This window comes from Macadamia integrifolia, unplaced genomic scaffold (assembly GCF_013358625.1).
Source record: "Macadamia integrifolia cultivar HAES 741 unplaced genomic scaffold, SCU_Mint_v3 scaffold559, whole genome shotgun sequence".
NCBI lineage: Eukaryota > Viridiplantae > Streptophyta > Magnoliopsida > Proteales > Proteaceae > Macadamia > Macadamia integrifolia.
In genome coordinates, this window is record NW_024870484.1 from 31146 (window position 1) to 103234 (window position 72089).

Sequence of the window (72089 nt, forward strand, 5' to 3'; positions counted from 1 at the left end):
TTGGCTTGGCTTTGAATTGACCCAAATGGCTTGGATTTTTCCTGGCTAGTTATATAATTTGGTTTTGGCTCAATTTAATGTAATTTTCTTGGTTCTAATGTAATTTAAAGCAGGTTTGGCTTGGCTAAATTCAGTTTGGATTTGGATCGATTTAAAGTAATTTAAGTTGGTTTTAGCTTAATTTAAAGTAGGTTTGGCTTGGATAAACTTGGATTCAAATGGGTTGGTTGGTTTAATATGGTCTAACTTATAAGAACACATTGCAAAACATCTGGCCATCCGATTTTCGCATGTGAGATATCGATGGATCTGTAATTTCGAACACTATTTAGTGATGACAAGGATCGTGCACATGATTAGCTCATCATCATTTTATGACGGAAGATGTTAATGACCCTTTATGCTCACCTCCCCATATCATTGAGCAGTATTGGGCTAGACCACCAACATTTCCTATGTTCAATCGTATTTCATGCATTCATGCCAAATAGATTGGGTTAGGATGGCTAGACTTGGCTGAGTTGATTGGATTTGACCAAGTTTGACAGGACTTGACCAAAATTGAAATTTCTCCATGAATAAGAGTGCAGTAGCCTCAAATATTCCATAAATCATCATTGTTAGGGGAGACAAAATTATATGCCTCCAAGACGGTTGAATGCTACAAAGCCAAGTTCATTATAAGAGAGTTCTAGCCTAGAATATGGTATTGATTATGAAGAAATTTTTCTTATAGTTGCTCAAATGAACACTATTCGGCTCTTCATTGTATTCATGCATGTTCATAATTTGTCACTTCCTTAGATGAATGTACAAAATTATACTTTCCTCAATGGAGATATTCAAGAATAAGTATACATGTAAACTATCTTGGTTAATCTCATCCATCGAAGTCAGTGTGCTACCTTCATCTAGTTCTTTATGGTCTCAAACAAACACCATGGACATGGTTTACAAAATTGAGTTTTGGTATTTTTTCTCTTAGGTTTTTTCCAAGCTCATATGTCCACCCTCTTCACTTGATAGACCAATCAGGGTATTGCATTTTTTGCTTTCATATGTAGACAAAATGATTACTAATAAGTTATGATGAGGGAATTCAACATCTTACCAATTTTCTTCACCCATAATTTGAGATGAAAAATGATGTCAATCCATGATATTTCTTGGGTATTTAAGTCATTTTTATATCTAATGATATTTCATTTTTCAAACTAAGGCACTGTTTGATAATGTTTCTTCTGTTTCTTTCACGTTTTCGAAAACAAAAATGGATTTTTGATGTTTGATAAACCTGTTTCTCGAAACGTTTTTTGCAAACATAATACCATTAGAAAACCCAATAGTATCATCGGATGCCCAAAAGGGAGAGATGGTTCAGTTGCCTCTTTTTAGGTTTAAATAGTTGAGAGATTTATAGGGCACAACAACTTTTTTTTTCTCTCTCAAATTCGGATTTGTTTCATCAAAGTCATTTTTTGAATTGTAAATAAGCATAAATTTTGATTTATGTTTCTAGAAACGGGTGAAATGAAACAACTTTATGAAACACTTTTGAGGTTGTTTCTCTGTTTCTGTGAAAAAGAAAATGCAAAAATGGTAAAAACAGAACATTATCAAACGGTGCCTAAGTATGCCCTAGATGTTCTCTCGCATGCTAGATTTTTGGATAACAAGGTAACTGACTCATTGTTAGAATTTAATATCAAGTTTTGACCCACTAATGGAGAGCCTCTTTCTAATCCTGAGCTCTATCACAAACTGGTGGGAGTTTAGTTTATCTCATAAACAGTCGTCCTGATATCACTGCATATTATTTATGTAGTCAGTCAATTTATGGTTGCTGCTTGGTTTGTACACTATATTTTTGTTCTTCTCATTCTTTATTATTTAAAGGATACATTATTTGACAGATTATGCTTTCATGCCTTATCTCTCAACATTCGGACATATCATGATGTTAACTAGGCTAGTGATGTTACTGATCATTAGTCTAGTATCATCAAGAGTTTGAGTTCCACTCTGCCTCAGACACTATCACCACTTATGCTGGCCTATCATCTCCTATCTTGTAGGAGTCCCATTGATTATCAATCTTTACTTCCTATTAGGACTCCTACCTCACTAGAGTTCCATATGATATCGAACCCTATCCTCTCATAGAGTTTGTATTCTAACGTAATTACTCCTATTAGATCTCCTTATCAAACAGAGTTTCCAATCATGTGGATTTCTATTTAGGCCCTATATAAAGACCACTAGGTTGTAATCTTTTCAAGTCAATCAATACAATGTAGTCCAATTACTTAACATCTACAAACACGACTTTGTATATTTTTGATAGATTCTCTCATCTCATGGCATAGAAAAAATCGGTGTTTTATTCATGGTGTGAAAGTTCGGAATCGAGCTTAGGCTATCACACATATTCTATTTGCAGATGATTGTCTCTTATTCTTTGAGGTGAATGTGAAGGAGATTTGTTCTTTAAAAGATTACTTGGACTTTATTATCGGCTAATGGCCAAGCCATCAATCTTAAGAAGTCTTCTCTTTGTTTTAACCCTAATACAACAACCCGCTTTAAACGATGGTTCTCTAGGATCCACAGAACTCCATATGCTAATGGCCCTAAGAATTATCTAGGCCTACCTGTGGAGATTGGGGTGTCAAAACCATATTTATCTTATGATATCAGTGACCGTACAACTCAACGTTTGAAGGGTGACCCATCAGTTCCTATCTCATGCAGGTAAGGAAGTTCTTCTCAAGTCAGTTGCTCTTTCAATGTCAAACTATGATGCTGCCAATTAGGCAACAAATCTTCATAGACATAGAGGAGTTTTCTTGAAGGACATAATGTGTTGCTAGAAGGATTACTTTGGAAGATTGGCAATGGGATCATATCAGCATTTGAGAAGATAAATGGATCCCATCTCTTCTGGGTTTCAAAGTTCAATCCAATTAGCCTCCAATTAGTACTCTTGAGTGAGTATTTTAGCTTATTAGCCATGATTTTGAACGTGGAATGTTCAATTATTAGAAACTTTCTTTGACCCATTTTGGTCATATTTCGGCATCAGTGTGGAAGAGCATTTGGAAATCCTATGCAAGGCTGGTGCCTTCCTCTTTCCTCCTTCTGTATGCTCAACACTAACGTCTTATGGGGGCAAAGATCATTGCAGTGGAGGTCTGGGGAAGATTATTCATAATTCTCAAGGTTGAGTTTGTTTTGCAATGTCTAATAGAATGGCTTTCAATTCCATTTTGGTGGGAGAAGCAATGACTGTCCGAATTGGATTGTTAGAAGAGATTTCAGAATGTATTGAGGATTTTATAAGTGAAATCTGATTGTCGAGAGCTCGCTCTATACTTGATAGGAACAATATCAACCATTCTATTAGTTGTTCAACCATTATGGAAGACATTTTACATTTGCCATCTTAATTTAGAGCATGCTCTTTTCATTATATTCCTAGAGAGATCAACTTTGTTCCTGACTACTTAGCAAGGAAGGTCCTGTTGGTAATGTGTACGATAGTTTGATCGAATTCCACTTTATGGTTGGAGGAGTCTCAAGGCTCAACAACTATGCGTTCTCGGTTCTCCACATTCTTATGAATGATTTTCATTTTACAAAAAAAAAAAAACAAGAGAGAAAAAGAAAAGAGAGAGAGAGAGAGAAGAGAGAGAGAGAGAGAAAGAAGTGTTTCGCTCCATTAGTGAAGCTGAGTATCGTGCCCTTACTAATATTATATTTAAATTAATTGGCTACGATGGCTTCTTCATGATAGGAGTGTCTCCTTGACTACTTCAATTTTATGATAACAGAAGTGTCATCCTAATAAGTCGCAATAAATTCTTCTATGAAAGGACAAAGCATATTAAAATTGATTGTCACATTGTTCATCATCACTTTCAATGAGGAATGATTCTTTTGCCGTAAGTCTCCTCTGAATATCAATTGGTGGATCAACCCCAAGGCGAAGCTGAGTTGGTAGGGGACCCTTCACTTCAGGAAGCTTGTGGTTCTAAGTTCAACTCCACCTATCTTTTTGGGGTCACTCACACCGAAGTGTTTAGTGTTCTTCACTACTTTCAATGAAATTTGAATGGTTCTCATTCAACCCTAGTAAGACCCAATCTATGCAGTTGTGGGGTTAGTTTTCAGTATGGGCCGGCGGGACTAGTTAAGTTAAAAGGGTTGGATACTTGTCGTTAGCCAAAAAAAAAAAAAAATCAATTGGAAAACAAGTGTTAGTTACTTGGACACCCCCTATACTATGGCTAGATTGCTTAACACTCCAAAAGTTTAAAAATTTTACTTTAAGGCCCATGAAACCTGACGGTGTTAATTTGCTGCTAGTGGTTGAATGAAGAGGCCACTTCACTCTTATGAGGCCAAACACTTTTTTTTTTTGGAAATTTATCGCGCCACCCCCTGGAGAATTTCACAATTATAAGATCACCCCCTTTGTTTCATCAAATTATACTTACACTCCCTATCGTCAGTCACTATTAAGGAATATACTATAGTTGCTGACATCAGCAACTATATTTTATTTTAAATATAAAAATTCCCTTATTAAGTAGGAAGTACCAAAAATACCCTTACCATAAGTTAATATTTCTTTACCCAAATCGATAGGTTTTGGACCCATTCCAAGACCTAATTTATCTTTCTCTCAAATAGCCGTTATTGGACCACCGACAATCGTTCATAGCAGTGGCAGCGGCATCAGCGACGAACGGCAACCCGAAGCACCTGAGGGTATAATGGTTAATAAACATTATAAACCATTACAGTATGAACAAAGAGAGTATAGAGCTTGCTGAGCTTACCCAATGAAGCAGGCAACAACCTAGAAATATGGGTGTCTGTGAGACCCAATATAGTTAGGTTTCCACAGTCACCAATTTCATTTGGGATTTTTTTGACGACATCTTTGTTCCCTCCGGCACTAAGGACTTCTAGGCTAGATAGTTTTCCAAGCTCCGATGGTAGAGAACTCCCAAGACAGTTATCTAAGAGAAGAAGATTTTAAAGGCTAATGCAGTTCCCAATCTCCGCTAGAATTTTTTTTTTTGGATGATTTTTTTTTAATAAAACCCCAAAAACCATTGGATTTATTTTAAAGAGACTTACATAATCTTTAAAATCAAACAATTCAACACAAGAAAAAAAGCTTCAGAATATCCGACTTCAGTAATTTTCTTTGATTCAGAGTTAAGAATAGCATCTAAATACTAGCATAAAAAATTCCTAAAAGGAAACTGTATAATTGAAAGGAGCTCCTAATTGAATAAGCTGAATCCCATATCATCATCACTTTCTTCCTTGGGCTCTTCCTTCTTCTCCTCCACTACAGGAGCAGCTGTGGTAGCACCAGCACTTGCGCCTCCAGTTGGGGCAACAATAGCAATGGCGGCAGCAGCACCACCACTGGAACCCACATTCGTAATAAGGTCTTCAATATTCCTCTTCTCTACCAGTTTAGCAAATAAGCTAGGCCAACATGATTCAACCGCCACATTCACAGCTTTCACCATGGTTGCAATCTTTTCTGCCGTGACGAAAATCCCATCATCATGGAGGAGCAAAGCAGCATAAGTGCAAGCGATTTCACTGACTGACATGAGAGAAGTTCCTTCGAAGCCTGACTGCTCCCTTCTCAGCTGGAATCTTGCCTGTGAGCTGGTTGGAGTTCAAGATTAAGTCTTGGAGGTTCCTGAGCTTACCAATACTTGTAGGAATGCTACCCACGAGACTGTTGGAGATGAGGTCAAGGACTGTGAGCGAAGGGTAGTCTCCAATGTCAATGGGGATAGTTTCGATGAGGTTAGCGTCGCAGATAATAAGTTGTTCGAGGAAAGCGAAGGAGGAGAGATTGGAAGGGACGTGGATGGTATATTGGTTAAAACAAAGAGTTTTTTAATGTTAAGGGTATAATGGTTATTTTAACTCTACACTTAACATTGACTGACGGTAAGGGGTTTGAGTATAATTTGGTGAAACAGAGGCAGTGGTCTTATAATTGTGGCATTCTCCATGGGGTGGCGCGTTAAATTTCTCTTTTTTTTCAAGCTAAACAATTGCTTCAATACCATAAGGGCACTCTCCTCTCTGACCATATCTCTTCAACCAAACCTCTGGTTTAATACCATAAGGGTACTAATGCAGGAATAGATTACAAGAAACTACCCTAGCAGTTTATAACCCCAAACAATACAAATAAGATTATGAAACAAAGAAAAAAGACCATCAAATAAACCCCCAAGGATACAATACCCATACAGGAGCAAAATCAACCAAAAACCCAATCTGATAGGAGAGAGACACCTGTAATATAGCTGGGCAAAAAGAGATGCGGTCAGGTCTGTAGGAGTCCAATTGAGTTGTATTCTTGGGCATAGATAGTCCCTTGGGAGGGTACAAAAACCCCCAAATTTAAGAGGATTTTGACAGCTAGTTGTGAAGTTACAAGCTTTCTTGATTTTCTTACCTAGGAGAGAGAAAACTGAGAAGAACCTTCAAGAACAACAGCTGAATGTTTCCAACAGTGACTAGGTCAGGATTGTGGGACCCTTATGAGACTTGAAATACCCTGATTGAAGACCTGGATAAACAAAGTATAAAAGAGAGAATGAGAGGAGCTCGATCTCTTTCCTATTCCTACTAAGATTGCTGATCATTTCTGATTTCTGGAGACTTTTTATCATAATCTGAATTATACCTCTTGAATGTTATAGTAAATAAATTAGAAAAGGAAGAATAAAACAGATGGGGGTTGAGAAGGGTGAAAGAGAATAAAGGAAGTGGCTATCTCAGCCTGGGCTTCTCACCCACAACTATCTCAGCTGCTGTAAGCATTTAGTTGCAAGCTTTCTTTCATTCCAAAATCTGTCCAATAACAATAAATATGCCTCTCTATTTATAGAGAGAAAGTTTACAATCATATTAAGATTATGAGCTAGTTTTCAAGGAGGACTAGACACTCCTACTACAACTAGAAATTCAAAATAGGACTAAGACTTAACTTTATGACTTTAACATGGAATATGACTAACTAACTAATAGTCCATATAGAACTTTACAACCAACCAATGGCCTAATAGACCTTTATTGAATTAAATAACAACTAATTAAACTAATGAATTAAATCCCATTTTCTTACATTCTACCCATATTTTAGGCCCATTAAAGTGGCTTATTTCAAAGAAATCCCATAGGATCAAAGGCCCAATACATATATAACACAATCTAAGGCTTATTTAGAATAAAATAAGCCTAAGTGACTTATCTACATCAACTCGCCCTCTCTTGGAAAAAATTTGTCCTCGAATTTTGCAGAGTGTGAGGGTGATTATGTCATGATGTGCATCCCTCTTCAAGCCATAGAAAAATTCAGGTTGCTCATTGATAACAAAGATGTAATCTAGAATGTGAGGAGCTCGATCTTCAAGATACTTTAATGGGATGACGAACTCCACATGCTCAATTTCAACATCTTCGGATATATCCATAGGTTCATCTACATATGTGCCTTTGATCTCTTCTAACTTTATAGCAATATAAAGCTCTTTTGGTTCATCTACCTAGTGGTTCCCAACCGTTCCATTGATGGTTCAAGCACAACTTCATTCTTGAACTCCTTAGGATCTTCCTCTTGGCTGTTCATAATATCACTGTTGTTGTAGTGTCAAGTTCCTCGGTCTCAACCTCATTGTCCATTATGGCAACCTTGTTGCTTTCGAATTCTTCCACGTGAGTCTTGTTGATGGAAACATCAATGATTAGTTTTTCCTTGACAATAGGAATGGCTAAAAATTTTTCGATACTAACCTCAACTTTTGACTCTAGTTCACTGGTCAGAGGTGTCTTCTCTTGTTGCTCCTTTGCAATAAAGGTCGATGATTCCTTCATGCTCTTGTTAATTGTGGGTGGCTTTTGGATATCTGGTGGAAGGAAGTACCTGCTTCATTCATGCTCAGTTAGGTACATGCCTGCCAACTCATATTGCATCTCGTCCCATGTTCTATGTTTACATCCTTGAGCTTGAAGTTGCCTTTCATGGACTCTCTATTGCATTGAACACAATCATTCATTTGGGAACATGCATAATGGCATTTTTGTGTCTCTATTAAGTTGTGGTTGTAAAAGTACATGTCCAATTCACGCAACCATTCAAGGAATTCCCCATGAAAATAATATGGTTGATCATTAGATTGGGCAGCAGTAGATGTATTATGATGGGAGTCTTCTAGAGGGAAGAAACTTCTTTAGATAAATACAAGGAGATATTGGGTCGCTAACTCGTACTTCATTTCTCCCTAAGCCTTAGGCTCATGTCCTCGAACTCGGAGTCATTTTTTATGGACTCTCCACCATTCTCGAGCACAACTAACCAATCGAGAGCACGCATATCGAAGCTTTTGTGTCTCTGTCAAGTTATAGTAGTCAAAGTATTCCTCTAGAGAATCTAGCCAATTAAGGGTATAGAATAAATCCCTATGTCCAGCAAAGTAATGAACTCCTAGAACCATCTTCAGTTAGGGATGGGGTTGGGTTTCGATTGGGACGATGGGTAAAAGGATTTTTTTTTTTGAGAGAAAGGGAGTCACAGGGAGTTGTGTTTCAATAGAGTAAGGGATATTTCGGCCCACTTAATACAGGAATAGATTACAAGAAACTACCCCAATAGTTTATAACCCCAAACAATACAAATATGACTATGAAACAGAGAAACAAGACCATTAAATAAACCCCCAATGATACAATAACCATATAGGAGCAAAACTAGCCCAAAACCCAACCTGATAGGAGAGAGAAAAACCTACAATATGGTTGGATAGAGAGAGGTGCGGCTAGGTCTGTAGGAGTCCAATTGAGCTGCACTCTTGAGCGTAGATAATTCTTAGAGAGGGTATAAAAACCTCCAAAGTTGAGAGGATTTTGACAGCTGATTGTGAAGTTATAAGCTTTCTTGATTTTCTGACCTAGGAGAGAGAAAACTGAGAAGAACCTTCAAGAATAGTAGCTGAATGTTTCCAACAGTGACTAGGTAAGGATCGTGAGACCCTTATGAGGCCTGGAATACCCTGATTGAAAACCTGACTGAATAAAGTACAGAAGAGAGAAAGAGAGATCGATCGATCTCTCTCCTATTCCTACTAGGATTGTTGATTGGATTTTATTTCTAGAGGTTTTTTATTAGAATATGAATTATACCTCTTGAATGTTATAGCAAATAAATTTAAAAAATAAAATAAAATAGATGGGATATTGAGAAAGGTGAAAGAGAATAAAAAAAGTGGTTATCTCAGCTCGGGCTCACCCACAGCTATCTTAGCTGCTTTAAGCATTTAATTGTAAACTTTCTTTCATTCCAAAATCTGTCTAATAACAGTACATATGCTTCTCTATTTATGGAGGGGAAGTTTACAATCAAACTAAGACTAGGAGCTAGTTTCCAAAGAGGACTAGACACTCCTACTATAACTAGGAATTCAAAATAGGACTAGGAATTGACTTTATGACTTCAACATGAAGTATGACTAACTAACTAATAGTCTATATAGGATTTTACAACCAACCAATGTCCTAATGAGTATTGAATCAAATAAAAAATAATTAAACTAATGAATTAAATATCATTTTCTTACCTTCTACCCATATTTTAGGTCTATTAAAGTGGCACATTTCAAAGAAACCCCATGGGATCAAAGGCCCAACACATATATAACACAACCCAAGGTTTATTTGCAATAAAATAAGCCTAAGTGACTTATCTATATCAGGTACTCTCCTCTCTTGCCAAATCTCTATAAATACAGTTTGTTATGGTAAATTCAAGCCTTCCCACAATCGTCAATGATTTCATCTCTTCGCTCTCCACAACTTAGACAACCCAACCCCCACAACCCTTTGTTCTCACATGGTGGAAAATCACCAATAAATATGGATCCAGATCCTCTCCAACGATTGTCCCGCCATCAGCTCTCCACCCCTCACAAGAAAGCAACCAAACACATAAGGGGAGATGCTTGTGAAAAGTTGGAGAGCCAATGGAGAGAAAATTGTTGGAGAGGATCCCAATCTAATAAATACTACCACCTTAGATCCAAGAAACCCTCTTCCCTCTCCCTCCATCTGGGTAATTAGATCCTAGATGAGAGCTGACCCATGTCAGGTGAAGGCCATTGCAGGAAGAAATCATTTGATAGCTCTTGAAAAGTGACAACAAAATAGCTCTCCAACCCCTTAGAGAGAAAAAAATTTAGTGTATACCCAAATTGTAAAAAGTCAAAAGAGGCATCAGTTGGTGCTAACAGACATACTATGGGTGAGGCTAATCCAAATCTAGATACATCTTCAATTACACATATGAGATTAGAACCAAATTGATATCCAATCCAAAACTTAAATGGAATCTAGATACAGAGTGTATTCATAATGGATCTAGATGTCTTCGCTTGATCCTACCTGCTTTTATATAAAACACATATTCTTGCTGAAATCTCTCACTAGCAAAGCAACTTGTTCCGCTCACCGCCAGAGGTGAGCAGAGGAATGCCATTAATGTTATATTGCTTCCGGCTTTGTACACCCTTTCCACATCTTCATGCTTGACATTGGTTGGGGCTTCGTTCCTCTTCGGGATCTGCAAATCATGAGCAAAGAGAGGAGAGGTTTGCGGTGGGGAGATGTTCAATGATGAAACGAAGAACTTCATTATTTTAATTAAAGGGTATAAGAGTCTATTCACTATCGTTAAAGGGTAGTTTGGGTATTTATGTTTTTTAACCCATGATGTCATCGCTAAACGATGACTTAGGGGTGTTTGCCTGAACCAGTAAAATCGATCGTAAAACCGACCAAAAAAACCTAGACCGAATATTGGATTGGTTTTAGAGAGGTATTTTGGGACCGGCTGAAAACCTAACCAAACAGAACCAACCAATAACCAAAATGATTGAAAAAAAAATGATTATGAGGTTATAAATAGTTGAATTAATTATCCATTTTTTACAATATTAGCAAGGATATTTTTTGTTATAAAGGGAATTATTACAAATCAATGACTATGAGGTTATGAATATGGAAATTGATGTAAATAGTAACAATGCTTCCATTGAGCTACTTGTTTACCATACAAAATTAGTTGGATAGTTAAATAAATGATTGGATAGTTTTTTCTTTTTTCTTTTTTGGTGATAGTAGGGTTCATTTTGTGATTTCAATATTAGTTGTCTTCTTAACAATTAATTATCATTTGATTTCAATATTAGTTATCTTTCCCTTACGATGATAAACTATGATTTCGTCATAAATATAAAGTGTTTTTGCCAAATCCGATCACTCCTTACTTGAGAACTTTTGAATTATGTAGTTCACTTAGATGGTCATTGGGTTATGGATCGAAATATGGATTGATACAAAAATGTACAAAAATTTTCTTAATGTGCAGACTTTTGATTTCTTATTATTTTTTGTGTTTAGCGGGGCTGTCAACAATTCGTTATCTCATTCCTCCTTTCATAAAAGTATGTTGGGTGATGAGTTATCTTGGTGGTGGACATAATGCATGTAGAACGCTTTGGTTTGACTGATCTATATAGTAAGTCAGGTAGACAACCGATATCTTATTGTAAACTGTTGTTTTAAGCTTGTGGCCGATTTGTAGTGATGCGTTAGATTGACAACTGTCACTTATTATAATTGGCCATAGCTCGTCAATCTTTTTGCATGTATCCTCTCACTCGCCCTTGCTTGGAATCTCTATGTAATCTACCCATTAAGTTGGGATAAGGTTTTGGATGTTGTTTTGTTTATTGTTATGAATGTAAGATTTCATTATGGTTCAAGTCCGATAATAAACCAATTTAAATCGGTATTAACTCGATATTAAGAAATCAAAATAAATTGAAATCAAACTGGATCGAAATCGAAACCGATCAAAAGTCAAAATTCCTTAATGGGTTGGTTTTGATCTCTCTCTTTCTTAGAGTGAAACTGATTCAGCTCAAACGAAATCGAACCGAGCTGTACCGACCTTTTAACACCCCTACAGTGACTGACTAACAAATAGGAACTGATTATATAAATCTTAAAATGCAAGGGTGGTTCAATTAAAATGTTCAAACTTTTGGGATGTCAAACAATGTGGCCGTAGTATATAGGGTGTCCAAATAATTAACCCTTTTAACAATGTTCATACTTTTGTGCTTCATTTGTTTCTCCTATCTAATTCTTAAATAGTTTCTTAATATTATTAATATTTTCTTTTTGTTAAAAAATAATTTCTTCTTCACCATCTTGAGTTGAAGAGGGGTGTTAACAGTAATATCTTGATCATCTTAATATATTCTTAATGTAATTTTTGCAATATTTCCCATTTCCTTGTAAAGCTATATATTACTTTTTTTTTTTGCAGAATATATATTACCTAATTTAAGTCAAGGTAATTTGCCTCTTCACATTCTAAACATTTATTACATCTTCTTCTGTTGAGATAAACTTTATTTTAATAATTTTTTTATTATATGAAAAAAAGGGGAAAACTAATAATAAAAATTCTTATATAAAAAGTAGAAAACACCTTATCCTAAAAACTCTTTTCCCAACAAATTATGATTGGAATGGATATGCATTGCCACTTGAAAAAGATTCCCAGTTCCGAAAGTCGACAAACCCCATCATTTTTCTTCATAAAATCTCACCAAATATATATATATATATATATATTAAACCTCCACTTCAATAATCAAACCCTATCATTTTCTCATAAAAACTCTCAATATTTTTTACAAAAACATATATTTATAATTATATATTTAACCCTTCACCTCAACCTCTATAACACATGGTTGGAGAGATAGGTATTGGTATTGATATCGATATTTGCTTAGGACAATAATAGACTCATCTATATAATTCGATCTCTAATGTTTTTCTATGTAGCAAATGAATGCTTTTTCCGATTGAGGTATTGATATTGAATCACTCAAGTTGGGAGAGGGCGGTACCAACTCTGAGTGATTCTATATCAATGGATCAATACAAATCAAGAATTTAAGAAAAAAAAAAAAATCCTGATCCTGATCCTGATTCTCATATTAACATCAAAAAATTTTTTTTTACCAGAATTCTATTCATTGAAACGAGAAAAACTCATGGTGGAGTTACAAGATTCCTCCAATCATAGAGTGGAATGAGGCTAAGTTGTCTTACTCACAATGAACAAGGCCCTCCGAGCTATGGGAGTTTGCAATCACGTTGACTTCCCTAAAAATTACAATAAACTTACATTCAACAAATTTAGCAACTAAATGAAGAATGTCATCAAGAAGTCCTTGAACTACCAATGGGCAAGTCTTCATAGGATCAAAGATGTAGAAAATCAAGGAAGCAGAGTCCAACTCTACTACGATATGTGATTTCCCCAAACTGATACCTTCCAATAAACCCATGCGGATAGCTAAAGCTTCTCTCATCAAAATGCATGCAAAGGGGAGCTGCTCAGAAATTGCCGCCAACACCAGTGCTAGAGGAATTCCGAATGATAACATCAGTAACAATACCAATACCAATACCGATACTAACAGCTATTCTTAAACTGAACTATAGGTTTGTTGTTAGAAAAACTCAATTACAAGCTATAGGCAGTTACTAGTTACTGTTCCTCGATAAAGCCCAGGAACTAGAAAGTGATCCTTGGGCGGGGAGGATCCGAATACATATCCTAAGGTCATCCCAACTATGAGATCACTTTCTACTCCCTACGCTCTATGAAGATAAATTCTATCCCTATTCCTCACAGTCAGTGTAAAGGCTCAGATCCTCCATGGACCAGCAATCCCAGGCAAATCGTGGGCTTACCGATTTCTGGTAAAAAAATGAAAAATTATTACTTTAATAGATTTCATGTATTCCTTCCCACCCACGTTACCTTAGTACAAGGGAGGTGGGGAGAGCATGTTTTGATTGTTTATTTATTTCTTTTTCTTTTTCTAATTCCGTAATCCATAGCACAAGAGATTCGTATCATTCGGTTGGTAAATAGCTTCTATTTCACATTTCCATGAAACCGAGATTCATTTTAATAATATTATTCTGCAAATCCAATCCTAAATCCTAATTGCCATTGCCAATCTAAACCTTCATTACTTGTAAATTGTAATACAATATTTTCTATTAAAGTATTGCAGAAATGGCAGCATCTGATAGATCAACAAGAAGCATTAATGATTTCATTAATCTTAAAATCCTATTGAACCCAGTTTCACAAAATGTTGGATTTCTATTACCCAGATGCCAGAAATCTCCAGAAAATAAAAGAAGTGAGATAATCGAAGAGGAAGAGAGGTATTACTGTAATCTGTCCCTTTCAGTAGGTTGGTTGCAGGTTCAATCTCGATCATAACCAACGGAATTCGGCATTTAAAGACAACTGAACTGATCATGCCTAACAAATTCGGCTATCTAATTAGATTATTAATCTCAGCTAACTCATGCTCTCGCGTGATAAAAGCTCACTTAAATCTCAATCTCTCTGTAACTAAGTTTGGACTTTGGTGAGAATTCAGAAATCTCTGTAGGCTATTGGTGTTAAGAGAATGAGAGTTCTAAAGGGAGACGAAAAAACGAAAAAACGAAAAAACGAAAAAACGAAAAAGTTACTGAAAAGAGAGAAAGGGTTCAAAGGTAGGTAGAAAGGTCCATAGTCGATATTCCACAAACGGAAAAAGGAAAACGGGCTTTATGGTAAGAGAAAGAGCATGTTCTGAGGACTCCTCATGGTCAGAGAAAAACGCTCTTCACGTGGTTTCTGCCGATAAAATCAGTTTTTATAGTGATAACCTTTTTAGTTCCGGTTTCTTGGAGCTCAAAAATCCTCTCCATTGCTCATCTGGGCTCTTCAGAGATTGGTTTTGGTTCCTGTTTCTTGGAGCTAAAAAAATCCTCCCCATTGCTCATTTGGGTTCTTCAGAGATTGATTTTGGTTACTGTTTCTTGGAGCTCAAAAATCTTATCCGTTGCTCATCTGGGTTCTTCAGAGATTGGTTTTGATTCCTGTTGCTTGGAGCTCAAAAATCCTCTCCATTGCTCATCTGGGTTCTTCAGAGATTGATTTTGGTTCCTGTTTCTTGGAGCTTAAAAATCCTCTCCATTTTTCATCTGGGTTCTTCAGAGACTGGTTTTGGTTCCTGTTGCTTGAAGCTCAAAAATCCTCTCCATTACTCATCTGGGTTCTTCAGAGACTCTAGCTCTGGTAAGCCTTTAAGCATCATCAATGTTCCTTTTCGTTTCTGATGAGTTTCTCTATTTTATTTGCAAAATGCAACAGTGTAAAGCTTTAGCAAATACTATAAATGGATCTTAAGGAAAATGGGGATGGTTTGATGGCTGCTTCTTTCTCTGATATACAGTTCTCTCTAAATCACTGTTATTTTTCTGTGTGGTATGTTCTGGCTTTCTAAATTGGAAAGAGAAGTAATGGCCCTGTGATTGTGATTATTTTACATCTATTATGGTTTCAATTAACTTGTAGGTCCCAACTATCGCTTTACTTCTCCCATGATTCCAGTGAAATTTTGTTGTACTCTAGTTTGGTGTTTTAGGTGAAAAAGAAATTACATGTAGATTTTGTAATATATTTTCATTTTTATTTTTTTCTATAATTTTTTAATGTTACTTGGGATTGCTCTCCATTTAATTGACTATGGTGAAGTTTTCCAACATTTTGGGCTCGACCTCTTCCTCAATTGGAAGGTAACAGTACGATCTATGTTTCCTGTGATTTCACTTTAAATGCAGCTTCTATTCTGAAATTGATTGATATAAGGATATGGTTGCCACTTCTGGTAGGATATTTCATGGGTTTTGTTGCTCTTGTCCCTTCCATGTATGAGAGAAAGTAGCGTGATGGTGTGAATCTCATATGTGCTTTGTTCTTGGAGTTACATTAGTTCTATTTTTGGAGTTGCATTGTTTTCTTCACAAAGCTTGATATTGCAGCGCAGATCTGCAAGTAGCTGAGGACAGAACGGAATTCAGTGTATATAAGCACTTTTAAAAGATGGGTCTTGAATATGGGAAGTGCAGGAATACTTCGAAGGTTCTTCTCTTACTTTTCTAGCTCTATTTCACAAATTCATATTTTTAACATGATAATGAGGTGAACAAGTGTTCCCTTTGAAAATTTTCTAGAATTACTTGGATATCCTTCTGTTTGTGAAAGCTTTCATTGGTTTTCCACCAAAGAGCAACTATTGTTCTATGCTTTACTTGATGCATTACTAACTTTATCTGAGTTGAATATCTGGAAATTATACTATTTTTTTATTTTTTTTCATTTCAGATGGATTCTTGGAAGACGTTGTTGCTGTTAGCTTATCAGAGTCTTGGTGTGGTCTACGGGGACTTGAGTATCTCCCCTCTGTATGTTTACAAGAGCACATTTGCAGAAGACATTCACCATTCAAAGACAAATGAAGAGATTTTTGGTGTGCTTTCTTTTGTCTTCTGGACCTTGACTCTTGTTCCTCTGTTCAAGTATGTATTTGTGGTTCTTCGAGCTGATGACAATGGAGAAGGTAAGCACTTGCTTTGAATATTTATACCAGTATTTCCTATAGAGTGTTATTATTCACCAATCAAATTTGACATATTTTACACATTTTTCAGGTGGCACTTTTGCTCTGTATTCTTTGATATGTAGGCATGCCAAAGTAAGCCTTCTGCCCAACAGGCAGGTTGCAGATGAAGCACTGTCTACTTACAAACTAGAATCTCCTCCAGAGACCAAAAACTATTCAAGGGTCAAACATCTGCTTGAGAAGCACAAGTCGTTGCAAACTGCATTGCTAGTTCTAGTTCTGCTTGGTACTTGTATGGTAATTGGAGATGGAGTGCTCACTCCAGTCATTTCTGGTATTCTTATTGCCTGAAATATGAGCTTTTCTTTTTCTCCATTTCCCTCAGTTTTCTGATTGACCACTTTTTTCTTTGTCCAGTTTTCTCTGCTGTGTCAGGCCTCGAGTTATCAATGTCCAAGGAACACCACCAGTGTAATCTTCTTGGTCCTTATTCTGGATATTGTCTTGGTTATTGATCCTAATCAGCCATTTTCTATGAATTTTATCTCATAGATTCTCAAATGAGACAATAATCCCATTTCCTGGTCTATCTTCTTCTTCTCCTTTTTTTTTTTTTTTTTTAATCTCATAATATGGAATGTGTGCTCTAAAAAATGCGTGAAGAGAAAAAAGAATGTATACATGTTGGTATAAATATCACGACTTCTGAAAATGAACCATGAATTCAGTGGAAGAAAAGAGGACTGGGTATGCTGTTTTTCCAGCTCAATGTGAAATCACTTTTCAGAATAATAAAAGCTCTACCATGGTTGACCAGGGGGTAGCCAGATGTTTCTTTTAATTCTTCTCTGATGCTTTCTCTGCATCAGTTTGCCACCTGTTTGTGAGATCTGGTTATGTTATAATGACCAACAAAAATGTGTTACACAGCTTCTCCTCAAAGTATGCCTACATCAAACCATGTTATTTCTTCAATCAAGTTAATTTTGCAGATTTATGGATAATATGTATAATCTATGAGTCAAGAAATTGATGCGGTGCATGTTGTGAAAATTTTATAATAGGGGTTCCATTTGGTCATGCTGGAAGCCTGGAACAGTTAGAATATGCTCTAAAATTGGCTAGATCTAGAAGAAATGAAGAACTAACCACATTGTCCTATTAATGACCTAAAATTCTTATGGACCGCTAAAGGTGTTATCTTTCCAATTTCCAAGCTATCAATTCAACTTTATCTATTTTGAGGAATCAGTTAACTGGGAATTTTGTTATTGGCATTTAAAGAGCACCGTTTTGAGTATCTGTGGTTTCTATTTGAAATCCCATAGTATTTGAGTAGATGAGATGATGCTTTAGATGAACTCATCTCAAGTCTTGCCTAGATCGATAATATTAATGATAAAGGAAGGAAATGAGATCTTAAAGTTTTTAGCAAGAGAATCCACACTTCCATCGTTTGTTCACATTCTGGTGATGACTCTGGTTGAGTCCATTTTCTTATTCACTGAGATGTTGGAAACCAAATTGAAATGGTTTATTTGGCTACAATAATTCAAGTGAACAAATAGAGAGCAGCAGAGATGCTTTCTGCATTCTATCCTTCAATGTATCTGAAATTGTGCCTGTTTGCAGTTGCAGTGGTTCCAATTACTTGCTTCATATTAGTGTGTCTATTTGCTCTGCAACACTATGGCACACATCGAGTTGGGTTCTTTTTCGCTCCAGTTGTATTGGTTTGGCTACTTTGCATTAGTACTCTTGGCTTATACAACATATTCCAGTGGAACCCTCAAGTTTATCAAGCTCTTTCACCATATTACATGTACAAGTTCCTGAAGAAGACGAGGAAAAGTGGCTGGATGTCTTTGGGTGGAATTTTGTTGTGCATAACAGGTAATATTTGATAATGCATGCCCAAAAATAAGTCGTCTATTAAAAAAAATAATATGTCGAATCCATGTAGCCAACCCCATTTAGTTGGGATAAGGTTCTGATTACTGTTGTTATTGTTGTTGTATTAAAAAAATAATAATAATAATAATAAATCAACGAACCCATCCCAGCTACTATACTAATCCTGTTCTGCAATTCCACACTATCAATGATCACATATTTGGTTATATAATCCCCTAGAATAAAGTCGAAACAGCATATTTGCAGTATTCATGCTAAAATCGCTAGGCTGAAGGTTTTAGTTCCAGCCCAGAATCTGACTCTGCTCTCCATTATGCAGGATTGGGACTAGCAGTAGCACTGGAGTTTAAAACTAAAAACAGCTGTTTTTTTTTTCCAACAACCAAAAGTTCAATTATTAATTAAAGTTATTAAATACTCAAATTCTAGTCATCTTTTAAACAGATAATCTCTTTTGTTGTGGCTGCCGTCAACCAATATTGTACCCATGGATTCAGTGCATATAAAAACTGTGTTCTCCTGTTTAATGGTCCTGACTCCTGACTGGAATTATGCAGCTGGAGGATTCACCCATCAATTTATCATAGACATGCAATATAGGCATTGTTTAGATTGATTTATTCATAGTTAGCTATGGAAAAATGTTTCTCCCCAGTGCAGGCAATTTGTTTCCTGCATCCAGAACCAGGGCAACCATGGAAATGACTTTTATACTCTCCTGCAATTGGACTCCTGGAGATGCATTAAAAAGGCAGGAAAAAGAGCATCTAACCGATATTTGTGAGAGTCTGAGACCATGTTTCCTTTGTGGCCCACATAGAAGGCCTTCTTGGGTGACCCAAATATCTATCACATGGAAGCTCATTTGGGGTCCAAATTTTGTTGACAGGTAGATCCCAAGGTCCCATGCTCACATATCAAATTTCAGCCCGAATGGTGTTTTCCAAGTGCCAAAACAGAACTATGAAAATCAACACTATGGGAGAGTGCACAGTGGTCAGAGTACTATAGATGTGAATGGGCATACGTGGGGGAATTTGATTGGATTAAGCTTTGGAATTTGACACGTGGCTAACCCAGACTATCTCTGCTCTATCCAACCATTGGAAAGCCACATCATCTCTTCCCATGGCACAATGAAGGTGGGCTGCAGGAAGGCCTTCCTAAGTTGGCCGACGTCACTTTGTATTTATTAAGTATCGTTAGTCTATCCCTTCTGGTGCCTTTTCCCGCCCTTCCTACTCTTTTGATTTGTCAACAGGAGTGCAGAGGGAGGAGAGAATAAGAGATTTTCCAATTTCCTGATCCCTTACACAGGAGGGGTGGTTTCATGAAGAATGGCACTTTGTAGACTCCACATCAGTAAGAGATTAGTTGTCTGCTCACAAGTTATTTTGCTACACTGATTATGGACTCCACTTCAAGTCTTAACTCGGACGAAAGATTTCCAATCAGAAAAAATGCTGGGCAATATAAAAAGGACCTGTAGAACCTTTTGATTTTCACCAATTATGAATAAATAAACAACTTAAACAACTAATCACTTCAACATGATATGTGATTTGCAGGTTCAGAGGCAATGTTTGCTGATCTTGGCCATTTCACATACACTGCGATCCAGGTAAATTGTATCACAACTATCTTCTATTGTATATTAGGTTATGTCTTTGCGTTCTCGTGCACGTTCCTAATAATCTTTCATTTCTGTACAGGTTGCTTTCACTTTTCTGGTTTATCCTGCTCTGATTTTAGCATACATGGGTCAGGCTGCTTACTTGTCAAAGCATCACAATATGGACACTAGCTATCAGATTGGCTTTTACGGCTCAGTTCCAGGTATTCTCTTTTTATGTTCTTGATTCTTACAATCATAGTTGTTAAGGCGTTGCCTAGGTGTCCAGGCGGTTTGCCTGGGGCCAAGGCGACAGTCGCCTTATTGCACTGCATACGGCCTTGTGTTTTGGCACTTATTTATGCCAAATATCATTTAAATAAATGCTTTTTATATTTGTTATTTCATTTACTTAAAATATTATTCATAAATAAGCAAATACCCCCTATTGGAATCTAATAAAACTAGTTTAAAAATCAAATTCCAAAAGGATAAAAAGTCAACCCCCCAGTCTAAGAAGAAAAACTGGATTTTGGTTATAGGGGTGATTTTCAACTTTTAAATGCTGGAGTTTTTCTCAATTATGGAAATTTTATAAATTTTATCATGTTAAAACATTGCTAAAAACCAAAAGTCCGGTAAAATAATTTTTTGTTTTGATATCCATAAAATTATTTTCATTTAGGCGATTTTAACAGCATTCGCGCACTTAAAAATAAATTTGACTGGAGCATAACTTTGTCATTACAACTTAGATTTAAGTAATCTTAGACTTGTTGGAAAGCTGGTTTTATATTATAACTGATACAAAAAGTCTCATGTAAAAATAATATCATTTGACCAGTCAAACTTGTTATAGAATCAGAGCATTTCTCTAAATTTTGATTTTTTATAACTTAATATGACTTAATGTTAATTTTTTATGATTTAATATGGCTAAATGTTGATTTTTAATGATTTGATGTTCCTTAATCTTGATTTTTTATGATACAAGGTATATATAGTTTACTAAATAATGTTAGAAAATAGGAAAAATAAAAAATAACAATTGGTCGCCTTGTTCGCCTCAAGGCGTGCGCCTTCTCGCCTAAGCGCTTAGACAACCCTCCACCGCCTTGGTTCGCCTTGTCGCCGTGACAACTATGCTTACAATATTGTTTGAACTTGCCATCCTTTTTTTTTTTTTGTTTATTTCCTCTTTTTGTTGGAAAATAGAGCAACTTTTAAGCAGGTGGTGAGCATCAATTGGCCATTCAGTCCCACCTGAGTGCTGATATTTGGCATCAAGGTGTAACTTGGCAAGCATAGACAAAATTATGATAGACAAAATAGGGTGAAGGGAGAAAGATAAACTTGAGTTGGGATGTCAATGTATTAATTGCTAATGGAATTTTCCCCAGGTGGGTGGGAGGTAGCAAAACAGAGAAGCCATTTGTGATGATCATCTTGTCGTTTAATTTCATAAAATACTAACTGAGCCATTTGATAAGCATGGGATGCTTGGGAATCCCTTACAGTTGATAGAGTACTCCTAACAGGTTCATTTGTTACTTCTTCATGATCTAAGGAGTTGACTCAACAAAACTGACTGGCAGTTAATCAACCAAGTGGGAACTAGTGATGGACTTGCTAACCTAAGTCATGCACTTTATGAGGATAATTACATAGAAAGAATTATGAGGTCCTGACATTTTTTTTTTTATTACAGAAAGTGTGAGGTGGCCAGTGCTTGTAGTAGCCATTCTTGCTTCTGTGGTGGGAAGCCAAGCAATCATAAGCGGAACATTCTCTATCATCAACCAGAGCCAGTCACTATGCTGCTTCCCAAGGGTGAAGGTTGTTCACACCTCTGATAAGATACATGGCCAAATCTACATCCCTGAGATCAACTGGGTTCTCATGATCCTCTGTGTTGCTGTCACCATTGGATTTAGAGACACAAAACACATGGGAAATGCATCAGGTACATTACACCTCACTAATGTGTGAAGTCTCATTATCTTTGCTTTGATATTTTACATGCATTAGGTAGGAGGTTGTAGGAAGAACATTTCACTTTTTATTTATTTAATCAAGTTATTAAACCTCACCTGCTACCTGTTGGAGCAATTGTAAGCACCCAATGTATGGCAGTCACTGAAATGATTTGAAATATTAGAAACAATGGAGTGGAGGTGTCCTTTGTTGCATTTTATTTTATTTTATTTTATCTTTTAGGCTGTTTATTTGCAGGTTTGGCAGTGATGACAGTGATGCTAGTGACCACATGCCTCACTTCTTTGGTGATTATACTCTGTTGGCACAAACCCCCTATTATAGCTCTTGCATTCCTGCTTTTCTTTGGCACTATTGAAGCTCTCTACTTCTCAGCTTCACTCGTGAAGTTCCTTGAGGGGGCCTGGCTCCCTATCCTGCTGGCCCTAATCCTAATGACAATTATGTTTGTTTGGCATTATGCCACCATCAAGAAATATGAGTTTGATCTCCAGAACAAGGTCTCCTTAGAATGGCTCCTAGCCCTGGGTCCCAGCTTGGGCATTGCTCGAGTCCCTGGAGTCGGCCTAGTGTACACTGACCTCACTTCTGGAATACCTGCAAATTTCTCCCGCTTTGTCACCAACCTCCCTGCCTTCCACCGTATTCTTGTCTTCGTTTGTGTCAAATCTGTAACTGTTCCTTATGTGCCCCCAGCAGAGCGTTATCTTGTGGGTCGTGTGGGTCCTCCAGCTCATAGGTCCTACAGGTGCATTGTTCGTTATGGATACAGAGATGTTCACCAGGACATTGATTCATTTGAATCCGAGCTCATAGATAAGTTGGCTGATTTCATCCGTTACGATTGTGATCGAACCAATGCAACTAGTTCATGTAGAGAAGATGATGGACCACAATCTGGTGACTCTACTGGAGAGTGTAGGTTAACAGTCATTGGCACAGTGGCATTCTCAGGCCAACCAGCTTATGAGGGAGATGAAATTGTGAAGCCAGAAAGCATATCGATTGGGTTCCAAACAGTAGAGAGTGTGACAGATATCATAGAAATGGAACCCGTTCATGTTGAGAGAAGGGTAAGGTTTGCTTTCGATGATTCTGAAATCAATATGTGCTCTGAGATGGATATGCAAGTGCAGGAAAAGCGGGAAGAGCTGGAAGAGTTGTGGGCAGCTAAAGAAGCAGGGACAGCATTCATACTTGGGAACTCTCATGTAAAAGCAAAGCGAGGATCATCACTGCTGAAGAGAGCAGCAATTGACCTGGGATACAATTTCCTAAGAAGGAATTGCCGAGGACCAGATGTGGCACTCAAGGTGCCACCAGCATCTCTTCTCGAGGTTGGGGTGGTGTACGTCGTGTGAACTACTGTCATGTATTTAACTAATTTCCAGGCTTCCAAGCACGGTGAATGGAATCATGATCAAATTGTTACACAATATATAATCCTCTTACTATTGTTGTACATGTTTGAATACAAGTTTACAGCTGCAGAGACTGTTAAGACATGGAAAAAAAGGTCTTCTGTTTGCAAATTGCTAGTTTTCTGATTGAAAAGATCATTGAATGGCGAAGTGAAATATGAGAAGGTGAAGGACAAACTCTCCTGAATGAACATAAAATTAGACAAAATGTACAGAACAGAGCAACCAAACCAAACAAGTTGGTTTACGGATACAGGTATGAGTTTCTTATCGAATCTCTTGGTTTATGTTTCATGTTCAATGACTCAACATGTTAATCGTGTAAATTAATTCTATCCAGCCCTCCTTTGGTCAGTTAGATAAGATTTAAAATGCAGAGGGATATTGTTATGGCATCCTATGACCATATGTGCAGCGTACACGTATGTGCAGAGGAACTCAACTCCCTCGCCAATTAACCATAAAAGGATCAGACTGATGGCAATTTTTGTATTTTCACACATATAATAATTTCATGAGTAAAAATGTACGCAATCGTTAACAGTAACCAGATTAGCCATAGGTTCATGGCTGGTGCAGAATACTTTCATCCATGTAGCAAACCATTCTTGTAATATGTACATCTTAATTATATCCCTGATCACTTCCACACTCTTATTTTTACTCCAAATTTTATGAGTCTCAGTTCCCTCAGGCCTCAGTATGAAATTATGAACGCTTACCTCTTGAGGCCTTGCTGGAAGATCCAAAGGGTTGTTGAAATCCTATGTTCTCCACAGCTCCAATGGTCTTGAACAACCGCCGTTTGTTCAGTTCCTCCACCAATGATCGATGCAGTAACTGGCTCCGTACATCGATCATATACCGTGAATCCAGTGTTCTTCGATCACAGGAATTAGGGCCTCGATTACAGGAGTTTGTACCACTGCGATGGCTTCTTCTTGAGTTCTCTTCAGGACAGAATCTTGTGGACTTGTGAGTTGCTGCTACACTGGGGTGGGGGAGGTGGTGGTGTTGGTGTTCCTTTCTTCTGGGACGTATATCAAAATCATGGATGTCGTTGCCGGAATTGTAATTCAGGTTGGAGTATTTGCCGGAATGTGCTGAGCTTTGAGAGCTGGTATCATCATCAAACCCAAACTCTCCTACATTCAACAATGGTAATTGGTGAAGGGTAGCGTTTCAAATCCCTTAGATAGCTAAAATTTGGCATTGGACCATGGAGGAGATGACTTCAGTGCAACAATGTTAGTTGGTGCACTAAATTCATATACAACATAAGATTAAGTGTGTAACTTCCCACATCACCCATCAACATGAAACAGAAACAAAGTTAAGAGAGTTCAGATGAAAGATCAGCACAACAAAAATCTGACATGGCATGGCACAACATGATTAATGAACAGATCTCTTAGGGTTAAGGATTACTTAAAAACCCATTTGATATGCTAACATTTTAACACAAAAAAACTAAAAACAAAAAAAAATATTATAGATATTCTAATTGGAACATTGATAAAGTTCGTAACTATCTAGTTAGTCTTGGTAGCATGAAAGAAGACATTAAGAAAAAGCGAGAGGGTGGGGCATGCTGTCAACTTTCGATAAGCTAGCAGCATGCACCAATCATAGCACTTGACACAGGAGGGTAAGGGGGTCTTTTCCAAAGGGAGAAGAGAGAGGATGACACATGCTGAGCACCCTAGCAATGTGCCCATCCTTTTCCCTAAGAAAATATAGCATAACATGAAAATGATAAAATAAAGATATTAAGTTCAAACCAATCGGTAAGGGACTCCCAAGATTATAAGGGGGGCTATAGACTAATTAGTAGATGAGGTGAGACCAAATTACCAATACTCCCCTACACACGTGGAAGTACATATTGTGGACACGTGGGGTTTTAGAGCTCAAAAGTTTCAAGGTGAGAAGTGGAGAGGCTCCTAGGTGTATAAGGGGGTTATAGGCAAATGAAGCCGATGTGGGACGAAACTCTCATCAACTTTATATATGATCAATTGACCAATAATGCAGTTGGTGACACTACTAGTAAATATGAAGAGGGGAAACATACCTGGAAGCCAATCATTGCTATAAACTACATCATCTGCATGAGAGTTGTGGGTGGAAGTGATAAGCCCTGACAGAGAAGCTTGGGAAGAAGAAGCAGAGGAAGAGGAGTAGAAGGGATGATGGGGTGGTCCATCACCATCTTCATCATCATGGTAGTTGAAGGTGTGTTGAGCATGGTCTTGGTGTGGGTTCCATTTTGGCACCAGAGCTGAGATCTCCTCCTCAATCACCTCAGCAATCTCAGATGGGTCTCTATCAATTATCTCCAATTCCTTAACCATCTCAGTTGCAACATCCAAGGGAGTATCGTTTACAATGTCAAAAGGAAAAAATATATTCCTTGCACAACCTATAATGCCAATCAGAAACAAAAAAACACATAAGATTCAATTTCAAGTCACAACCATAAAACTAAGGGTGTCAATCGGTTTGGTTCAAGATAAAAATAGAGAAACTAAAATCGAACCGAATTGAGAATAAAAATACATTTTTAAAATCGAATACCGAATTGACTTGATTCGATTTGATTTTGGTTTTGTATTGGGTCCTTAACTTGATTCAACAATTTTCATCATGGAATTAAAATCGAATCAAATCGAGAAAAGATTTCATCTTCTGAAACCAAAATCAAACCAATTAATTTCAATTCAATTTTAAATCACTGATTTCGATTTTGATTTCGAAATTGACATTCTTTTTTTTTAAAAAAATAAATTGACACCCTTAAATAAAACCAAATGGAGGAGATTCCATTTTCATACATACCATCCTTATCTACGATTTGCACTTTAAGAAAGATGGTATCATCTTCAGTATTCATATTCCCCTTGATTGTAATGTCTGTACGTTTTATTGGTTCAACTGGCATCGCTACCTCATCATCATTACCATCATCATCATCATCATTATCTTCTTCTTCTTCCTCCGTGTGGCTAAGGATGTCATCCTTTAGAAGTGGCACAGGAACGGGAACGGGAACGGGCAAAGCCTCTTCTTGGTCTGACGCAAGGAAGACATCCCTTAGGAGTTCTTTGGCAGGTAACCTCTTCGAGGCAGACACCAAGCAGTTGCCAATAAAACGTTGGGCTTCCTTGTCATCGATCCGGTAGAATGCCTCCGGTAGCTTTCCCTGAGAACGTAAAGAGAGCCCATAAGCCACAAATCAGTTCAGATTAGTGGTCAATGTTTGGGCCGGTCAAGATGGGCCCGGTACGGCCCAAAGGTAGATAACACTTTGTATATGCAAATTTTACATGTATCGAAGGTCTATTGCTGCTCTCTTCAGCAAAATAGACGGAGACTTACCGAAGTCACTTTCTTGTAGATTTGGGCCGGGTTGGAACACTCGCTATAGGGATACTCCCCTGTAAGCATTTCCAAAACACACATGCCAAAGGAATAGATGTCGACGAGCTCATTGTACTCCTCTTCATAAAGTTCCGGTGCCATGAACTCCGGTGTTCCTAACATTTCAACCTAGAATTAGTTTAAAAAAAAAAAAAGTCCTAAGATTGATAAAAATAAAGGAGAGAGGAACACTCAGATAGTGTGGTCCCTACATCATGATGGGGCCAATAAAGGAGCGCACATAGACATCAACAGGGTTGGAATTTTTGTATTTTATAAGGGTGGGTGTATCATTTCTCTGGTCTCTGTATCGGGGCATGGGGACAGTGACAAAAGAGTGTTCCTTTTCCATTAATAAAAATAAGGAAGATTTCCTACATCCAGACACAGTGGAGACTGCGAAAAGACACCCCTGGCCCTTTCCCTAAAACCAAGAAATGTGTTTGAGGGTGAGAAATACTAGAGTGAAAGCATCCCACCCCCCCTTCACACAAAATAGCAAGCCAGCAAATAAGAGAGAATCCCAAAAAAAAAAAAAAAAAAAAGAGAAAGATACCTATGACGCTATGTGCCGGCTGGGACCCACGAAGAATAGCTGCTAACCCAAGATCACCAATCTTGACTTGTCCCAGGTGGCCGTTGACAAAGATATTGTCACACTTGAGGTCTCTATGTATCACCGGAGGGTCATGGCCATGCAAAAAAACAAGTCCACGGAGGATCTGGCGGGCCCAGTTCTTTACAGCTAGGATGTTCACACTCTTGTACCTCTGTCTATACCTGTACACGTGGCAAATATTAGTACGTTCCCCATGGTCAAACAGTCAAACACTGCATGGTTTAAGTAATTAATTTACGTACTCTCTGAGTGTGCCTGAGGTGAACATTTCTGTGATGAAGTTGAAGGATCTCTGCTCTACGTTAATCCAAGAAGTGAAGTATTGGATGATGGAGTCGTGTCTGAGAGTACTGAGGAGGTGCACCTCTGAGTAGAGCCTCTCCACTTCTTCTGGAGATCGGAAGACATCGTTGACCTTTGCTTGGCTCCATGCTACTTCCATTCCTAGAACCTCATCGAATGCCTTGTACACTGTCTTCATGGCTCCTTTCCCAAGAACTTCTTTGAACTGCTTGCATTGGAGGACAGAGAGTTATTGTTCAATATCTCGTGAAATCAAGAATCACATCCATATTGATGTTTCAGAATGCGCTTTCATTGGTCTGATACATAAATCACTTGACTAGGTAAAAATCTCTTTCCCTTTTTATTTCTTCCAATTTGATCTATTTGCCTTTTCCAAGTTATGATTCCTTACTACTCTCTTCTTTGATCAAATAGCAAGTAATTAGACCAAACAACTTTTAGGCTATTGAAGACAGTTGGGACCATCTTATTGTTGAATCTGATTATAAAATATTGATCTCTACATTCATTGTCAAGCACACCGACCTGTCAATTGCAATGACTCTTATTTTATAATATAGGGAAAAGAACGCTTCTTGGTCATGTAGTCCTGTGAAGTGACACATGATGTCAAAAATGACACCTCCACTCTGCAATGCAATAAAAATACCTACACCTTTAATGCTCACGTGCACACCCCCATTGACCCTGTATTGGTGCATGATCCACATTATTTTAAATCATGTATTTTTACGCTTATTTCAAGAGAAAAATAGTTGAAGGATCTCTCTCTAAAAAAAATTATAAGAATAGGAAGAAGCAATAATTACCCCATAGTTTTTGCTCACCACGTCAACACACGTTATGAAAGAAAACTGCACAAATGCTATCAGTCACTAGCCTCCGTTAAATGTTCTACCCAAAAAAAAAAGAAAAGCTCCATTAAATGTGGGACTCTTCTTCACGATCATGGGACTCCAACTCAGCCTCTTTTTGTTTAGTGGAACTTTAATAAATAAGCTTCGATCGATGTCTCGACTCTCGATCCGCGAATCACTATTATTTTTTTCTATTTTTAATAAAAGCATAGCGTAAGAGCTTTCTATGTACGGACAATTTTTCTATTTCGCATCTTTATTGCAAATCATTCAAAGCAAACTTATTATAAAAGTGACAGCAAAGCGAATCTATACATGAAAGGTGGCAACAAAAGAACCCAATTTTCTACAGGAAAAAAAAAAACAAAACAAAAGAACCCAATTATGCATCTTTAATAATCATACCAGCTCCACAAAATATTGGGGGATCCCTTGTACCACTACATTTGATGCCAACATAGTGCTTAAAAAAGCATTCAATAGTGTTTTGCCAGTTTTGGTAAAAGCAAAATCTAAGATTTGTGTATAAACTAATATTACTGTATGGGTTTCATTTTAAAATAAAAAATAATAATTTGTTACCGGATAGAATTAATTAAAGAGATTTTTGGCTTATATTGAGTCTTTGTTTGGCATAGGAGCAAGAGTTAATATATTAGGTTTGGCCTTATATCTTTCATTTAGTGGTTGGAGAATCTGATCTCCCTCAGAAGATTGTAGTATAAGTGCAAACTGCTCCTTGTTGGGATTATCCAGTTTTGATTCTCCAATGGTCCTATGGTTGATGTTTTTGTTCTTATAGCATTTGCCTTTGTTGTTTTTGTTCCTATAGCTTTTCCTTTTGTTTGTCCAAGGCCTGTTGTCTCTTGGTTGCATCGTTGTCTTGTGATAAATTTTCCCCTTCTTTTGGGATTTAACATATTTATTTACTCCAAAAAAAAAAAAAAAAAAAATCTTAGACTCAAGTTCAATCGTAGGCTCTCATATAAAGTCATATGTCCTGTTGTATGTCCATGCACTCCTTTATTAGCACGTCCTAATTTATACAATGCTTTGTTCCATCACATGGTCAACTTTGCTTGCATTGAAATTAGACATGGGAGTAGGGGGTCTTAAGGCCTACCTATCTATAAAATTTGAACCTCACTGACCTATCATGTGACAGAACTAGTCGTCCTTCGATGATTTCCTTCTCAAACTGCAAGTGTAGGAAACTTTTTTTTTTTGGGTAAAATATAGGAACCCACACTGGAATAGATGTTTAGGAAAAAGGGAAAAAGAAAAAGGAAAATTATATTCCAAATAAAAAAAATCCAGAATATTCCTAGAACCTCATCCAATGCCTTGTCCTCAAGGTTTGTCACTAGTGATGGTAGACTCCAACTGCTCACAAAACCTAATTCAATTCATTATTGCAAAAGTCATCCAGCTCAACCAAACACACAAAGACCCATAACCTTTTTTGTTCATATTCATTTTTCTTTTTTTCTTTTCTCTCTATTTCTTGCCAAACAAATATAACTCAAGTTGGTAAAAAAAGAATAAGGAATGAAAGTTGCAGATACTATCCTAGTAGCACCTGAGAATCTATCACCAAATATAAGTAGTGTTCATAGTTTTTTTCTTCAGTTCAGTTTCCTTTCAATTTCCTTTCCTATTATACAATAAAGTTCATCAAACGTATCTGCTTCTTCTAATTCTTTAATTAAGTATGAACACTAAAAAAACAGAAATTATTGAGAGAGAGAGAGAAACTAATAAGGAAATGAATCTAGCTCCTACAAAATTGAAATAAGAAGAGTCCATTGAAATGAGAAACATGTTCTTCTAAGGGAAAAAAATATGGAATTTGATGAATTGAAGGAATTCAATAAGAGCTTTAAAGACATCCAAACAAGAAAGTTAACCTTTTCCATAAAGTTAGGAAGGAGCTAATGATTTGAAATTAAAAATTTTCATCTCTTATATTCCATAGTTTCCATAAAGTTAGGACTTTAATCTGTCCTGAATCTTTGCCTGAAAATCTAAGACCCCCCTTCTTTGCCAGATTTGGATCTACATCGCGCAACAGGGCGTTTAGCATGTATCTAACGTTCAGAAATGTCTTGGATTGCATGTGATCACCTTGAACTCCGTGTTTGAGTATTTCTGATTATTGAATGCGGTTGACGTGCAATTACGTCACAGAGGAATTCAATCCTTACCTCTTTGCCTTAGGCTCTCTCTCCGGGAAAACAGAAAATCAAAAATAGAAATTTTGATAAAACAAAAACAGAAAAATATAATAGTTTATTTCAGGAAACTTCTCTCTCTCTCTCTCTCTCTCTCTCTAGATTCTGTATTTGTAATTGAAGACACATGACAAAATAAGAAGAGGAACTGAGAGGATGAAGAACTTACACGTCCATATCGGCCTTTTGGATCGATTTCAACGTAGCCAGTGTCAGACACAGCTCCTCCAACACGCTCTGCAACTCGAGATTTATACAAATTCGTCATTTCTTGGCCGGAATCGAGTTCTCCGGCCAAGATAGGAAAATAGAAAAGCACAAATTTTTAGATTTTGAGAAGGGGATTGAGGGAATTGAGACTGGAAGAAGGGTTAGAAGCTTGCAGGGTTAGATCCGATGCTTTCCTTCATGATTTTCAAAGGAGAAAACACCGAACAAGAGCCAGAACTGTCGAGAGTAATGGATCCTCAGCATGATCCAAGCCATTTCCACTATCTTTCGTGATTGTTACGGACAAGGATTTAAATTGAAGAGTAATTTGATTTGATTTGATTTGAGAAGATAAGAACGAGAATGTGTTTGTGCAACTGTCTGTTCCTCTTGAGAGCGACAGAGATGGAAAAAAGTTTCGATTTTTTCAATTGGGAATCTTTTAATTTTTAGAGAGAGAGAGAAAATTTAATGTAGAGAGGGGCATAAGCGATAAAACTACTGGGCTCCTGAACTTGAACAATCTGTGGCTACGCATTGTTAGAACCATTTGTGGATGACAGAGAATCCTACACAAAGAAAAGCTATAGAGAGAGAGAGAGAGAGGGGTAGAGGAGAGAGAATCTGAGAAGAAAGTTGGGAGAGATATAGGAATGGATAGAAACTGAAAAGCAAGTAGAGGAATTTGAGAGAAGGAAGGAAGGGGCGAGGGAGATGTTACAGGAGGGACACTCTTTCTACCAAAAACAAAAACACTATTCTTCATGTGGGGCCCATGGGGAAACTGTAGTAGAGCAAGAGAAAAGACTTCTCTTACGTCTTTTAGAGAGAGAGAGAGAGAGAGAGAGAGAGAGAGAGAGAGTTTAGAGTCTATACGACTCTTGGGCACTAGTGGCCAATAGATGAACGACACAACGGATCACCAATGGTAGAATCCTAATAAGGAGGATGATGTCACAAAATATTTGGAAAAGAGGGGTTAAGGTGACGTTAATGTTTTGACGGTAACGGCGTTTTCTTCAGATTCTTTTTTGAGGTAAAGTAGGACACTTGGTAGCAAGATAGCACTGATGACATCACCATAACATCAGTCAACTCTGCTTAGGTGAGCTGACCCTCAATGGCTAAGCTGAAACCGCCAGCCCGCCACATATTTTTTTTTTACCATAACCATTAGCTGTTAATTTTTTTCAACAGTTTTATATGCAATATATTCCACGCAGAGAGTTTCTAGGATTTGGCTCTTCTCTAACTCGGACTGAATTTTCCTGTGGCGTAGTAGGGCATTTGATGCGTATTCAATTGTCAGAAACGTTCAAGTACAGAGTCCAAGGCAATCACACGCAACCTTAGACGTTTCTGGATATTAGATGTGCGTCAGACAACCTGTTGCGCAATAGAAGATCCAAGTCCCTCCAACTCCCAGTTTTGAGACTTAGAGAATACGTAGTTCAGACGTACCTATGTCTTATTGGAACGTCGATTGTTGGGAGGATTCAGAACTAAGTTTCTAATACCTAAATAGTGTTTTGAGGAATATGTGGTGACTATAATACCCCCATTTGGAGAATTAGATGTGTTTCTAATTAATTGCGTGCTCAATTAATGATCCAAGGGTGGGGAGGATCCAAAACACATATTCCAATGTATGGATGTGAATCCCCATGTCTTCCCAATCATTGAATTACCAATTGAGTACTCAGTTAATTGGGGAAGATCTTTTACTCATTTGGGACCTATAAAACAGCAAGGCTACTTAGGAAGACTTCCATATATCCCAGTTACTGGTCATGTGGCAGATCATGCAAGGGTCCAACTTGTTGGGAGGGTAAGGTCCACCTGCCCTGTGCACCTATCAAGTTTTGAGCCCAATGAAGATGCCATATAGCCCTTAACCCCCACGCCACCCCCACCCCCAAAAAAAAATATAAAAAAATAAAAAATTTCATATGGCAAAATGATGCTTCAAACATCCTTTAAATGAAAGGAATCCTTCATAGGTAGCAAAGCAGAAATTCCTTTTATGCTTAGTGTTTATATGCATGATAGCGTTATAACTAATATTTAAACTAAGGTTTTATGTTGTCTTTTAGATTTTCGCTAATTTTGTTTGTATCCGGTTTATAGTTTTTGTTGTCTTTATTCTTTTAATAAATTATTTTATTTATAAAAAAAATAAACAAATTAAGTTTTTCATTCCTTAAAACAAAAGGTGTGAGACAAATCTCACGTCGTATCAAGAATACTGATGATAATGCAGTTGCTACCTTACTCATTTCTGGTTTTACTGGCCAACTCAAAGGTTGATGGGATTATGTCCGGACTAACAATAAAAAAGCAAAAATTTTAACTGCAATCCAAACTTCTCCTAATGGGACCCCCTTTCTCAATGACATAGGTGAACCCATAGAAAATGCTGTAAATACCCTTATTTTTAGTATAACCAATTACTTCTTAGGTAATCTTGAACTGCCGAACAATTATCAAACCTTAGATGCAAAAAGTTACATGATTTCAAATGGTACAAAGACACCTTCCTGACCAAAGTCCTTACCAGACCTGATGCTAATCTTCCCAGTTGGAAAGAAAAGTTCCTTACAGGTCTTCCAACCCTTTTTTCTGAGAAAATCAAAGAAAGACTTTGCAAAGAAAATGATGGGATTATCCCATATGACCAAATGACTTATGTTCAAATTATTAACTTAATTCATGAAGAAGGTTTAGCCCTTTGTACTGATATTAGGTTAAGAAAACAAATTAGTAAAGAAAACAAATTTTATAGACAAGAATTAAGAGGATTCTGTGAACAATTCGGCTTTTCCCCTCTTAGACCTCTAACAAAACACAAGCATAAACCTTCTCGCAAATATTATAAGGATTTTTACAAATCGAAGAAATATATTTCTCACAAACCTTTTACTACTCCAGAATTCTATCAAAAATCTTCTTCAAAGCCAAAATATAACAAATACAAGAAGCCTTTCAAGGCACCTAAAAATCAAAAAGATTTTAGACAATACCCGGACTCTCAAGGATGCTTTAAGTGTGGCAAGCCTGGCCACATTGCTAAGTATTGCCGAGTTTCTAAAAGAATCAATTCTTTACAAATATTTGAGCAAGATAAAACCCAAATCCTTGTCCTATTCCAAGAAACATCTTCCTCCTCCTCTGATGTAGAAACTCACAGACTTAACCATATCCAAGCCTCTGAGCACATGACTTCCAGTTCATCTGATAATGAGAATTTTCAGGCTTGTGCTTGTGATTCTTGCATTATTGGTTTAAGTTGTGAAGGTTGTGCCCCAAAATCTGTCCAGACGCTTAGAGCATCTCCCCAATCAAATATTTTTTAGTTTATTGACAATCTGAAAGACCCAGAACAAAAGAAGACCTGTCTTGAACACCTTAAACAAAATTTTTCTACACAAAATACTCCTCAGCCTTATAATCTCCAATAAATAATGCAAAAATTTGAAAAATTACCAAAACCGTCTACTTCCGACCATTCCTGTCGCATCAAATCTCTAGAAACTAATACTGCAACTTTGCAGTATGAAATTAAAAATATCAAATGCCAATTATCTCTTCTTAGTCGGCAACAAAACCAACAGGCCTCTACACAAAATCAGCAGGCCTCCACATCAAATATTTAATCTACTCCAAATGAACCTTTTTCAAACCCTTTTTCAAATCAAGAATTATCTAATCCTGAACAAACTCTTGGTTTTGTGGCTACCATTACTTGTCAAAATTGGTATATCCACATCACTCCGGTAATTAATGCATCATTCAAATTCTCGGTCATTGCCCTTGTTGATTATGGAGCCCAACTCAATTGCATCAACGAATGTGCTATTCCAATCCAATTCTATGAACAAACGACCCAACGTCTCAATACTGCTAATGGGTCCGAGTTAAATGTCCAATATAAATTATCAAATACCCATGTCTGCAACGGTGGCCTTTGCCTTCCCTAAACTTTTATTTTAGCAAAAGATCTCGACCAAACTATAATTCTTGGTCAGTCTTTCTTAGAGAAAATCAAACCTTTCAAAATAACTAAAGATTGAATTACGACAAAATTCCAAGGTCAGAAAATTGCTTTCCCTTTCTTACAAGCTCAAACTACTATTAATCAAAATATTAACAAAACCAAACAATTAAACTTTCTTAAGGCAGAACTTCTCCATCAAAGAATCTCTGAACAACTTTAAAATCCCAAAACCATTCATCAAATTAACCAAGTTCGATCTAAATTTGAATTTGACCTCTGTTCTGACGTTCCTGATGTTTTATGGCATCGCAAACAGCATATGGTAACCCTTCCTTATGCTTCAGGTTTTTTCGACCACCAAATCCCTACCAAAGCCTGACCCGCTCAAATGAACCAAACACTATTAGAAACATGCAAAATTGAAATTAATGACCTCCTGACTAAGAAACTCATTCGGCCTAGTACTTCTCCCTGGAGTTGTACAGCCTTTTATGTTAACAAGGCGGCTGAAATTGAACATGGAACTCCCAGGTTGGTTGTCAATTACAAACCTCTAAACGATGCCCTTCAATGGTTCGATATCCTATCCCCAACCAAAAAGACCTTTTACAACGAATTTACCAGGAAAAAGTATTTTCAAAATTCGATATGAAATCTGGGTTCTGGCATATCCAAATTCATAATAAGGATCGATATAAAACTGCCTTTACCACCCCTTTTGGCCTATATGAATGGAATGTCATGCCATTCGACCTTAAAAATGCTCCTAGTGAATTTCAAAAGATTATGAATGAAATCTTCAATTCTTATGGACAATCTACAATTGTCTATATTGATGATGTTCTAGTCTTTTCTGATTCAATAGAACAACATTTCAAATACTTAAAAACTTTCTACCAAATAATTAAATCAAACGGCCTAGTCCTCTCCAAACGAAAAATGGAATTTTTCTTAACTAAAGTCTGATTTTTAAGACATCTGATCGAAAAGGGTACCATAACCTCTATTGATCGAGTCGTTGCCTTTGGTGATAAATTCCTAGACCAAATTTTAGAAAAATCTCAATTACAAAGGTTCCTTGGAAGTCTAAACTACGTTCGTGATTTCCTTCCCCAAATAAGTAAGATTGCCGAGCCTTTATATCTTCAGCTCAAAAAGAATCCGACCCCTTGGTCTTCGGCCCAAACTATTGCTGTTCAAACAATTAAAAGATTGGTTAAAGAAATTCCTTGTATGTTTATCCCTAACCCTGAGGCTTTCAAAATAGTTGAAATTGACGCCTCAGATATCAGATATGGAGGAATTCTCAAACAGAAACTACAAAATGAAGCCAAAGAACAACTGGTCCAATTTACTTCCAGTATTTGAAATTCTGCTCAAAGAAATTATAGTACCATCAAAAAAGAAATCTTATCTATTATCCTTTGCATACAAAAATTTTAAAATGCATTATTAAATAAACCTTTTTTAGACCGTGTTGATTACATCATAGCTAAATTTGTTTTACAAAATGATGTTTCAAACCTTGCATCCAAACAAATTTTTGCCCGATGGTAAGCTCTACTTTCAATTTTCAAATTTCAAATTGATTATATTAAAGGAGAATCCAACTCTGTCCCCGACTTTCTTACCCGTGAATTCCTACAGGGCCAAACTCCACAAATCAACCTCCTCAAGATGGCTCCCCCAAAAGAGTCCACCTCATCAAACTCCCTTATCCGCTCAAACCACCAAATTGTTATACGAAGCCAGTCCCAATTGGCCTCTACAAACAAACCATACTCCCATGCCGTAATTCTCTCCTCGGCTGCTGGACCCCTTCAAACCACAAACAAAGCAAGCTTCAGCCTTTGAACGACCCAGGCTAAGCCTCTCCAAATAGCTTAGGGATAAAAAATTAAAAGCCAGTATCATGAGAAACCCTTCAAAGAAGATCTCTTAACCATTGAAGAATCTCTCCAAAATTATATTGATTCACCTATTAATATTGCTCAAAGAATTTTCTTTCAAGGGTGGCATTTTCATTCTCCCTCTATTGCAAAGACACAGGAATTCTACGAATACATCCTCGTAGACACTGACTCGGTCAGATTCAAACTAAATTTTACAAAAATGACAGATCTTTGGTTACCCACACTACTATAACCATCTGTAAAATCCTCAGCCTTTAAGATTGAAAAAATCATCCTCTCATTGTCAAAAAATTTTCAAACACATATAACCCTCCTGGTTACACTTACTATGATTACGAAGAAGCTTGTTACAAAGCTTTCTACTTTCAAAACAGAATTAACCGCATTCTTGGTTTTTCTATTTTGATTATAAATTCAATAACCAAACACCCCTCTGGTTTCCTCAGTGGTGGGATCAATATGGTCCTATTTCTAACATCCTCCCACCACAAATCCAAGACTCTTATCAAATATTTTGTAGACACTCTACTCCACATCCTCACCAACCTGACTTTCTCTGATTTTTTCTCCACTGCCTCTTGGCATGGATCCTTTTCTGGGAATATGAGATTTATGATTTCCAGACCCCTGACTGAGTTGCCCCAGTTCTTTATTAGATTTTTAATGTCAAATGGTGGGACAATTGTGACGTCTCCAAATGTGAAAAGACGACACTCATTCAAAGTCTTACGGGTCTCAAACCTGTCCCAGCCCTTCCTGCCTCATCCAATTCCAACATCAATAGTGAGAAGGAAGCCCTTCTTGCCCACCTCGCTGAGCTCGGTTCCGACTTAGATGATGATGAATCCAGTGATGGTGCCTATAGCCTTAGTTCCATCAGAGGATTAATGTTGGCTCACTGTCATACTGAACAAATGGCCTAAAATACCTATGAAGATGAACCAAATGATGAACCCTCCAGCTCCAAAGCATCATCCTCAAGCAAATTCAAGACTGTGGCCTCGCGAAAATCCCGCCGGACCACCTCAAAATCAAAGTCTTTGACCAAATGATGATTTGATCCTTAACGTCTGCTAGAACGGTTATAAACTAGCCAATCGGTGATGTCGAAAACTCACCTAGTCAGCTAACCACGGACAACCTCATAGAGAAAAGGTGGTATTGCTACTGTCTCAGGTTATAAGACAATCAGGCCAATACCAGGCTCAGTCAAATATGATACAAACTCCTTGATCAAACCAATACGGAAAACAGTGTCTTTAACACATGGAATGCCGTAGGTAAGATCATTGAAGATCCCAAATCAAAGGACAAGACCAAAGACTCCATTTCAACGGCTGAGATTGAAGATTCCAAATCAAAGGACGAAATCAATCTCAACTTTCGGCGCCTATAGTGCCATCAAACAGTGTCCCAAATTCAAGTGCATAGTACCAAATGAAATGTAATTTAGCATTGTTCAAAATGTAATTTTCAATAATGTCAAATGAAACCCAAATGCGTCGTAAACCCAAATGTAATGCAAATGTGTTTCCTTGCATTATAAAAGGAGCACTACCCCATTCTCCCAAATCACTTGAAAATTTTCTCCCAAAATTAGAATTAAGAGAGAGAAGCTCCCGAAGGATTGTCCCTCTGAGTTCTTCAAAGATCTTCAAGCTTCGCCGGACTTCCAAGTGCTCTGCCGTGAAATAACCTAGAGGGGGGGTGAATAGGTTATACTAGTGGAATTTAACTCTTTTCGATGTATAGGTCACAAGTGTGACTGCAAGTTAAAACAATGCGGAATAAATAAACAAGTACAACCACACAACACAAGATTTATAGTGGTTCGACTCAATCCGAGTCTAGTCCACTCCCTACAAGAATCCTCTTGTAAGGTATTCCACTAGTTCTCCCTTTCAGTATGATAGGTAGGAAAGAAAACATTTACAATCTTTTTCACGGATAAGAGTATCCTTACAAATCCCCTTTACAGGCAGAGAGGCGCCTTTACAATCTCTTTTGGAGGTAGAGAGACACCTTTTTCTTTTTAGGATAAGAAAATCCTTACAATCGTAAGTACAGTCTAGAATTGTAAAAACAGAAATAAATAGGAAATAGTGGAATAGGAGGAATACCTCAAGTGTGGTGCAAATGATGAGAATGAGAGATGAAAGATGCACATTTTGTAAAGTCCTCTCTTATGGCTTTGACTTGCATAGGAGAGAGTGGAGGACTTTGATTAAGACTTGAGCCTTTTATTGGGATTTGTGTAATCGAACAACTCAAGTAGAATATACTAATCTTAATAACTCTTGAATACTTGCAATAATGCTCTTAAAGCTCTTTCTTAATTCATATTTAATTAAGAATGGTTTGGGTATTTATAAGTGAACTTAGTGAAGCATTTTAGGCAGGAAATCAAGCTCTAACGGACGTATTCTGGGACCATCGGTCGACCGCCATCGGTAGCCGATCGATCGTCAAGAGCTGTTGAGGTAAAATATAGCCGTTGGGGCACTTTCAGGTAGTCACCGGTCGATTGGGACTTTCTACCAGTTGACCAGCTATGGTCTCAGACTGTTCCGATCGATCGGGGCTTCCAGCCGGTCTATCGCCAACATGACATACTCTGTTTTGATAGAATGCTATCATACTGACCAGTTGTCAGTGTTTTGACCATAAATTTTTGGTCCGTCCTCAGATTGACCTGAGATCAGTTGCTTTTGAATCAAAACTCAATTTTCTACAACTTCTATAAAGGTTTTATCTCCTGATACTAACTCTAAAATTACCTAAAATACCCTTGAGTCAGGTTAATGTGGTTTTCACAGAATTTCACTAGAACACATTTTTCCTAATATGTTTCTCACCACTTAGAGACTTTCCATATTTGGTCAAGGTATGCTCTATGGTCATTCTAGTATGATGCAATGCACATGCATGTGGTGAGTGCATATATATATATATATATATATGTGGAAGTTACAAATTACATTAACAATGACCAATCTATCTTAGTGGTCTTCTTCTTCACTTGAACCTTCCACTCTTTGGTCTTGAATGTCTTTATAATCTTGGTTCTTGAATGTCTTTAAGCTTCAGGTCCGTGTTTGCATGAGTTCAAACCTTGATGTCTTGATTCGACCTTCTAAGTGTTTCTTCAAGCTAATTACACTTTCTTCAAGCTAATCACATTTTATCAAACCAAGTTAAAGGTGTATATTTGTTTGTTAACACCAAAACATAGAAAGGAGTGTGGACATGTTTCCCAACAATCTCCCCCTTTTTGGTGATGACAAACAAACACAGACAATATAACCAAATACAAGAAATGATAGTAACACTGTGTAAAGTTCAATAAGATAATTTAATTTAGTGCCAGAAAATAAACAAGGATAGTAAAAAGTATAGATACTATCATTTCCATAAGAGTAAACAATTAAAGATAGATACTGTCATTACCAGAAAGAGTAATAGATGTTCTCCCCCTTTTGTCAACAGCAAAATGAGAATTAAAACGACACAAAAAATTAAAATACTCCCCTGAGTATGTGCCAAAAAATATAACACATAGAAAAGTATCATAAGTCCAACTTCGTATTGCAGAGTAGTAAAAAAAAAATAACATAAATGACTGAAACAAACACGAAGTTCTAAAAATAACTCCTAATCCGCTGTGTCCTCATCCTTCGTGTCCTCCTATTCGTCTTCTTCTCCGTCATCTTCATCTTCCTCGTCGTTGCGTAGGAGCTTGAGAATCTCATTCTGCTTTCTTTCCATCTTTGCCAATTGGGCAAGGATGATGTTCCCAACTTTCTGAAGATCAGCAACGGTCGCATAGGTTGACGTATCATCACTTCCTGGTTGTTGTGGCTGGCTGGGTCTAGCAGCAGTCTTTTTGGAGTTAGTGGGCTGCTTGGGAAGAAGATGCATCTTGCGAATTGTGGAAAGATTGATCTCTTGAGGAAACAAGTCAAATGATTCACCAGAAAAATCCACATGAAAGTGGTCCAGGATTTGGCAAATCATCCTTCCATAGGGAAGATTTCCCTTTTGAAGTCTATCACCATGGATAATCATGGTTTTGAGCAGAATGTAAGGAAGGTTGATGGTTACAGTCTTGCAAACACAGTAGGTGAGATAAGCATGAAATAGGGAGACTTCATCTCTATGACCACTCTTTGGGAGGATGTTGTAGGAGATGATGAAATTTACAATCCTCCCTACATCGGTGAGTTCCTTAGCCTTAATTTTGTGAGTATTAGCATATTCCTTCATGATGCTAGAATACAAACAATCAACATCCATGAATTGTTCTATGTAGGTCTTGGGTTGGTAGTATTTTAGTTCCCCTGCCACAGAAATGTCTAGGATTTCTCCTAATATCATGATGTCTATATCTATAGGAACTCCCTTAACATAGGAATGGACAAGAAGATTGTCACCTTCACCAGAGAAAGTATGGTTACAAAAGAACATTTTGACAAGGTGGGGATAACAGTGGGAATCAAGTTTGAGAATGTTGCCCCATCCCAAAGCATCAAACAGGTCTTTGATGTCATACCTGGACAGAGAGTCGGAATTGATGGTCCTACCTTGCTCTATGTTTCGAGAGATGTAGAGATCCCATGATTCTTGAGCAATGGAGGAGGAGAACCATATATCTTTGTCAGAGGCCTTCCTTTTTCCCTTCTGAGCTACTATTTTCTTGCCTCTATGTGGGCGGTGAGAGTCCATGATGATTGGAGGTGTAAGAGGGGAAGAGATTCAAGGGTTTTGGGACACGGATAGGAAGGGATCTTGAGAGATCTAGGTTAGAGAGAAGTTCTAAGCTAGGGTTTTGGGAGAGGAAGAGTCGAAATGGGGTTTTAGGCCAAACAGGGTTTTAAAAGTCGAAAAAAAACGGTTTAAAAAAAATCGATTTAAAGGAGTTTGGAATTGAATTTTTGGCGACATCAGTCGACCGGTTATATTGTGGTGGTCGATCGGTAACCCTTTCGGTTAGAGGCGGTAGATCGGAAGTTTTAGGTGGTCGATCGGTAATCTATTCAGTGAGTGCCAATTGATCGGTATATTGGGGTGGTAGACCGATAGAGTCCAAAAAGCTCAAGAACCCAGAAAATTATGGATGTGGAAAGGATTTTTCAAGTCTAGGCTTTTGGAAAAGAATATTCAAGAAGGAATGTTTAATCATTCAGCCAAACGGGTTGCAAATGCCAAGCTCCTTCCTTAGGAAACTAAAACGCTCTTCACCAAGTCGTTTAGTTTATATATCTGCAAGTTGTTTCTCAGTTTCAATGTATTCTAGAGATACATCGCCATTTTGAATGGTGTCTCGTAGAAAGTGGTGTCGAATATCAATGTGCTTTGCCCTTGAGTGTAAAATGGGATTTTTACTCAAGTTTATGGCACTGGTGTTATCGCACATGATTGGGCAAGATTCGAAACTCACTCCAAGGTCCTGGAGAGTTTGCTTCATCCAAAGGATTTGAGCACAACATCTACCAGCTGCAACATATTCAGCTTCGGTGGTAGATAAAGCAACGGAGTTTTGTTTCTTGCTAAACCAAGAGACAAGGCAAGAGCCGAGAAAGTGACAGGTACCACTGGTACTTTTTCTGTCAATATGGCAACCTGCGAAGTCAGCATCTGAAAAGCTGACCAAGTCAAGGGGTTGGTTTTTGGGGTACCATAACCCAACATCACATGTGCTTTTCAAATATTTAAAAATTCTTTTTACAGCTGTGAGGTGAGATTTCTTGGGATCAGCTTGAAACCGAGCACATGCACATACACTGTACATGATGTCAGGTCTACTTGCTGTTAGATATAGAAGGCTCCCAATCATGCCTCTATATCTAGTTACATCCTCAGAAGTTCCATCCTCATCCTTGGTTAGTTTCAAGGATGAGCTCATCGGAGTGTCTGAAGATTTTTGACTGTTAATGTCAAATTTCTTTAGCAGCTCCTTGGTGTACTTGCTTTGATTTATAAAAATTCCATTATCAGTTTGTTTTATTTGAAGTCCAAGGAAGAAATTTAACTCTCCCATCATACTCATTTCAAATTCACTGCTCATTTTGTTACTGAAATCAGTACACATTCTCTCGTTGGTTGAGCCAAAGATAATATCATCTACATAGATTTGAACAATGAGTATGTCATTCTTCAAGTTCTTCACGAACAGGGTTGTGTCAATCCTCCCCCTTGAGAAGCCACTTTCTATCAAAAAGGTACTTAATCTCTCATACCAAGCTCTAGGGCTTGTTTGAGGCCATACAAAGCTTTCTCAAGTTTATAGACATGGTTTGGAAACTTAGGGTCTTCAAAGCCAGGAGGTTGAGCTACATATACCTCTTCTTGAATGTATCCATTCAAGAAGGCACTTTTGACATCCATTTGATATAGTTTAAAGTCCTTACGACATGCAAAAGGTAGTAGCATTCTAATGGACTCTAACCTTGCTACTGGTGCATAGGTTTCATCATAGTCTATTCCCTCTTGCTGGTTATACCCTTTGGCAACTAGTCTTGCTTTGTTTCTCACTATGTTCCCATCTTCATCCAGTTTATTGCGAAAGACCCACTTAGCACCAATGATGGTGTGGTGGTCAGGTCTTGGGACAAGTTCCCATACCTTGCTTCTTTCAAACTGGTGAAGCTCCTCTTGCATAGCTATAATCCAATCACTGTCTTTTAGTGCTTCTTCTATGTTCTTGGGTTCGATCCTTGAGATAAATACAGTGTGATTGCATACCTCTCGGGTTTTAGATCTAGTCTGGATTTCTCCATCTAGATCCCCTATGATGTTTTCTAAGGGATGATTCCTATGCAGAATGACTTCCTTAGGTAGTGTTTCTAATTTTTCTATGGTAACATCATTTGTATCATCAAGAGAGATATCATTAGCTTTGTTCTTAAGTTCATCAATTATGATATCATCATCATCAACAGGAGATTTGTTTAAGTCATTAGGTAAAGATTCATCAAATCGTACATTCATAGATTCTTCAACCATTAATGACTTTTTATTAAAAACTCTATATGCCCTACTGTTGAGTGAGTTTCCTAAGAATATTCCTTCATTAGATTTTGCATCAAATTTTTCAAGATAATTTTTTGTGTTTAAGATGAAACATTTACATCCAAAGACTCAAAAGTAGTCTACTTTTGGTATTTTACCAAAGTACAGTTCATAAGGGGTTTTAGAAAGTAAAGGTCTGCGAATTATCCTATTTAGTACATAACATGCTGTATTTACAGCTTCAGCCCAAAAGTACTTAAGCAAAAAATACTCATTAAGCATAGTCCTTGCTGTCTCTTATAATGACCTGTTTTTCCTTTCAACTACCCCATTAGATTGAGGCGTTCTAGGAGCAGAGAAGTTATGGTCAATACCATGCATGTTGCAATATATGTCAAATTGACTTATATTGTCAAATTCTCCTCCATGGTCACTCCTCATAGAGGTTTCAGTGTACCCTTTCTGAGTTTGTAGTCTGTTACATAGAGTTGTAAATTCATCGAAGGCATCATTTTTATTTTTCAGAAAAACAGTCCAAGTGTAACTAGAGTAGTCATCAACGATTACAAAGGTATAATTTTTACCACTCATACTAGATATATTGATAGGTCCAAATAAGTCTAAATGTAGTAGTTCCAATGGCCTAGAGGAAGAGACAATATTCTTCGACTTGTGGGAGACCTTGGTTTGTTTGCCTTTTTGACAAGCATCACAAAAGTTATCTATTTCATACTTGATTTTAGGGAGGTTCCTCACAAGATCCTTGGATGCAATGGTTTGAATCAACTTGACATTTACATGTCCAAGTCTTCTATGCCATAATGAAGACTCACTATAGTTAGAAACCAAGCATGCATTTAAGGAACTTGCTTCGTCAAGCATACAAACATAAATATTGTTTTTCCTAGACCATTTTAGTATTAGATTATCATTTTCATCTTTAATGCAACAATGGAAGACATTGAATTCTACTTTGTATCCGATGCTACATAATTGACTTACACTTAGGAGATTATAATTCAAATTTTTCACAAAGTAAACGTTTGAGATTGAAATACCTCCAAGTCTTATTTTTCCAATACCATCAATTTTTCCTTTGCTGTCATCTCCAAATGAGACCCATCCTCCATCGTAGTCCTGTAAGCTTGAGAATAGGTTCCTGTTGGATGTCATGTGTTTGGAGCATCCACTGTCGATGACCCATTCAGCTTCCACCTTATTCTTTAAGTAAACCTATAATAGAAATTTAATCATACATTGGTCCCCATAATCTCATGGGTCCATCATTGTTAGTGTTAAACTTTTCGACTAGAACCCAAATGGTTTTGTACTTTTCAGGTCTTTGGTTCTGCCTTTGGGATGGCTTTAGGTTTCTTTGAGTCCTCTGATGTTCATAAGATCCATTTGATCTTTGAGGAGTATAGTATCTTTGAAATCTATCGAGTCCTTGGTTTTGGCATTTCCCTTGTGGTCTATAAGTCTCCCTAGGATAGTTCTTGTACCCTTGGAATTGTCTTTGGGGCCTCTCAATAGAGTATTCTCTTTGAGGTTGGGATTTTCTATACCTAGGCATAGGCCTAGAGTTTTCTTGAGACCTATATTGCCTTCTTAGGGGTGTGTAGTAGTAGGCATGACTAACTTTTGGTCTCTCAGTTTGAGAATTGAGTTTCTTATTTTTCTTGGAGTGACACTGGTTTTTGGAGTGTCCTGTCTTTTTATAAAAACTACATTTAATGTAAGAGGTGGATGGTTGGTTTATTTGGTCACCCCTTCTTGGGTTCTCATTTCTAGATGGATTTTGTCCATTGTAACCCAGTCCTTCTTTTTCATTTGGACCTTTCCTTTGAGAACCAAGAAGATTGTCAAGGTTCTTTTGCCCCTGGGTAAAGGTGCAGAGGGTGGAGTTCAACTTGAAGCTTTCTTCCTCCAGTTCACTTACCTTTAAGGTTAGTGCCTCCATTCTCTTATTTAGTGTGTCAACCTCTTTCTCAAGTTTATTTTTATCAGACTCTAATTTGATACTTTCTTCATATAAGGCCTCGAAGGCTTCTTGAAGCTCCTCATTAGAGTCCTTTAAAAGTTCAAGTTAAGTTTGACATACCTCTTGTTTTTCATCTCCGATGGCCATCAAGGCGAGGTTGGTGATTTCTTCTCCAAATTCACTTTTCTCATCTTCATCACTTGAGTCCCATGTGGCTGCATAAGCCTTCTTCTTTGATTTATTTGGGCATTCGGTTCTGAAGTGTCCAGGCTTTCTGCACTCAAAACAGACTATATCTTTAGAAGAGATTTCTTTGGGTTTAATTTTTTATTTACCTTTTTCCCCATAAGATTTGTCTCCGTAGGATTTATTCTTGTGTTGAAATCTTCCTTTCTTTTTGAGGAACTTCTTGAATTTCCTCATGATGAGTGAAATTTCTTTTTCTATGTCGAATTCTTTATCTTCTTCATCATTGCTTACTTCTTCGATAGTTTGAGTTGACTTTAGAGTTATGGTTCTCCTTTTGTTCTCAGGATTTGGTTTGTTGGCGTTTAGCTCTACTTCATGAGTTTGTAGAGATCCAAGCAAGTAGTCCAAGGAGATTTTCGTCAAGTCTTTGGTTTCTTCTATTGCTGTTTTCTTGGGTCTCCAAGCTGCAGGTAAAGCTCTTAAGATTTTCTTGACTTTTTCAATGTTAGTATAAGTCTTGCCTAAACCTTTGAGATTGTTTACAATATCAGTAAATCTTGTAAACATAAAAGTTATTGACTCATTTTCTTTCATAAAGAAGGATTCGTAATCAGAAACGAGTAGGTCTACCTTTCTTTCTTTTACCTTTGTTGTACCTTCATGTGTGACAAGAAGTATATCCCAAATCTCTTTAGCTGTGTCACATGCTATGACTCGGTTGAACTCTTGTTCATTGAGGGCACATTGAAGGAACGTGATTGCACGGAAGTTGTACTAGATGAGAGTGATGTCTTCAGCCGTCCATTCCCCTTCATCCTTCGGTACTGTCTTTCCATCAACTATTTTGGTGATGGTGTATGGTCCATTCTCTATGGCTCTCCATACAAGAATGTTGTGACCACACACAAAGTTTTTGAATCTGCACTTCCAGAAGGAAAAGTTCTTTCCATTAAAGTAAGGGGGTCTCGAGGCGTTCATGCCTTCTGGTGGTCGAATGTGGCCATGGTCTTTGAATCACTTTTAAGACGATATAGTCTTAAATAAATTGAGCTCCCACTCGGATACCAATTGAAATAACCTAGAGGGGGGGTGAATATGTTATACTAGTGGAATTTAACTCTTTTCGATGTATAGGTCACAAGTCTGACTGCAAGTTAAAACAATGCGGAATAAATAAAATAAGTACAACCACACAACACAAGATTTATAGTGGTTCGACTCAATCTGAGTCTAGTCCACTCCCTATAAAAATCCTCTTGTAAGGTATTCCACTAGTTCTCCCTTTCAGTACGGTAGGTAGGGAAGAAAACCTTTACAATATTTTTTACGGATAAAAGTATCCTTACAAATCCCCTTTACAGGCAGAGAGGCGCCTTTACAATCTCTTTTGGAGGTAGAGAGACACCTTTCTCTTTTTAGGATAAGAAAATCCTTACAATCCTAAGTACAGTCTAGAATTGTAAAAACATAAATAAATAGGAAATAGTGGAATAGGAGGAATACCTCAAGTGTGGTGTAAATGATGAGAATGAGAGATGAAAGATGCACCTTTTGTAAAGTCCTCTCTTATAGCTTTGACTTGGACAGGAGAGAGTGGAGGACTTTGATTGAGACTTGAGCATTTTGTTGGGATTTGTGTAATCGAACAACTCAAGTAGAATATACTAATCTTAATAACTCTTGAATACTTGCAATAATGCTCTTAAAGCTCTTTCTTAATTTATATTTAATTAAGAGCGATTTGGGTATTTACAGGTGAACTTAGTGAAGCATTTTAGGTAGGAAATCAGGCTCTAACGGACATATTTTGGGACCACCAATAGACCGCCATCGGTAGTCGATCGATCATCAAGAGCCATTGAGGTAAAATATAGCCGTTGGGGCACTTTCAGGCAGTCATCGATCAATCAGGACTTTCTACCAATCAATAGGCTATGGTCTCAGACAGTTCTGGTAGATCGGGGCTTCCAGTCGGTCGACCGCCAACATGACATACTCTGTTTTGACAGAATGCTATCATACTGACCAGTCATCAGTGTTTTGATTATAACTTTTTGGTCCGTCCTTAGATTGACCTAAGATCAGTTGCGTTGGAATCATAGCTCAATTTCCTACAACTTCTATGGATGTTTCATCTCCTGATACCAATTTTAAGATTACCTAAAATACCCTTGAGTCAGGTTAATATAATTTTCACAGAATTTCACTAGAACACATTTTTCCTAATATGGTCCTCACCACTTAGAGACTTTTCATACTTGGTCAAGGTATGCTCTATGGCCATTCTAGTATGATGCAATGCACATGCATATGGTGAGTGCATATATATATATGTGGAAGTTACAAATTACATTAACAATGACCAATTTATCCTATTGGTCTTCTTCTTCACTTGAACCTTCCACTCTTTGGTCTTAAATGTCTTTATAATCTTGGTTCTTGAATGTCTTTAAGCTTCAGGGTCATGTTTGCATGAGTTCAAATCTTGATGTCTTGATTCGACCTTCTAAGTATTTCTTCAAGCTAATCACATTTTATCAAACCAAGTTAAAGATGTATGTTTGTTTATTAACACCAAAACATAGCAAGGAATGTGGACATGTTTCCCAACATGTCGATCTTCATCCATCTCCAAAGTCCGATCATCCCTTCCAAGATCGATTGCCCTCAAAGGTTAGCACCAGTAAACCCCAAAGCTCCCACTAAGATCAACACATCATTCTTCTTCTCAAATCCTCCAACCTAAGCCTACCCAAAGCCTTTGTAACAAAGATCTCCAAATATTAGTAAAGTTTGCTTTCAAATTGCATCATTATTTTTCTGCATTTCATTATGCATATAGCTTGTTTCTATTTCTATCTTCAGATCAAAGCCTACAGTCGTGCCTCTTGATTCTGAAAAATAGATCTGGTTATAGTTTTTACTTTATGTTCTTATTTTGAGTTCATATTCTTGCTCTTTTATCTGTTTATTTTAATTCTGCACGAATTAGTTCTAGGTAAGGTATCGCACCTATCCTAGTGTTAGTCTCCTTACTGGATCGGAGTACGGTACTGCACCTGCCTCATTCTTCTCACCATACAGAATCAGGAGAACCCTATTTTCCTGGATTTTGGTGCAGATCGATCCTGTAACCTAGTATCATATATATATATATATATATTTAATGTAAATAACCTTTGGAGAAAAGTTTTCTCGTCAGCTAACCAGCTAAGAGAACTCGTGAATCATGAGGGAAAAAAAATAGACCACGTAAATGGAACAAATACTCGTGCTCATATTTATGAACTAATCAAAATGCTTTGAAATTCTGATTTTTGGTCCATCTAAATCTAGAAATGTGTGCCCCTCATTGTGGTCATGCCAACCAGTAATCCATTCCCCATAGTTTTTTATGAATTTTAATCCAATTTATCTAAATCTTGGATCGACTTCGTGTCAGCATTATTGCAATGTTTGAATGCATAATGGAAAAAATTTTGCTAGAGTTTTTCAGTGAAAAACATAATCAATTAAAAGGTCCACATATTTTATATATATATATATATATATAGAGAGAGAGAGAGAGAGAGAGAGAGAGAGAGAGAGAGAGTATTGAAGTAACAAAATGTGAACAGTGTTATTCAGTTTACAACAATTTAGAAATCGTTTCTTAAAAAAAAAAAAAAAAAATTAACCACTTCATTGTCAAGTCCAAGCCAAAAGATGAGAGGGAAGAGTACTATAAACATCTAAGAGGAGGGAGACTACGCTCCAAAGCCATGAAGTGGGTGTTTGGTAGAAAAAAGTTTATATAATTCTTCAGAATTGGTTCACATTTCCTTTATGCTCCAGCCCTTCGCTTGCGTTTATTGAACTCCAAGGAAGAACCTCCTAGTGGTTGCTTCGATGGGATTTAATAATCGATTGTGATTGTGAACAAGATGCATCCTCCTTTATAAGTAAACAAGTTGCCCAACCACACATATGGATTTAAAATAGATACATGGATGAAACTAGTAAAATCAAGGTTGGGAAAATTAAATGATTGATGTATTGTTCTTTTAATCTCCAAAATTCTTGAAACAATCACTAGAACTTCAATTGGGATGGTAAGGACATTTATGTTACTAGTTTTCCACTTCATTATGAAAACCTACTACTTGGGCAGGCATATCTTATACCCCTCTTTAATTAAGGCAAGGGAAAGAGATTGTTGCTTGGTCGAGTGGCCCTTGCATCAACGCAGGAGCCAATTAGAGCATGTGTTGTAGCTTCAACATGAATGGAATATTTTATTTCATAGAAGATGGGATTATAATTTCATCCGTCCCTATATTTTCGCTTTAGGCAAATAACTTTTTTTTTTCGAAACTAAGAAATAGAAATTAATGAATTATTTAAAATATATATATATATATATACTAACTTCTTAAGTGATGACCAGCTTAATTGTACTACTCCCTAAGAGCTAAGTAGGTTTTAATGCTGCACCTCAAATTGCTATCTTTCTAAGATTAGTACAATAAAAATGCAAAAAAAGTGATATTTTGAGGAATTTTTATTTTTTTTGGGTAAAGAATATTTGAAGGATATAGAACCATAGTTAGTCAAGTGTAACTGTACTTAGTAAGCGTCTAGGCCCTCTTTGGTATCATTTTTTTTTTTTTGTTCACAAAAATGATTTTGGTTGCATTTGGTATCATTTATGGAACTTGTTTCTATTTTAAAAAAATTGTTAAATCACAAAAATAAAAAAGAGATTAAGAGTCATTTGTGTTTTGGCCAAAATTGATTTTCAGTTATTTTTGGGCTGAACTTTAATGAGCACGTGCTTAAAGTCCTAATATAATAGTCATTTTCTTTGTGATTAGAAATCCAAGCCCCTTGTCCTCTCTTCTTCAGTCTAAAGTGGAGAAAGAGAGTTATAAGAAAGATGGGTAAAGGGAATCTCTTCATCTATTTCTTCAAAAAACCATTTTGCACATAGAGATACCAAATTATTTCTCACAAAAAACCATTTTTGTCAAGCAGTTACCAAACCATTTTCATGTTTTGATAAAAAAAAAGGTTTTCATTAATGATTTTTGTTAAATAGGTAAAAATCAAAAAGAAAAATGATACCAAAGAGGGCATTAATTGGTTCATATATTTGTTTTAATTTCTTCCTTCGGAAATCTCTTGGTGCTTAAAGGACTTACCAATTCAATTTTTTTTTTTTTTTTTTTTTGGTGAATTAACTACTTAGCAATTATCTAATGAAACATAGTCATCATCATTTGATGCACAATAATTACACTAATAAACATGAAGAAAAGATTAGACCATGTTTACAAACACAAGAGGAACACAAGAGGGTGTTAAATTGCAGCCCCACCCCTATAAAATCACAAAACCCCATTCTTCTTGATGCCTCAATGTAGGTATCATGGACCTCCGTCAGATCGTGATATGATGCATAGCGCGTGTACACACGCTAGGGGTCGACCCTAATGAGATGAGATAGTATCCCCTGGTCATCAAATGCCAAGGGGGGGATACACGTTATGGGTAAAAGAGAGTTGCCACCTAGAAAGGGTCTACGACCTATAAATGTCTCCCCCAATCAAGAGAGAGAGATTAATGACTCTAATGGATAAGGCTGGTTTACACCAAGATTCTGAACAAGTGTCAAGTGATAAACTGGGAAGGTGTTAGGCACCCAGTCTACCCAACCCTAAGGCCGGTCTCCTTTTGTTTGATCAAAGTTTGTTTGTACCCTACTAACTAGTCCTAAATCTAGGTCACTGAAAACCCTAAACTATGTATATAAATTATGCTACCTAGGTTATGATGCAAATAATGAAATGATTACGCTAATTAAAAAATTAAATACCCTAAATGATTTAATCAATGAATTATGAGTCTTAGATTAAGCTAATTAAATATGCCTAAACCTAGGATTAGTTTATCAACTTATGAAACCCTAAATTAAACTAATTCGATTATTTGAGCCTGGCCTAAATGGATGATCAATGAATTTGTGAGATCCTAAATTGAATTAATTAAAATGGTTAATCTCAAGCCCTAGTAATTTTTGAAATAAATTATTGCAATCCTACTTAATCTAATTGGTAAAAAGATTTATAAATTAAATGAGATCTAATTAATTTATAAAAGTGAAATGGATTAATTATATTAAATGAATGCATTTTTACTAATCTACCTAATTTAGTATAGGAGGATTAAACTAAACCTAAGGTTTAATTAAATTAATTATGAAACCTAATTAGACTAATTATGTTTACCTTGAGCTAATCCTAAGATGAGTTAAACATTTTTCAAAACCCTAGTTAAGCTAATGAGAAGAGAATCTTTTAACTAATTAATCTAGTTAATTATCCTACATTAAATAACTAATTAGTTGATTGATTAAAAATAAACAAACCATTAGAGGGAAAAAGATTGGCAATTACACAAGTTTAATAAATTAAATTGAATGAAGAAATCAAATGCAGTGATTTAAAAACCTAAATTAACAAACCACAATTAAATAAACAACAGCTGAAATGACTAATTAAGTTAACTACGTTACTTTAATCAATCTAGATTAGTATTACATTAATGTGAGTGAGGGTTGGAGTACAAAAGATAGGAGATAATAGGAAAACCTAAATCCCCAATACGCACCTAATGCTACGAGCCGGTTTGAGGGGGGCCAGCCATGCCCTTGCTAACATGCACCCTAGACTACGTCCCATACTTTATTAAAAGGGAAATAAAAAAAATCATTTGACTTTAAAGTTTAAAATTAGGGGAATCCCAACTCTAAATTTTAGGACTGGATACATTATAGACTTGAAATCAACAAAAACGGATAAAATAAAAATAAAGAACGAAAGGAGGGGAAGATTCCACATAGAAAATAGAAATGAAATAATAGGTTGTGGGTATTACAAATATGAACTATCTAATCAACAAATTAAAGAAATTACAAAAAACAAGAAAGTAAAATAGGAAGAAGAAGGGAAGACGATGGGCTGGAGATGGATTTTGACAAAGGGAAGAAGATGGGAGCTGTAGTGGTTCAGATTTTGGTTATGGAGAAAAGTAAGTGGGAAGAAGTAGGGGATGATTTCAGTTATAGAGAAAGAATGTTTGGAAAGAGCTGAGAAGATGGAAAGAGCTGAGAAATGGCAAGAGAAGTGGTTGGAGAGGAAGGTACGAGAGGTTGAAAACGGTTTCAGTGGCAAAAGGAAAAAAAATGGGGGGTTCGCTATGTTTCAGATTTGGAAGGGAGAAAAGGGCGGCTGGTGGTTAGGAGAAGAAAGGAAGAAGAGATAAAGAAAAGGGAGAAAGGATTAGGTTATTGGATCCTAATCCAAGGGCCTAGATCTAAAGGATGAAACAATTAACAATTAAGTAGAATCATAAAGCCAAATGTAAATTCAAAATCAATTTAAATTACAACAAACAAAAAAAAAATAATTAAGTATGAATGAACCTAATTACATCTAATTGAACCGGATAAAACTAAATTGAATATAATTAAACCAATTAAAAAAATAATATTTAATTGAACCAAAAGACCTAAATAAACCAGATTAAATTAAGATGAATCTAATAAACCATATTAAACCAAATTGAAACTAATTAAATCTAATTAATCTAAATGAACCAATTAAACCTAAATACACCTAATTGAATTGAGTTACATCTAATAAACCATATTAAACTAAATTGAAACTAATTAAATCTAATTACTCTAAATGAACCAATTAAACCTAAATACACCTAATTGAATCGGGTTATATCTAATAAACCATATTAAACCTAATTAATCTAAATGAACCAATTATTAATAAATTAGAACCTAATCTATTAAATTAGATGAACTAGTTATAAATTGCAATTAGGAGAAGAAAAATACTTTAAACCCGGCTTTAATTAAGAAACAAGGGGAGATAACCCTTGTGCTTCAAGCCCGAAATCAAATCGAATCGGATTAGATCTCCCGGCTCAAGGAAGGATTAATGTGTTAAACTTTTAGACTTGGAGAATATTTGATTTTAGAGGGAAAAAGTTAGCCAAAACCTTGATGGGGCCATCCTCTCTCCCAAATTCTCAATTTTTCTCATCCCCTTTTGGAAGAGAGGAAGGGCTATACTTATAGCCTTGGGACTTGAGACAATTCTCTCTTATTTCTGATGTGGGACTAAAAACTAGAGAGAATTGTCAAAAAATGCTTGCTTTTGGACAAAGGGGTTTGGGCGCCATGTGACACTCCTTGGTTGCTCGGATTGGAATCTGATATCGAACTTTGGAGTCAACTTTCGAGGGTCATATCTTTCAAACCGTTAGTCAGAATTTAACATGTGATATATCGTTAGAAATCTCAGTCCGAGCACTATCCAATGATGTGAGACACAATTGTGGTCTTGACCAGGAACCTTTACGAAAATATATATAAAGTAGCGACCCAAATCATATAATGAAAGAAAGAATTGGGCATCGATTCGCATAGTTCTTGCATCAAAGTGTAATGTCCGACTTGAGGGGACAAACAACAATAATCCACAACATCAAATTTTAATTTTTGAAAATATTTTCTCTTGAAAGTTCATAGGGGGAAAATGATCATTTTCTATTCTAAGCTTGAAAATTCTCCAAGTCTAAAATGTCCAACATGTAATTCTTCATATTGTCATCATTGCCAGGGGGTTATAAAATTCAGTGTCTACAGATTGCCCCTCTTTGACCGAGACCTATGTAACAGTCGAAAGGTAAAGAAAAGAACACACCATTTTGTCACTAGGAGAAATGTACTACCGACATCCGGCTCAAGGATGGAGGAGGTGCAAAAGCAAATGCAAAACGAGAGATAAGACCAAAGATAGGAAATGTTGATAGATAACACATGCGAAATCAGGTAGTGTGTGGGTGCTACCGTGATATAAAACCTACCGTAGTCTATCAATATGCAGGTAAAACCTAGACTAAGGACACACATGCAATAAGCCATTCTTAGTGTAAAGAACCAAGTAGATAATGAATGCAGGTATGAAAGAGTACAAATGCAATTGGCTGTTAGGTATAAATAACCAAACACACCATGAATGTAAAAACGAGACAAAGGTGTAAATGCAATTAGCCAACATTGGTATAAAGAACCAAGTAGACTATGAATGCAAGCATGAGATGATGGTGCAAATATAATAGGCCATTAGGTATATATAACTGAACAAACCATCAATGTATGAGACACAGATTTAAATGCAATTGGACATCACTGGTATAAAGAACCAAGCAAGCCCTGAATGCGAGTATGGAAAAGAGTGTAAATAAAATCGACCGTTAGGTATAAATAACTAAATGGATTGCAAATGTAAGTATGGAAAAACGGTGTAAACATAATTAACCAATATTGGTATAAAGAACCAAGTAGACTATGAATGCAAGTATGATAAAAGAAGTGTAGATGCAATCAGTTGTCATTGGTATAAAGAACCAAGTAGACCATAAATGCAAATATGAGACAATGGTGTAAATGAATGGTCAAACACAAGAGAAACTAGGTTTGACCTCGGTGTAAGTAACCACAAGACGTAACTTTCAGTCTCAACAGCTGGACTTAAGATAGAAATGGCATTGGTATAAATAACTGCCAGACCCGATCTTCAGTTAAAAAATAACCAGACTTAAATAGAGGTGATATTGGTGTAAACAACCATCAGATCCAATCTTCGGCTTAAATAACCGGACTATAAGTTGATACTGACATTAGTGTAAATAACCGTCAGACCCAAAATTTGGTGTAAATAATCAGACTTGAAATGGAGTTAACATTGGTGTAAATAATCGTCAAGCCCAATCTACAACATAAATAACTAGACTTGAAATGGAATTGGCAATGGTGTAAAGAACCATCCGAACCAATCTTCGATTTAAACAACCGGACTTGAACTGAAGCTGACATTAGTGTAAATAACCATCAGGCCCAATCTTCAGTGTAAATAACTGGGCTTGAATGGAATTAGCAATGGTGTAAAGAACCATCTGAACCAATCTTCGGTTTAAACAACCGGACTTGAATGGAGGTGACATTAGTGTAAATAACCGTCAGACCCAATCTTCGGTGTAAATAAACGGAATTAAAATGGAGTTAATATTGGTGTAAATAACCGCCAAGCCCAATCTTCAACATAAATAATTGGAATTGAAATGGAATTGGCAATGGTGTAAAGAACGATCTGAACCAATCTTCAGTTTAAACAACTGGACTTGAACTGAAGTAGACATTGGTGTAAATAACCGTCAGGCCCAATCTTCAGTATAAATAATTGGAATTGAAATAGAATTGGCAATGGTGTAAAGAACCATCTGAACCAATCTTCAGTTTAAACAACTGGATTTGAATTGAAGCAGACATTGGTGTAAATAACCGCCAGGCCCAATCTTCAGTGTAAATAACTGGACTTGAAATAGATTTGGCCATGGTGTAAAGAACCACTGAAATCAATCTTCATGAGCTGATGCATTTGAGGTTAAATACCTAAAAATCTTAAATGTTCAACATTTTAATCATGAGATGTAATGATATTGCAATTAAATTTAAACAAACATCAACCTGATTGGTTAGATAAAGGATTAGTCATGCAAATCCTAACACTATGCTCACGTAAGAGAGTGTAAATGACCACTACTATAAAAAGGAGTGAGAAGTGTTTACATTGGAAAATGACAAAGAAGGATTTTGCCAAAAAAAATTTCACCATGAGAACGAAGCTAAAACAAGGGAAGTAACCCATCAATGAGTGTTGCCCCAGACTGTGACATCTCCAATTTGCTCGGCCTAAACTCAAATAAATCTAGCCTGAATATGCATTACTTGCATGTATCTACAACTTATGGCAATATAGTCTGATCTCTTCAATTATAATGGTTTTCGGTTGTTCCGACCAAATCTTTATCTCATGGTAAACATCCACAACATGTTGATCCCTTCTTTTTCCTAAGAGTGCACATTTCTGATGTTGCCCGCATTTTATGAGTGGGGATATTAGTAACTTCCTTAACTGTTTCCCAAGACTTGAGGGGTGGCTCCTTGAAATATCCAAAACATCATGTCTGTGGCACAAGTTCTAAGAAACAAGTAGTAAGACAATCAAAGAATATGAAAAAGATACAGACCCACACCAAGTGTAGAGTTGGGAGCTATTACATGGAATGACGAGCTCACTAGAGAAATCACGCCAACTAAGGAGGCTTAGAAGAAAGGACTAAGTGGTGAAACTCTTGGGAATCCATCGAAATAAGAGACGGGAGAAAGAGTTCGAGTCTCAGTAGGTCATCTCCTGATGAAAAAAGTAGCGATGATCAAATCGCCTTCAAAATAGGAAGCCAAGAAAAGACATTCATGTGAAGCTCAAACAAAACAAGGTAATATGGTGATTGAGGTGATGGACCGAGCTTGAAATTGACTTCTCAAGCTGCCTACGTATCCTGAGTAAATCATGAATCAGGTCGGACGTAGTTCCTAACACGGATGATGTATTGGTTGTAAAGCCTTGATAATTAAGTTCCATTATAACTGGGTGAGCTCAAAGTTATCGGAGAAACCATATTTAGCCTAGGAGGACTTGTTGGGTTATAATGGGGCTTAGGACTTGGTTCCAAATGAGGGTAAAAGCTCAAATATGCCCCCAAGGTCTAACTAGAATCTTGTAATTTTCGCCTTTATTGCCTTCTTTCTTTTTCTTCATTTTTGTGAGCAATTTTCTCTCTTGCCCCTACCTAGGGTATTGGATTGCTTTTGGATTAGAGCTTTGCTCCTTTCTTTTCCTCTTCTTCTTTTTTTTTTTTTTTTTTTTTTTTTTTGTTGCTCTTTCCTTTTTCTATATTTGATTTTTTCTTTGATTCCTTTTTGTTGATTTAAAGAAAATAGGCGATAGATCGCTGCAAGATTCATCATCAAGAGATGGAAATGGGGAGGAGAATAAACAAAATACTCAAAATAAACTATTTCATTAAAAACTGAAACGATTACACCATGTGGAAACTTGATTGGATTGACACAACATCAAAATTAAAAAGATAAAACTTCTCACACGAAACCGAAAGGGAAAAAGCTGGAAATACCTAACAACATAACTCACTACCTATAACACCGAAGGATTTGAACCCAGACACGACCAACCCCTCTTCGTCTTCTATAATCATCAGAACTTCTATACCAAAGAGCTTACTAACATCTATAAATCCTCCTTGATGCCTCAGATGGGCCTACCAAACTGCTTAAGACTCTGCCCAATCAACCACACAGTTAAAGATCTCAAAACCTGGTAACTCCTTTCCTGATATTTCATTGAGCCACGGTTCTAGAAACCCAAAGTATGAAGAGTCATGCACTTCCTTAATGAATTGACCATTCAGGTTCTTGAAATAGGGTACCATCTCAAGAGTCTCAGATGCCTATGATTGATACTTTAGGTTGACATGAAATCTCCTTCAACTATCTTGATCTGTTTGTACTTTGCGTCCGATTTCACCACATGAACATGCCCCTCGCTCTGGATAGACAGACGCCTAATGAAGATGGTGGGGTCAAATTGTTTCAAATCCTCACTAAAAGCATTAATTGATTGGTGATTTGGAAGAGGATTTGTGGTTACATTAGGCTATTTAGGTCGGAGCTCAAACTTTTTAGCATCATAAAGGTCATGTATAACATGTTTCAAATTGAAACAGTTATCTGTGGTATGTCCTTCCTGGCAATGATAGTGGCAGAATAGGTCTGGATTATACCAACGTGGCTTTGGCTCGGGAATAGGCCTTGGTTGAATCATGGAAATCAATCCGGCCTTCGCTACTGTGCTAAAAACTGAACTCAGGGGTGCACCCAAAGTGGCAAACTGCCTCTTAGGTCGACTGGGAGGAGTTGTCCCTTGCTTTAGTGTGAACAGAGCTACCATTATGGACGATGTTGGTGCCGCAGAAGGGAGTGGCATTGACCCCTGAGATTTTCTGTTGTGGAGGTCTTCTGCTACTACTGGACTCAGTTGTAAACTGATCCATTTTGGGGAGTTTCTCTTAGAAGATGGCATCCTTGACCTGTTGTGCTGCGATATCAAACCATCAAAGTTGAGGATGCGGAGAGCAAACAAAAACATTTGGTATGGGTCTCGCAATCCTCTCACTATCATTCCCACTTGCCGTCTCTCATTTAGCCTATTCCACATCTGAGTTGCTTTGTCACGAAACCTTTTCAAATAGCTAGTGAACCCTTCACCTGTTGCTTGCTTTGTTATTTCCAACTCTCTCCTGGTCAACTCTATCTGTGTATTATAGGAGTATTGGCGAGTAAACGCCTTCATCATGTCATCCCAAGTGCGGGTTGAGAAAGAATCTAAGGCCATTAGCCAATGGTGAGTAGCACCAGTTAGTGAAAATTGGAAGGCCTGCCCCAGTTGCTCATCCATAAAGCCTTGGCCTCCCCTCAACTGGCCAATAAAAGATCTTAAGTGAGTAAGGGGATCACCCCTACCATCAAACTTTTCAGAGGTCCATTTAAATTTTTCTAGCAACCTAACATGAGGAAAGAAAAATAACCCTGGGGTGAGGAACAACCCTAGGTTTATGGAGACGACTCTGTTGGTCCTGAACTTCTGCCAGTCGAGCAACACCAGCCTGAGCTTGCATCATCACAATTAAGTTTGCTAACATCTCTTCAATCTTAGTGACACGGGCCTCCATAAGGTTGGGATTTGCTGGTGAAATGTTATCTTGACTCATGGTATCTGGACCTTCTGGGGAAACGGGAAACACTTCTAATGAGGGTTTTGGTGAAAGCCTCACTAGTCTAATTGAATTAGGATCTCTGATCCACAAGGGTTGGGAATGGCCTTCCTGACGCAAAATGGTGCCTTAATTGGGTAGAATATGATGAGAAAGTGAAACTTTGGATTACACTCCTTATTGGTACCAGAAAATGGACAAAAGAAAGGATGAGATGGTAACAAGTACATTCTCCTACGTGAGCACAACTAGGGTCAAAGCATGCACAAACAAGGATGACTATACCAAACAAGGGTTAGGTCAATTGAGAATGGTATCAACTTAGTAGTGAACTAAAAGGAAGTGCCCCTAAGTTAAAGAGACTCTCAATTGATAGATGAAACAAGGTGGTTCGTGTAAGAACTCCATGTAGGTGGATCTACATCGAATCATCACCGAAAACCCATGGTGGATGAATTTGGATCCACCGTTAACATCGAGATAGCATGTGTGAAACCTTTACCAGGTTGAGACCTATACCACATCGAACTAGTGGTGTTAGCATATAGCCACGGTACCAATCATATGGTGCAGTTGTAAGAATCAACAACTGGTGTAGTTATAAACACTAGCACCTTTAATGTTAATGATAAATCCAATCATTCTGTTGGTGAAGGGTAGATTGAGACGGATAAAAATGACTACAAGGTGTTCCAATATGAACCGTAAACAATATTACATTAGTTGTGTTGATCCTAGTCATTGGTTCTATGTCCAAGTATATGATGCATGTTGGCTAGGTTTTGGACCGGCAAGGCTACCTTGACAAGACCAATATACCTATCACCCGTATACACGGAATGAATCAGAGGCACGTGGTCCCTTTGATATACCAATAGGGGAATAGCTCGAGCAGATCAATCTCAGAGTGTTGACCAATAGCGTGTCTTTGGAGGCACCTAAATGTATGTGATCTCCCTCAAGCACGCAAGGTAACACCCTCGCCGATAAGTTCTATATTCCAGGCCTAAATGGCACGGTATCAAGGGGGTGATGTAATTGGGGGCGGCCCAAACATATGTGAGGGACCCTGACAGCTACACCACGGGGGTGAATAAGGGTAAGGCATGTTGTGCTCAATGCAAGAAGTGCATGAAAGTGATGAAAAATGAAAAATAACATGTCACTATACAAATAATAAGGTACAAACAAATCTATATAAACAATGGTCAATCAAGAGTCTAACATCCCTAGCAGAGTCGCCACTGTAGGTATCATGGACCTCCGTCGCATCACGATATGACGCTTAGCGCATGTACACACGCTTGGGGTCGACCCTAATGAGATGAGATAGTATCCCTTGGTCATCAAATGCCAAGGAGGGGATACACGTTATGGGTAAAAGGGAGTTGCCACCTAGAAAGGGTCTAGGACCCATAAATGTCTCCCCCAATCAAAAGAGAGAGACTAATGACTCTAATGGATAAGGCTGGTTTACACCAAGATTCTGGACAAGTGTCAAGTGACAGACTGGGAAGGTGTTAGGCACCCAGTCTGCCCGACCCTAAGGTCGGTCTCCTTTTGTTTGACCAAATTTTGTTTGTACCCTACTAACTAGTCCTAAATCTAGGTCACCGAAAACCCTAAACTATGTATCTAAATTATGCTAGCTAGGTTATGATGCAAATAATGAAATGATTGTGCTAATTAAAAAATTAAGAACCCTAAATGATTTAATCAATGAATTATGAGTCTTAGATTAAGCTAATTAAATAAGCCTAACACTAGGATTAATTTAGCAACTTATGAAACCCTAAATTAAACTAATTCGATAATTGAGCCTGACCTAGATGGATGATCAATGAATTTGTGAGATCCTAAATTGAATTAATTAAAATGGTTAATCTCAATTCTTAGTAATTTGTGAAATAAATTATTGCAATCTTACTTAATCTAATTGGTAAAAAGATTTATAAATTAAATGAGATCTAATTAATTTATAAAAGTGAAATGGATTAATTACATTAAATGAATGCATTTTTACTAATCTAACTAATCTAGTATAGAAGGATTAAACTAAAACTAAGGTTTAATTAAATTAATTATGAAACCTAATTGGACTAATTATGTTTACCTTGAGCTAATCCTAAGATGAGTTAAACATTTTTCAAAACCCTAGTTAAGCTAATGAGAAGAGAATCTTTTAACTAATTAATCTAGTTAATTATCCTACATTAAATAACTAATTAGTTGATTGATTAAAAATAAACAAACCACTAGAGGGAAAAAATTGGTAATTACACAAGTTTAATAAATTTAATTGAATGAAGAAATCAAATGCAGTGATTTAAAAAGCTAAATTAACAAACCACAATTAAATAAACAATAGTTGAACTGACTAATTAAGTTAACTACGATACTTTAATCAATCTAGATTAGTACTACATTAATGTGAGTGAGGGTTGGGGTACAAAAGATAGGAGATAGTAGGAAAACCTAAATCCCCAATACGCACCTAATGCTATGAGCCGGTTTGAGGGGGGCCAACCATGCCCTTGCTAACATGCTCCCTGGACTACATCCCATACTTTATTAAAAGGGAAATAAAAAAAATCATTTGATTTTAAAGTTTAAAATTGGGGGAATCCCAACCCTAAATTTTAGGACCGGATACATTACAGACCTAAAATCAACCAAAACGGATAAAATAAAAATAAAGAACTAAAGGAGGGGAAGATTCCACACAGAAAATAGAAATGAAATAACAGGTTGTGGGTATTACAAATATGGACGATCTAATCAGCAAATTAAAGAAATAACAAAAAATAAGAAAATAAAATAGGAAGAAGAAGAGAAGACGATGGGCTGGAGATGGATTTCTGAAAAGGGAAGAAGATGCGAGCTGTAGTGGTTCAGATTTCAGTTATGGAGAAAGGTAAGTGGGAAGAAGTAGGGGATGATTTCAGTTATGGAGAAAGAATGTTTGGGAAGAGCTGAGAAGATGGAAACGGTTCGGCCATGGCAAGAGAAGTGGTTGGAGAGGAAGGTAAGGGAGGTTGAAAATGGTTTCAGTGGCAGAAGGAGAAAAAATGGGGGGTTCGGTGTGTTTCAGATTTGGAAGGGAGAAAAGGGCGGCTGGTGGTTAGGAGAAGAAAGGAAGAAGAGATAAAGAAAAGGGAGAAAAGATTAGGGTTCTTGGATCCTAATCCAAGGGCCTAGATCTAAAGGATAAAACAATTAACAATTAAGTAGAATCATAAAGCCAAATGTAAATTCAAAATCAATTTAAATTAAAACAAACCAAAAAAAATAATTAAGTATGAATGAACCTAATTACATCTAATTGAACTGGAAAAAACTAAAATGATATAATTAAACCAATTTTAAAAAATCATATTTAATTGAACCAAAAGACCTAAATAAACCAGATTAAATTAATATGAATCTAATAAACCATATTAAACCAAATTGAAACTAATTAAATCTAATTAATCTAAATGAACCAATTAAACCTAAATACACCTAATTGAATCAGGTTACATCTAATAAACCATATTAAACCAAATTGAAACTAATTAAATCTAATTAATCTAAATGAATCAATTAAACCTAAATACACCTAATTGAATGGGGTTACATCTAATAAACCATATTAAACCAAAATGAAACTAATTAAACCTAATTAATCTAAATGAACCAATTATTAAAAAATTAGAACCTAATCTATTAATTAGAAAAACTAGTTATAAATTGTAATTAGGAGAAGAAAAATACCTTAAACCCGACTTTAATCAAGAAACAAGGGGAGATAATCCTTGTGCTTCAAGCCCCAAATCGAACCGAACCAGACTAGATCTCCTGGCTCAAGGAAGGATTAATGTGTTAAATTTTTAGACTTAGAGAATATTTGATTTTAGAGGGAAAAAGTTAGCCAAAACCTTGATGGGGCCATCCTCTCTCTCAAATTCTCAATTTTTTCTCCTCCCCTTTTGGAAGAGAGGAAGGGTTATACTTATAGCCTTAGGACTAGAGACAATGCTCTCTTATTTCTGATGTGGGACTAAAAAACTAGAGACAATTGTCCAAAAATGATTACTTTAGGACAAAGGGGTTTGGGCGCCATGTGGCACTCCTTGGTTGCTCAAAATGGAATATGATACTGAACTTTAGAGTCAACTTTCGAGGGCCATATCTTTTAAAATGTTAGTCAGAATTTGACGTGTAATATGTCGTTAGAAAGCTCAGTCCGAGCACTATCCAATTATGTGAGACACAATTGTGGTATCGACCGAGAACCTTTATGAAAATATGCATAAAGTAGGGACCCCGATCATATAATGAAAGAGAGAATTGGACGTCGATTTGCATAGTTCTCGCATCAAAGTGTAATATCCGACTTAAAGGGACAAATGATAATAATCCACAATATCAAATTCTAATTTTTGAAAACATTTTCTCTTGAAAGTTTATAGGGGAAAATGGTCATTTTATACTCGAAGGTTGAAAATTCTCCAAGTCTAAAATGTCCAACATGTAATTCTTCATATTGTCATCATTGCCCAGGGGGTGACAAAATTTGGTGTCTACACTCAACAGCTCTCATTGGTCCCAACACTGGTGTAGTGGCCATACGACCAAGTTGTGATCTCTTGCCTGATATATATACACATTTCAATATTTCTCCTTCTCGATCACCTATGCTCGTTCTCCTCCCCTATTTCTTTTGACGTTCTACTAATTCTATAACAACAATATGGGAAAACTCCCCCATGACGCCATAGTACAATTTCCTTTTTACATGATTTTTTTTTTTAGGGTGGGTAATTGTTGCTTGGTTGCATAGGCCCTATACCAGCATGGGGCCAATGAGAGTACATGTAAGGGCATATATATGAATTTTTTATTTCATAGGGAATGAGGTGCTAATTTTGCATGCTTATTTGTCTAGGTGCAGGGTAAGTAGTCTTTTTTTTTCTTTTTCTTTTTTTTTATTTTTTATTATAAGCTCTTTTCTACTTTGAATTTGTGGGTCTTATGCAAACGATACTTTTCTTTGCACAACCATTAATATAGTGTTCAAATTCCTATAAGGGAAAATCTTGTTGTAACTTGTAACCAAGATTGGTATACCTTTTTCTTTTTCCCTCTTAGTATAACTTTTTTTTTCTTCTTTTCAATGAGGATAAATCCTAATATTTCACATTTATATTACATTAAATAACTTTCAATTTTTATAGAAACCTTTTATAATCTTGTTTTAAATACTACAGTTTTTTTTATGAGTTGGTAGACGATGAGAGGGTGTTAACCTTGAATATCATCTGACAATACTTTTATCCACAATTTTTTCAAATTTCTAATAATAAATAGGGCCTCGCTTTTTGGGAAGTGAACGTATCAAAGAATTTGCATAATCTTTTGCCCTAATATAAAATTGGGTAAAGGTTCCCTAAACGGCAGGGTGGCATGGGGTCAATGTGATCATACACAAACATCAATAAGGGTAAGATTTTCACCTTTCAAGAAGAGTGAATCGATCATGTTGGCCCCCCATGTCTCGTGGTTATGCACAAGACACAAGGGGCGTAATAACGCATCTACCTCCTATTGGGAGTCTTTGGATGTGCTCCTACAGAGCATGGTTCTATAACTCGAATTGGATAGATCAATATTGGCTAGATTGGAATGGTATCGGCCTGACCGATCTTCGATCTTGACTTTTTCGATTTTAATACACCTATATGGTCCAATGGTAAAATCATAAAAAAAAGGGGATATATCTATCCATTATGAACCAATCCATGATGATTCAGATCGATATCGGCCTTTATTAATTCCATTTTCATTCTCGAGTTTTAGTACCTTGCTAAAGAGAGTGACGGCCAGAAGAGGAGTTTAGCCGGAGAAGGAGAAAGAGAGGGAAGGCCACACCCTTTTGCAAGTAATCTCTGCTTATGGTTTCTTCTGTCAGAAAAAGACCCTTGAGCGTGGTGGGCTTTCAGGCTAAGAATGTTGTTTTGTGCCCTTTTTGGCTTGGGTTGCTCTGAAGTTTGACACCATAATCAGGGGAGTTCTTGATCGGCCTCGACTAGCTGTGTCTTTACCTATTTTAGTTTCTCCAGGGATTTGTGATGGTTAAGATCTGGAGCATGCCCACCTTTTAATTTTTCATGGCTTCTCCTTCTTCTTCATTTTTTTCTTCCCCTCAACGATCAACTTCATCCCAGTCTTCATCTTCTTCCCTGGATTATCTTTATGAACCCTCCTATGTTCCCAATAATCAGGTTCTACTCCCTACCCCTTCTTCTCTTCTTAACCCTTACACTATTTTTCTAAAAGCTCCATCTTCCTCTCGATGGACGGCTCTTCTTAAACTAAAAAAGACTCCACCTCTGAAAGAACTGGTTCAGGCTTCTTGCTTTGATCAGTTTCAAATTCCTGCCACGGAAAAGGATCAACTATTCACCCTTGAAATACCCCTTGATCTGATTCCTCAGTGGAAACAACAAGGTTATACTCACTTCCACTTCAGAGCAATCAAATTTGCCCTTTCTTTCCATGGACGAAAATGTCTTTCAATTGTCTCCCGAATAGCCCTTATTGACAGTCGATTTTTGCAGTACCAACATGCTGTAATAGCCACTGTTCAGACCACCCTAAATGCAGGAACAATTTTCTTAACCTTATATCCAAATTTCAATATTCCTCTTTCAAATCCTCATCTTCCCACTGCCCTTAAGTTCCAAACCCAAATTACTGGCACTCCTAAGATAGCCACAACTCAGGTAACTACTTTACACTACTAGATGGCCTATCGATTGTAAAATCATGCTTTTGGTCTTCTTACAGGACACTAAGAGGATGCCCTGCTCATAACTATGGACTCCACCCAGATTCCTTGTTGTACCTATGTCCCTCAATAGATCTCTAGAGACGAACTCTTTCGTCTTCTTCCCTCTTCATGGGTAACAGTCTATGAACAACAGGTCTTCGACACTCATCAACAAACCCCTGTAGAACCCCTCCAGTCCACCGATCCCCAATATATTAGACACTCCAACGGTGAAGTAGAAATTAGGTTTCCTCCCCTGAAACCTTAAGCATGTTCTACTCCCTTTCCAACCACTTTTGGTATGATCCAAGAAAAAATTTCCATCCGTTCTTTTGATTTTCAAGGTGGCCCTATTTATTTCTTCCAAGATCTAGTTACTGGTCATAAATATTTTGATTTATGTGACTGTGAATCTTGCCTCCAAGACTCTAATGGTGATGATACTTATATCTTTCAGTCTCGTTCCTCAAAACGTAAGTCTTCCCAGACTATATTACGAGAACGTTACGAGTCAGGAGATTCCTCTGTTGGTCCCCTCAGTGATGAATCAAAAAACCTTTTCTTCGTCAAGTATGGTGCTACTAAGGTTACTCCTCCTGAACCTCTCTCTCCTCCTACTTGCAAACCTTTCCCAAAACTAGATCTCCCACCTCCTCCTATCCCTCCCTATTGTATGTATACACCAGGATCCTCCTCTTCTTCCCCTCTTAAAAATTTCCCTAGTCCTTCTGACCTTGGCCCCGATACTCATGGTGTTTGGCATGTTTGGAAAATTAAGCCTCCACTTTGACCACTGGACAACTTTCTGACATATCCCCAGTAGAAGCAGCTTTAAATTGGCAAGTAGAAAATGTTGTCGTTTATAACCAATACCTTGAGAGAATTCTTGCTCAAACTCAACAAACTCAAGGTACTTTCACTCATCATGATCATCTTCTATAGTCTTTACGACGAGAAATTGATCAAGTTCATGCAGAACTTACTGGAATTGCTTCAAGTGTGGCAGATACCACTACTGCCTTTGCCCTAATTGGACAGAAAGAGAAACATCTTCGTTGCCTCGAAGCTCAACTCCATAGTCTTCAGAAAAATCATCCTTCTTCTTCTACAACAAGCAGATGACAACCACTTCCTGTCATGGTCCCAAGCTTCACGCCACAAGATCCATTTGCTATGTATGCCCCTCCGGCTCCTCCAATTGTATCTTCACCAAGAACATTTTCAATTGAAGAACTTAAAGAACTTCAACGACAACAACTTCTTTTTCAACAAGAACCAGAGCTACTAGAGGCCGTACTCGTGGTCGACTTCCTCCAGCTTGGACGTCTACTACTGCTTTAATGGATCCCAGTGATGATTTTGAAGAAGAACCAGATGCTCTACAAGACACCCCTTCTTTCACCCCTTATCCCATGACAGTCTCTTATCCAACACCTCCACCTCCGGTGCCGTTAAACCCACCTCAACAACCACCTCACCATCCATATCCCCTATACCACCACTACCCAAACTACCCAATCCATCCATACTTGTCACCCCCTCTGTAAATATTCTATTTGATTTCTTACAAACCTTACCCTTCCTAATCCTCTACCATCTTCATGAATGAAGATCCTCACCCAACAACTCCTCATGTCTCAAAAATGGATGATGACCCTGAAATTCACAATCCTCCTGATAACCAACATAGGCCTAATCGTGCTCCCCCTCCACCTTTTACCCCATACCAAAACCAAGATCCAAATTAATTTTTCACCCTGGATGACATTTCTATTTCTAAATGGGCATTAAGAATTGTAGATTTCCACTCATGGATCAATGCAAAATTACTCCATGAAGGAGCTTCCACTGTGACTGTCTTGTCCAAATTTGTTGCATGACTTTAAGGAAAACTCAGAGAATGGTATTTAGCTCTTGGTGCTTACAGACAACTTCAAATTGTCTAGCTCACAGAAAGCCAGTTTATTACAATTCTCTACCAAGAATTCTTAGGCCCAGTTTCAAATGATCTCTCTAAGGCCCGTGATGAATTCCTTCAAATGAAGTGCTGCTCACTTAACAGATCATATATTGACAAACATTTTTCCCGGATGACAGATAGGTTTCACAAGATCGGCGATCTTGATGATGAAAATATTAAATAGGTCTTTCTGAATTCTCTTCCAGAACCCCTTAGTACAGACACTCAGCAGTTTTTGAGGAACCAAAATATTCCTTTAGCCTCCTGTACTATTGATTATCTCTATAGCTATGCTCTTACTGCTCTAGACAAACTTCGCAACATCAAAAAAGTTTGGAAAGATTTACAGGATAGATCTAATAAAGTATCTTCCACCTGTGATACCTCTTATCTTAAAATCAAGTGCAAAGGTGACAACTCCTGTGATTGTTCTACCAAGAATTCCAAACATCACAGAAAGCTTCCACCCTTCTCTCAGCATCACAAGTACAAAAAGAAGCACTTCTCCTTCAAATCTCCAAAGTTCAAGAAAAAATGGAGATTCCTTCGAAAAAAACAGTTTCGAGGGAAAAACAAATCCTCCTCTTGCTACGTTTGTGGACAAGAAGGACATTTTCCAAAACATTGCCCCCTCTCTCGAAAAAAGGACAAAGTCATGCGTATGCTGTCTTCTCTTCACCATGAAGATCTCCATGATGCAGACCTTAAATCGTTGTACTCTCTCAATGAGTCCCCCACAACTCTCTCTCTTTTTGCTATTGACTTCCAGATACTGACTCAGACCCAGAGTCTTCCCTCTCCGAGTCCGAGGAATTTGATCCCCTCTACCAAATAATTCCTTTTGTTTCCTCTCCTCAACCAGCAGAATCCTCCCCACCTTGCCATGCTATCTCTCTCCCCCATGTACTGGTCCAAATCTTACCTGAACCATATGCCAAGCCCATTAAGATCATAGCCTTTTTAGACACAGGAGCTGCTACCACCATTATGACTCCAAAAATTCTTCCTGCCCATCTTTGGAGACCCCAAGAACCTCCTTTCCCATTCGTCGCCGTCAATGGTGAAACTTTTTATATCAACCTTGTGTCCAAATATTCCATAAAAATCCAACTCCTCCCTACCTTGTCATTTACCCATACTATTTTAGGAACCCATTTCCCTGGAAAAGACCTAATCATAGGTTTTGATGTTCTTAGTCAACTCCCTCTTCGTTGGACTTCCCAAGGCCTTGTATATAAACAATAACTTCTCCCCTGGTCCCCTGTTTCTAACATTTTTCTTGCATGTCCTCCTCTGTTTGAAGATATCAAAGGACGCATCCTTTTCACTTCTTGTGCAGAAATCTCATACAGAGTTCCTCACTAAGTGCTCGCATCCATTATGGCAGAACTCTGACTTCTTCATTACCTTTCCTTTTAAGAAAAATGAAGATGCCAATCCAACCAAAGCTAGCCATCCCGGCATAAATCCAGACCATCTTTCATTACTAGTTCAAGAAATCCAACAACTACAGTCTCAAGGTCTTTTGGAACCAACTTTCACCCCATGGGCATGCCAGGCATTTTATGTCAACAAACGGACAAAGCAGATTCGTGGAAAAATGAGAATGGTGATCAATTATCAACCTTTAAATTTCTTTTTGGCTGATGATAAATTTCCACTCCCAACTCGTCCGGCCTTACTTCTCCAGCTGGCCCATGCCAACCTCTTCTCCAAGTTTGATCTTACTCTAGGTTTAGCCCTTTGCTCTCCTTTAAAACCGGATTATCTAGAGAAGGCACCCAAGGACTGATATAGGACCGCAGACGGGGATCCACGAGTGATGTGGGACTAAACGAGGGTTCGCCTGGATAGTCACGCAATTATCACTCTCCCCCTAGTCCGCCCGGTTCTGATACCAACTCTGGGTTTAGCCCTTTGCTCTCCTTCAAAATTGGCTTATGTAGAGAAGGCACCCAAGGGCTGATATAGGACTGCGGATGGGGATCCACGAGCGATGTGAGACTAAACGAGGGTTTTCCTACGTAGTCACGCAACTGTCACCCTAAAAAACCCCAAGGAACAGTAAGTGGTGCCCTCCTTTTTTTATTTTTTTGCTAACAACGAATATTCAGCCCTTCGGCCTGACTAGTCTCTTGGGTCTATACTGACTTAACTTAAGCTCACTTGTTTCATATATGAAAAAAAAAAAAAACTCAAAATAAAAAAAGAATACTAGAGGGCTTTTTACTTGAAATTTTGAAACTTAAAACTCCAACGTAAATTAGCGAGAAACTAAGAGATATCACAAAATTTTATATAAGGCAAAGAAAAAGAAAAACAATGACCAAATGTAGAACCAAATTCCTTGAAATGAAGGTAGTATGAGAAAATCTTATGCGGAGACTCTGACCAGAAAATACAATGATCGAATATCCAAATCATCATCTTATAACTATTTAGTTATAAAAATGAAAATGTTGGATCCTATGTTGTTCGTTAGTTTTTCTTTCTAATTAACCTTAGCTATTTTTCTTTTTTCTTTTTTCTTTTTTTTATTTTTTTGGTGGAACCTTAGCTATTTTTCATGTTGGTTCAGAACATAAATTATTAATTGTTAGCATTTATTGTAATCAATAAAAAAATATGCCAAATGGCTGGAATGTTTGATTTCTTATCTCCATTTCACAAAAATAACTTCTTATATTTAATTGTTTAGCAATAAATTTTGGGTAAAGACATTGGACCATTAGGGGCATGAATTAGTTAGTCATTTTACCACTACATTTTAGTGGTACCGACAGATTTGGTGGCGCCCCAATAGTAGTATCAACATTTACCAAAAACGAAAGAAAGAAATAGTAGTACCAACCCATACTATATACCAAAGTTGTGCCTATCGTTATCAATCTATTATAAATTGGACTGGTATATGTGGAATTAGTCAATTTGATTTTTAATCCATCAACATTGATTTGATTACCCAGATTCATGCTTTATTGAGTCCAATCAAATTAGGATAAATTCAAACAGACTGATTTTAAGATGATTTGAACTGATTTAAAGACATGTCATATCGCAATTAAATTGAAAACAATAGAGATTAATCATGTATCTAATTCCGAGTATTTAAACTTTGCGATCAACATCATAAAGATCTTCTATGCCAAGAAATATTTGAAGTGGATCATCGTAACCTCTGACCATTTGGATGCCAAGAGAGCATTCTTTAGTCCGTAGGGAAAATTTTATTTATCAATTAGAATCTTTTAATCAATATATCTTTTTTTTATTTCTCCAATGGGTCTCCATTATATAT

The 72089-nt window shown here is 37.1% G+C and overlaps 3 protein-coding genes across 5 annotated transcripts; 1 reads left to right on the plus strand and 2 right to left on the minus strand.

The window, feature by feature from the left end:
• Positions 1-4597: 4597 nt before the first annotated feature.
• On the minus strand, positions 4598-6528 carry LOC122069221 (60S acidic ribosomal protein P1-like). The gene has a single exon (XM_042633186.1). The coding sequence runs from the start codon at positions 5634-5636 to the stop codon at positions 5295-5297; it is 342 nt and encodes a 113-aa protein (XP_042489120.1). The 5' UTR covers positions 5637-6528; the 3' UTR covers positions 4598-5294.
• Positions 6529-14726: 8198 nt separating this feature from the next.
• LOC122069219 (potassium transporter 2-like) lies at positions 14727-23651 on the plus strand. 3 transcript variants are annotated; one of them, XM_042633182.1, is made up of 10 exons: positions 14727-15271; positions 16018-16117; positions 16361-16595; positions 16687-16932; positions 17016-17069; positions 18231-18491; positions 20081-20133; positions 20225-20348; positions 21833-22087; positions 22357-23651. In XM_042633182.1, the coding sequence occupies exons 2-10, from the start codon at positions 16079-16081 to the stop codon at positions 23478-23480; spliced, it is 2391 nt and encodes a 796-aa protein (XP_042489116.1). In that variant the 5' UTR covers positions 14727-15271; positions 16018-16078; the 3' UTR covers positions 23481-23651. The 3 variants fall into 3 exon arrangements, with proteins under 3 accessions (XP_042489116.1, XP_042489117.1, XP_042489118.1); XM_042633183.1 differs by having other exon boundaries at positions 16023-16117; XM_042633184.1 differs by lacking the exon at positions 14727-15271 and adding an exon at positions 15753-15771.
• Positions 23652-24077: 426 nt separating this feature from the next.
• LOC122069220 (probable serine/threonine-protein kinase WNK4) lies at positions 24078-31862 on the minus strand. The gene is made up of 7 exons (XM_042633185.1): positions 31143-31862; positions 27822-28087; positions 27517-27740; positions 26919-27076; positions 26379-26742; positions 25615-25962; positions 24078-24685 (listed from the first exon to the last, which is right to left on the minus strand). Exons 1-7 carry the CDS (start codon positions 31239-31241, stop codon positions 24249-24251), a joined length of 1896 nt encoding a protein of 631 aa, XP_042489119.1. The 5' UTR covers positions 31242-31862; the 3' UTR covers positions 24078-24248.
• Between the last annotated feature and the right edge of the window lie 40227 nt (positions 31863-72089).

Bases quoted from the DNA above. Each gene is read 5' to 3' on its own strand.
- LOC122069219 (XM_042633182.1), top strand. From the start codon at position 16,079: ATGGGTCTTGAATATGGGAAGTGCAGGAATACTTCGAAG. The intron at 20,349-21,832 runs GTATTCTCTTTT...TTTTTATTACAG, and splicing joins CTTTTACGGCTCAGTTCCAG to AAAGTGTGAGGTGGCCAGTG. The intron at 22,088-22,356 runs GTACATTACACC...GTTTATTTGCAG, and splicing joins ACACATGGGAAATGCATCAG to GTTTGGCAGTGATGACAGTG.
- LOC122069221 (XM_042633186.1), bottom strand. From the start codon at position 5,636: ATGTCAGTCAGTGAAATCGCTTGCACTTATGCTGCTTTGCTCCTCCAT.
- LOC122069220 (XM_042633185.1), bottom strand. From the start codon at position 31,241: ATGACGAATTTGTATAAATCTCGAGTTGCAGAGCGTGTTGGAGGAGCT. The intron at 27,741-27,821 runs GTACGTAAATTA...CCACGTGTACAG, and splicing joins ACCTCAGGCACACTCAGAGA to GTATAGACAGAGGTACAAGA. The intron at 25,963-26,378 runs GTATGTATGAAA...TTGGCATTATAG, and splicing joins GCAAATCGTAGATAAGGATG to GTTGTGCAAGGAATATATTT.